Source organism: Coffea arabica, chromosome 1c (genome assembly GCF_036785885.1).
Source record: "Coffea arabica cultivar ET-39 chromosome 1c, Coffea Arabica ET-39 HiFi, whole genome shotgun sequence".
In the NCBI taxonomy this organism is placed as follows: Eukaryota; Viridiplantae; Streptophyta; class Magnoliopsida; order Gentianales; family Rubiaceae; genus Coffea; species Coffea arabica.
In genome coordinates this window covers 47,393,624-47,462,583 of record NC_092310.1, presented here as the reverse complement: position 1 = coordinate 47,462,583, position 68,960 = coordinate 47,393,624, and the positions used below count along the sequence as shown (strand labels likewise).

The 68,960-nt window shown below is 35.6% G+C and overlaps 10 protein-coding genes, 2 non-coding genes and 1 pseudogene across 14 annotated transcripts; 4 read left to right on the top strand and 9 right to left on the bottom strand.

Moving 5' to 3' along the window:
- Window positions 1-10,413: 10,413 nt before the first annotated feature.
- On the top strand, window positions 10,414-12,508 carry LOC113725163 (F-box/kelch-repeat protein At5g26960-like). Its single transcript, XM_027248165.2, has one exon. It carries the CDS (start codon window positions 10,450-10,452, stop codon window positions 11,725-11,727), a length of 1,278 nt encoding a protein of 425 aa, XP_027103966.2. The 5' UTR covers window positions 10,414-10,449; the 3' UTR covers window positions 11,728-12,508.
- A 1,080-nt stretch (window positions 12,509-13,588) lies between these two features.
- Window positions 13,589-13,691, top strand: LOC113687394 (U6 spliceosomal RNA). Its single transcript, XR_003447750.1, has one exon. It is a non-coding gene; the product is annotated as a U6 spliceosomal RNA (small nuclear RNA).
- Window positions 13,692-15,351: 1,660 nt separating this feature from the next.
- LOC113725089 (probable E3 ubiquitin-protein ligase ARI8) lies at window positions 15,352-17,990 on the bottom strand. The gene is made up of 2 exons (XM_027248082.2): window positions 17,730-17,990; window positions 15,352-17,144 (listed from the first exon to the last, which is right to left on the bottom strand). Exon 2 carries the CDS (start codon window positions 17,137-17,139, stop codon window positions 15,565-15,567), a length of 1,575 nt encoding a protein of 524 aa, XP_027103883.1. The 5' UTR covers window positions 17,140-17,144; window positions 17,730-17,990; the 3' UTR covers window positions 15,352-15,564.
- Window positions 17,991-18,731: 741 nt separating this feature from the next.
- TRNAA-UGC (transfer RNA alanine (anticodon UGC)) lies at window positions 18,732-18,804 on the bottom strand. The gene has a single exon. It is a non-coding gene; the product is annotated as a tRNA-Ala (tRNA).
- Window positions 18,805-18,908: 104 nt separating this feature from the next.
- Window positions 18,909-24,334, top strand: LOC113725079 (uncharacterized). The gene is made up of 13 exons (XM_027248072.2): window positions 18,909-19,080; window positions 19,186-19,281; window positions 19,461-19,538; window positions 21,246-21,326; window positions 21,407-21,620; window positions 21,704-21,762; window positions 22,420-22,469; window positions 22,594-22,681; window positions 22,777-23,037; window positions 23,189-23,281; window positions 23,441-23,545; window positions 23,759-23,875; window positions 23,971-24,334. The coding sequence occupies exons 1-13, from the start codon at window positions 19,015-19,017 to the stop codon at window positions 24,040-24,042; spliced, it is 1,380 nt and encodes a 459-aa protein (XP_027103873.1). The 5' UTR covers window positions 18,909-19,014; the 3' UTR covers window positions 24,043-24,334.
- A 661-nt stretch (window positions 24,335-24,995) lies between these two features.
- On the bottom strand, window positions 24,996-33,647 carry LOC113725067 (feruloyl CoA ortho-hydroxylase F6H1-3). Of its 2 annotated transcripts, none has more exons than XM_072074115.1 (5): window positions 33,510-33,647; window positions 31,424-33,151; window positions 30,418-31,065; window positions 28,453-30,176; window positions 24,996-25,717 (listed from the first exon to the last, which is right to left on the bottom strand). In XM_072074115.1, the coding sequence occupies exons 4-5, from the start codon at window positions 28,950-28,952 to the stop codon at window positions 25,144-25,146; spliced, it is 1,074 nt and encodes a 357-aa protein (XP_071930216.1). In that variant the 5' UTR covers window positions 28,953-30,176; window positions 30,418-31,065; window positions 31,424-33,151; window positions 33,510-33,647; the 3' UTR covers window positions 24,996-25,143. The 2 variants fall into 2 exon arrangements, with proteins under 2 accessions (XP_071930216.1, XP_027103847.2); XM_027248046.2 differs by having other exon boundaries at window positions 30,418-31,007.
- Window positions 30,434-31,923, bottom strand: LOC113725137 (bi-functional coumaroyl CoA and feruloyl CoA ortho-hydroxylase F6H2-1-1-like). Its single transcript, XM_072046830.1, has 3 exons — window positions 31,424-31,923; window positions 30,950-31,007; window positions 30,434-30,814 (listed from the first exon to the last, which is right to left on the bottom strand). Exons 1-3 carry the CDS (start codon window positions 31,921-31,923, stop codon window positions 30,434-30,436), a joined length of 939 nt encoding a protein of 312 aa, XP_071902931.1.
- LOC140005833 (feruloyl CoA ortho-hydroxylase F6H1-1-like) lies at window positions 33,533-33,850 on the bottom strand. Its single transcript, XM_072046825.1, has one exon. The coding sequence runs from the start codon at window positions 33,848-33,850 to the stop codon at window positions 33,533-33,535; it is 318 nt and encodes a 105-aa protein (XP_071902926.1).
- Window positions 33,851-33,908: 58 nt separating this feature from the next.
- LOC113741133 (bi-functional coumaroyl CoA and feruloyl CoA ortho-hydroxylase F6H2-1-1-like) lies at window positions 33,909-38,682 on the bottom strand. The gene is made up of 3 exons (XM_072046821.1): window positions 38,594-38,682; window positions 37,095-37,550; window positions 33,909-34,107 (listed from the first exon to the last, which is right to left on the bottom strand). Exons 1-3 carry the CDS (start codon window positions 38,680-38,682, stop codon window positions 33,909-33,911), a joined length of 744 nt encoding a protein of 247 aa, XP_071902922.1.
- Window positions 38,683-40,950: 2,268 nt separating this feature from the next.
- LOC113741161 (bi-functional coumaroyl CoA and feruloyl CoA ortho-hydroxylase F6H2-1-1-like) lies at window positions 40,951-44,776 on the bottom strand. Of its 2 annotated transcripts, XM_072074104.1 has the most exons (4): window positions 44,627-44,776; window positions 44,337-44,464; window positions 43,380-43,836; window positions 40,951-41,645 (listed from the first exon to the last, which is right to left on the bottom strand). In XM_072074104.1, the coding sequence occupies exons 2-4, from the start codon at window positions 44,374-44,376 to the stop codon at window positions 41,072-41,074; spliced, it is 1,071 nt and encodes a 356-aa protein (XP_071930205.1). In that variant the 5' UTR covers window positions 44,377-44,464; window positions 44,627-44,776; the 3' UTR covers window positions 40,951-41,071. The 2 variants fall into 2 exon arrangements, with proteins under 2 accessions (XP_071930205.1, XP_027124444.2); XM_027268643.2 differs by lacking the exon at window positions 44,627-44,776 and having other exon boundaries at window positions 43,380-44,592.
- Window positions 44,777-46,828: 2,052 nt separating this feature from the next.
- On the bottom strand, window positions 46,829-49,981 carry LOC113725059 (feruloyl CoA ortho-hydroxylase F6H1-3-like; annotated as a pseudogene).
- A 1,382-nt stretch (window positions 49,982-51,363) lies between these two features.
- On the top strand, window positions 51,364-53,523 carry LOC113741153 (GDSL esterase/lipase At5g03610-like). Its single transcript, XM_072046813.1, has 4 exons — window positions 51,364-51,418; window positions 51,581-51,787; window positions 52,059-52,330; window positions 53,104-53,523. The coding sequence occupies exons 1-4, from the start codon at window positions 51,364-51,366 to the stop codon at window positions 53,521-53,523; spliced, it is 954 nt and encodes a 317-aa protein (XP_071902914.1).
- A 9,690-nt stretch (window positions 53,524-63,213) lies between these two features.
- LOC140005832 (uncharacterized) lies at window positions 63,214-64,679 on the bottom strand. The gene is made up of 3 exons (XM_072046804.1): window positions 64,179-64,679; window positions 63,813-64,044; window positions 63,214-63,689 (listed from the first exon to the last, which is right to left on the bottom strand). The coding sequence occupies exons 1-3, from the start codon at window positions 64,677-64,679 to the stop codon at window positions 63,214-63,216; spliced, it is 1,209 nt and encodes a 402-aa protein (XP_071902905.1).
- Between the last annotated feature and the right edge of the window lie 4,281 nt (window positions 64,680-68,960).

The window sequence follows — 68,960 nt, the reverse complement described above, 5'->3', positions numbered from 1 at the left end:
CTTTATCAATTTTCGATGAAAATTGTAGGCCTTAATCATAGTTGCTGTAGTAAAAAAAGCATTAAATAATCATTGCTTCATATTGATGGGACTTATTTTATATTGCTCAATTTAAAAATAAAAAAAAAATTCTATATTAATATTTTGTTGGTTAACAAACATTATTCCATAGGTTCTAAATAATCATTGCTTCATATTCATCGGACCTATTTTATCTTACTCAATTTTAAAATGAAAAAAATTCTATATTAATAATTTAGTGATTAACAAACATTATTCAACTAATGGACATTTTTCAAATTGAGGCAAACTCTAATTTATTTTCAAACTAATACAAATCGGCACACTTGGCTTTAAACTAATACAAATGGGCACAGATGCATACTCAATTTTGTTAATATATATCTTTATTAGAAAAGAAAAATACAAAGGCCTAGATGTCAAATTTATAGAATTCATAAATTTGCAAGAACATCGATCTATAATCAAATTTATAGAATTAATAAATTTGAAAGAGAGGTTACTATAACAACTTCTCTTTTTGCCATATGTATAGTCTTTTCTTTTAACAAGTGGCAGTTTTTATTTTTAGTTGAAATTTTTCTCCATTATTTTCTTTGATTAGTCAAAAATCATAAACATCTCTTCTCCCAAGTTTACTCTTCTTTCTGTTTCTTCCTAAGTCTTCAACTCTTATCTCTATCTTTTTCTTCTTCATCTTTCCTTTTTCCCCTTCAAATGCTTTCTTTATAATCAATTATACTAAGATTGGTTTTTTACTATTATTTTAGGTGATTATTGTTAACCACGGACCGGTATCACAACAATCTATGAATTCATATTGTCACTTATTCTCCCATCAATTTTAGCTCTTTAATCCAGTATTTTACTTGTTCCCTTCATCTTTTTCTTCATCCTAATTTTTCTTTGCCTTTCCTCCTTCCACTCAATTGATGCATCTTTTCTTTTTCCTTTATAATTAACTGAGTGTATGTTTTTCTTACATGAGAACAGATATTTCTTTTGTTCCTTAGTTCAAAAATCATGATTCATGATCATCTCTTTCTTTTAGAAGAAACATAGATAATATACCTTTTCCCTCCACTACTCCTATTGTCCGATATGTTCCATTTTCTTTTTATTCCTGTTTTTCCCATGTTTCATGTTGCCAAATATGGACTTAAGTTTTTTTTTCATCAACTATATTTTATTTACCCTTTATCATTTTTCCTTTTTTTTGCCTCTTTATCCTATTACCGTGATGTATTTATTTATTTTGACTTGATCTCTTTAATATTGATTAAGCCTTCCATTATTTTGGTTCTGTAAGTCGATTCTCCTTTTGTGAGGTTTGTCTTAAATCTAAATGCAAAATTTTGTATTTTGCAATTATGATGTTTTAGTTCCTTTTCAATGCTTAATTGAATCTTGCACTTCCTTTAGTAATTCTTTGATACTGAATTTTTGTACCTTTTTTATGCGTTGAAAAGCCTTCCATTCGAATTTCTGACAAGTTTTGTTGTGAAATTATAGGATGGATGTTTTTACATGATGGTGACTTGTTTGAGAAAGAAATAATGGTGAAATTTTATGCATTTGTAATTATAGTAGCATGATATTTGAGTTTTGTGAATCATATATCATTTATGTTAATATTGAACTGGTTTTGCATGTCTCATGTGCGTGGTTTTTTATTTCTTTGATGTTGTTTGTCCATACAATATAGTAAGATAAATCTCTATTGCATCATAATAAACAAGTTGGAGCAAACTTTTGGAACATTTCACTACAAACAAACTTTATTTTTTATACTCATTTTTTAGCAATTATAATTGCTCTTTATTTGAAAGTAAATTATAGTGTGATGAATTTTATAGATGGACGTAGGCTGTACTTGCACAGCCCGGTTCCTTCTAGTTACCAAGATAGTTACCAAGACACTAGCACAAAAGGTCATAATTGGAATAAAGTCACAAAATCAAAAAGGAGGACGGGAGCAATCAGCAATGGCAAACAAACCGCTCCAGAGTGGGCCCCTATGATGCAAAAAGACAAAAAAGTCCAAAATCAATTGGAGAATTACATTGAAACCGGTACAATTTACTATAGCTCAAATCTTGACGCATTATGTATTTTAAGATAGGATAAGATACAATCCTTAAATTTGTTCTTTTTTTTTTTTATGTTTTTGGTAGGCATTGTATGACATTAAACATTCTAGGCTCTAGCATTGCCAATTCTTTCCAAAGTAATTCCTTGATAACACAAGAATGAGCCAAAACTCATAGTAGTTGTTTCTTTATCGAGGCTGCTGAGAGTTTTGTTCTTTGATTTTAAGGAATTCCTCGAAATCATTTTGTTCTTTGATTTTTCGATTCTACCTTCTCTGGATTCTTACTTGCAAAATGCAAAGTTAACAAGACCCATATGTCGTTTTCAACTCTAATGCATACTTTGATGTGGACTAATGTAAATCTCGTGCAGTCGTTAATCAAGCGAGGGCAGTGCCGTGTTGGAAAACATCCAACTGAAGCAACAAGCAGATTGGCACCCGCTGCTCGCCTCAGATATTGTAGTATTGATTAAATTTGTGTTTGGATAGCAAATTATTTATGAGTGTTTTTCAAAAACTAGTTTTTCAAATACAATAAAATTTTTTAAAAAGTACTGTAAAAGGTAATCTAAAAATTAGTTTAATTTTTTAAAAAAATTTTAAAAAATATCTCAAAATATATTCTAAAAACTCTTCTATTCTTAAATATCCCAAAATATTTTCTGAAAATATTCCAGAATATAATCTAAAAACTCTGCTACAGCAAAATTTTTCAAAAACACCCCAAAAACAGCTAATCCAAACGGATATAAATAGGAGTATTTTTAGGGATTTTTTAAAATGTATTTTAGGTTATTTTTAGAATTTATAACTTTTTTAGAGTATTTTATAAAAGGTCTACACCACCTACCATCACCATTACCATCCCCTCCCTTCTCTCTCTCTCTCTCTCTCCTGCTCCTCCTCTCTCCTCTCTCATTCTCATTTGTTCCTCTTCCTTCCTCTTTTCCCTTCTCCCTCTCCTCTCTTGTGGTCGCGACTAACGGAGGGGATGGATGGTCTGGGAGAAGGGGAGGGAATGGCTGGAGAAGGAAAGGGAGGAGGAGAGAGAAGGAGATAGGAGGGTGATAGTGATGGTGAGAGGAAGGTGGGGTGGTGGCGGTGGCAATAGAGGGTGGGAGGTAATGTATGGAAGAAGAAATGTGGGATTTATTTTTTGGTTGTTTTTTAGGTGTAATTAAGATGTTCTTTTTGGAGTTACTTTTTAAGTTGTTTTTAGAATTTATTAGACCTGAAATACAAAAACATTTTTTCAAAAGTACCTTAAATCCATACAAGGTATTATAAACATATTTTTTAACTATTTTTTTTATCTCACATATATTACATCATACAAATGCTAGCATTTTTTTTTTCAAATTCTTATCCCAAATATTCTCCTATCGAAATGAAACATATATAGCCTACCCATTGAAAACTACCACTTAGGGGCCGCTTGGTTAGCGGGTATGGGAATCACAAAATGGAATAAATCCCTTATCACTTGCTTGGGTAATACCTATTGGAATGTAATTTTTGGAATCATTCCCAAAATATTGGACTTCTCCCATTCCTGACCAAGTTAGGAGGTTTTGTGAAACCCCACGTTTGATTCCAAAGCTAATTTTTTTTTATTTCATCTCACTCATTGCTTCACCATCTCTCTTCTATTTTCATCACATTTTCCTATTTGCTTCCTTCCCCATATCAGACCGGCCTTTCCCTTTCCTCTATCCCACTTATTCCAATCTTCTAATTTCTCTCCTACCGGTGTAGCAGGCCTCTTTTTTTCCAATCTTCCATAGCTGACGACGGCTCTGTGCTCTGTGCTGCAAATCTGAGTCTTTTTTGGGGGTTGTATGGCTGCAATGGAGGAGGAGTTAAAGTGGTGAAGTATGGCTGCAAATCTTTTTGGTGGAGTATGGCTGCAATCTGACGACGACTCTCATCTTTTTTGGGGGTTGAATGGCTGCAAATCTGAGTCTTTCTTTCTTTCTTTTTTTTTTTTTTTAAAGTTGTTTAGAAACTAGATCTAATGATCTTCAAGTTACAAGTGGGGTTTACGAAAACAGATTTTGTGATCTTGAAGTCCAAGAAAAATACCGGTTAATCCATTAATGGTCACTATGAAGTTCTACAATTCGGTTAAGAAGGATGTTCTGCAATTGGATTAAGAACAAAAAGGAGAGAACAAAAAGAAATTTAAAAATGATAAAATATTCAAATTTTAATGTAATATCCATTCCTGACAAATATCTACCAAGCGCTTGTTATTGTATTGATACCTTGACCACAACCCAATCAAAACTCATACTAATTTTTTGTACATGATTCCAATTACAGTTCCGATTCCTAAACATGAACCAAGCGGCCCTTAGTGTCTTATAGTGAGTGAACCTTTAAGTAGACGTACAAACGAGCAAAGAGAGATCAGCTTTAGTAACGAACGTCAATTGGCGTTCCATACTTTAAAAAAGGAACAAGCGCTAACTAGACTGAACGTTTCTAAAAAGTGAGTGGTTTTTGTTTGCTTTATTCTCTCAAGTCGATGCTTTCGCCTCCATTTCTCCGGTATGATGCCATCTTCTTCCCTGACATGTCCACTTTCTTGAAGGAGAGAAGGAGGTGGGGGAATTAGACCCATGACTAGCCTCGAGCGATAAATTAGAATCTTTCGAGGACTTTTAATTGAGAATTGGTCTCTTACCAACCATAACCTTCTTGTCCGTATCATAATCTTTATTCTTCTTTTGATTACAATGGTAACTGATCAATGTTTCAGGACAGGAAAGCCAAATTAACCTATTCTCTCAAGGGTCGGTTATTAGTGGGAGCATACAGTTTCTGCGGTCATCTAAGATGATATGAAGCTACCTTTTCATCCTATATGTGCTGAATTATATGACCATGGCGTTGTTTGGAATATGAATTTTTTTGAAAATCCTTTCCGTTGCATCGTAACACATTTTTCAATTTTGTTTTTATTTTTCAACACCTTTTTATCTCATAATATATCTAAGGGTGTGCAAAATCGAAAAATTTCGAATTACCGACCGAATTCGATAATTCGGAATGGAAATCGGAATATCCAATTTCGAATTGGTCGAATTAGGGTCGAATTCGGTAATGAGATTTTTCAAATCGGAAATTCCAATTTCGAATTTACAATTCGAGATCGAAATCGAAATTGAATTCAGAATTTCTATTTCGATTTCAAATCTGTTTTTCATATATATATATAATATATATAATATAACATTTATATTATAATAATAATTTTTATATTCATGAATTCGGTGAAATCGGAATTCCTATTTCGATTTCGATTTCGTTTTCACATATATATATAATATTTTTTATATATATGTAATATAATATTTATATAATAATAATAATAATTTTTATATTCATGAATTTGGTGAAATCGGAATTTCAGAATTCGGAACGAATTCGAATTTGGAATTGGTGAATTCGAAATCGAAATCGGTCGAAAATTCTGATACCAAAATTTTGAAAAATTCCGATTTCAAAGTTTTGAATTACCGATTTCGATTTCGATTCACACCCCTAAATATATCAGTTCATAAAAGTGCTGCACTTAATTGTAAAATAGCATTATTGTAAATTTTTTTCTAAAATGTTAGAGTGATGAGATTAGATGAGTTGCAATGTTCAATAGATTTTATTGTTCAAAAAGAAATTCCTTTCACTGCAAAAAGTTTGTAGCTTCTTCAATTTTATAGAATGTGTACAATAATTGTGGGACGGGCTAAATTCACACCCCTCTGTACTAAATTCATACGCTCTGTACTTATTGAACAACAATGCCCTAATCTGTTAAGTTTATTTGATGCTTCTTATAGTTCCAAGTAATGAAGGTTGACAAAGTGAAAAAGAGGGGGGAAAATGTTTCTACGAAGAAAATATTTTCAAACATTTTACAAGTGATTAAGAATATTAATTTTAATTTAAAATTTAACTTATCAATCAAGATTTTTCAATTACAAATAAGCATGTGCATAGCAGCATCTACGGATTTCGAATCTCTAAAATTAAAATCTCAATAGTTTTCAAGGTGAAACATGTAATCATAATAATTTTTTCATATAGTATATGTCATCTGATTATGTGTAAATTAGCATTAAAAATGGTTCAATAAAACAAAAGTAGTAGGCTCATAAAAGGAAAGAAGAAAAAATTACTTTAAAGCAACTTCAAAGAAATTTCTCTATAAAACTAACATAAAGACTACGGTATATAATTTTTTTTTCCCTTTAGAAAAGATAATATTATTTCTATTTTCATTATGTAGAAAGATAATTCAAATAGTACAAAAAGTTTTAGTTTGATATCTAAAGACTAAGGGTATTAAGATCTAATAAATTTTTAGCATTTGGATTTAGTATGAAGGGGTGTGGATTTAATCCTTTCTAATAATTACATGTAACAAAAACTTTGAGTTTCTAGTACGGTAAACTAGTGTCAAAATGCCCAAAAAAAGATATTGTCAAAGTACAAAATCATCTTCCTCAAAAAAATAAAAAGGCACAACTTGGCATCAAATTACAAATTCCTAAGGATGCGTAAAATCAAGAACTGGCTGAAAGAATCTTCATCCCATAACGATAGGCCTTGGGCCAAAATAACTATTTTTTGGTGGGCTATCCAGGTTTCATCTATTGAATATGGATACCCAATTTGTGAATTGATTTGAGGATTGACCCAAAAGTAAAAACCAATACTGTTATTTTTTCTCCGTAGTTTAGTCATTAATAAATTCTTTTTTTTTTTTGATAATGTCATTAATAAATTCTTAGAAGCATTTATTAAAGGGGTTCGTCTATCTGCTATCATTGGGGCAACAAATAAGAAGTGAATCCATTTTTTTTTGTTAAAAAGGTAAATTTCATCCACAGGAAATATTGCAATTTGAGGCATTAATAATTGGATTTGAATTCTGTACAGTTATACCTGCAACCGTATAAAATATTTAACAGCTCGAATCGATCGAGCTGAGCTTGACCTGAGTTTAAAGGCATGGTGCGATTAATAAATTTTATTGTAATTATCGTGTCTAAGGCCTTATGAAAGTAGAAGGGCTTTTATCCAATTGTTTACAGTGCTATGTGCAGTACTCTCTTTGTGCTTTAACAAGCTGCTAAGCACATTTGTAGTCGACCAAAAACAAATGGAAATGAAAGAGCCCTCTTTGTTTTTGTATTTAATTTTTTATAGCAGAGAAAAGATGAGATTTAAGAAAGGAGAGAATAGGAGTATTTGAGAGAAAAAACAATGAATTAAAAGAAGAAGAAGAAGAAGAAAGATCAAAAGTTATTTCATGCCAAGAAGAAAACAGAAAAAAAAAAACTCTCGCAGGAGTGATCCAGCGATGAGCGGACTCTTGAGGATTCTTGAGATTTTGGGTTCAAATCTTACCCTGGATTTAAATCCTGTGACTCGCCCCGGGTCGCTGCCTGGATCCGTGGTGCATTCCTCCGGTTTGGTATGCCGGCTCGGATCCTAAGGATTCGAGTCGGGGCATGTTCTGGATTATAAAAAAAAAATAAAAAAATGGTCGATAAATTATTACAAGAAACGTAAGTTGATAAATATACAGTGCCAAAAGATTAAGGAAATGTATGTGTAGTTAGAAAATCTAAAAGAAAAGTTAGTTAGTCTAATTTTACCCTGAAAAAGCTTTTTAATATAGCTATGAAGAATGGACAATCGGTTAGTTTAGATGTCTCAATTAGAGCAGCATTGATGGACCCTCCCCACCGAAAAGCATGAATTCTTGCCTCTAGACATTTAATTCATGTAAGTTATCATGATCAAGACGACGCCGTGAAAGTTTGAAATCATATCAGGCATGAAAACAATAAAGCAAGGCTTTCACTTTGCAAGTCTTGCTTCTTTTGTTGTTTGCGTGCCAATGAAAACTCACGTGAGATACAGTACATTGCCAACAAGTTCGCACAATTAATAAGGACGGTATTTTTTTTTTTTTATAATAAAAAGTTATATGTTCGAGTCTAGCATCTGACGCGAGAAGTGTATTGACGACCGATTTATAAAATTATTATGAGCTATTTATAGTTTTGAAAATATATTTTGATTTGTGATGGTGATGGGAGCAAAAAAGACGAGTCTACATTGACTTTATTGTATCTATTCTAGGCTGAATTTTGGGATGATTTCACAAACCCATCCTGAGGTTTCTCACAATTATAAAGAGCTTCTCTCAAGTTTTAAAAATGACATATATTTCTCGTACTTTTACTGTTTAGTAGCAATATAGGTCCAAGAATTTTAGATTTTCTTTCAAAATTTCTAAATTGCCCTTTTGTACAAAATTAAGAAAGAAAAACATAATATATTCAATCATTTTCTTCCACACTTTGCATAAATCAACAAGCCAATTTCCTAACAACCATCTAAGTTCTAAAATCAAGTAGCCATTTAAAAGATCCCAAATTACATATACAGTATCAATGCTTGACATAATAAAAAAAACACACACATAAAACCCCATTGACAACTAATTTTATTCCTCAAATTAAATATCAACGCTCAAATACCTCTTTAATATAAGCTAATTTAACCTAGAATCACCATTACAACTCTTCTATAGTATTAAAAATATTAATATATTGAAAGTAGAGAATAAATTCTACCTCCACAATAAAATCATAATAAAAATTTTCTAATCCAATGAAAGAAATCATTATGTAATTATTGACATTTTATAAAAGTTTTTTCTTAGCAATAAGCAAAATATGACAAATTCCACATTTTTAGTTCTTGTTACTATTTCAATCATGAATTTCATTATTTATTTCTCTATTATTGCGAGTCTCTTCATTTCTTTCTAGTTTGAAGCATAATCTATTTGCTTTGTAGGTTTTGTAATTTCAATGCTAATATCCACAAAACTGAAGATAATAAAATGAAGTTATATTAACTAGAAAATAGACAAGAGATGGAAAAATAGATTTTTTTAGGTGGAGGGCATTATAAGTATTTTTCTATATTAAAGAAGGTAAGTATAATTTCTGAAACCTAAGGGAACCGAGTGAAATTGTTAGAAACCTCAAGGGAGGTTTCTGAAATTATCCCTTGAATTTTTTTTAGGGTATTTCTGGATTGAAATTCACCGGTGGCTCACATGATTGAGTATCTTTATTCTTTAGTTCTTTTTTATTTATTTATTAAATTTCTGGTTGAAATATTTTGGGTAATATGATACTGTCACGTGATATGTCGCCTTCAAATCATTGCTATCAAAATAGATTCTTAAAGCAAAATAAGAACATCAATTTAAAATTACTACAGATCTAATGTAGCACATGAACATTATATTATTAAAACTGTTTGTATTCCCATAGAGATCATGCAGATAAGCAATCAAGCTTTTGTGCGATTTTGAATGAAATCAATTTGGTAGTCATCCAAACTAATTAACCAACTTGCCACCTAGTGGGCAAAGTGGAAGTAAACAACTCAACTAAAAGAAAAGCAAGTTTTACCATTTGTTTCATTTTTTCCTTTTTGCTTTATGTATAACAGTAGTATCAGCTAGAGTCCAATGACTAATGAACATTTCTCACATTGCTTCAAAAAAATAGAAAAAAAAAAGACATTTGTTACATCTTTTGAGACTAACCTAAAGTTTGGATTGCAATTTCCTATTATAAAATTTTTTACCTCATTCGTTACAGTATATTTTTTTATAAAAATTTCAAAAAAAAAACCATCCAAACTAGACACTTTTACTAAATTGTGTTCTAGTGCATCTGAATTTAATTACATTCATCCAAATCTCTAAACTCTCCATAGAAATTAAACACCACATTCATTGCAGAAATTAATATGATAATCCGACTTATCTGAGTTTCTCCCTTTCTTTTTTCATCTCTAGATCGTAGGGAAAAAAAATGGGGCCACCTTTTAATCTAATTTTTCTCCTATTTTAGTTTAATCAGCATCCCTAACAAATCATTTAATCTTAAATTTCCATAATTTCCATAATTTAATTAATAATATTTTTTATCCAAAAAAGAAAAAAATCCCTAATAAATCATTCAATCTTAAATTAGTCCGAAACAAGCAAAATCACAAATAAAAAAAAATAAAAAATTTCCTCTTTCTCCTCCCCAAATCTAGATCTTCTCTAATCATTAATCCTTAAAGGAAAAACTTTAAAAAAAATTATAGGATAAAGAAATAAAACAAATTCTAGATCGTAATCTTTTTTTTTTTTTTTTAATTCTAGATCATAATCAAAATAAAAAATCCCTATATAAACAGCTTTCCCCCACACAAAATCCACCTCACCTTATCATCATCCCATCCATCTCATGTCATCATCGTCAGATAGTTGCAACTCTCGCCACTTTTCATGGCTTATGAAATCTTGTTTTCCCGATCCCCACCACCACCTCCACCTCCACCATCCTCAACCGTGTTCCACCGCCGCCCCCACTACCACCTGTACTGCCACCACCATTTCTTCCCTCCCAGATGATCTTCTTCTAGAATGCCTCGCTAAAGTCTCTCACTCCTCACTCCCTTCTCTCCCTTTCGTCTGCAGGAGATGGGCCCACCTCCTAGATTCCAAAGACTTCCATTCTCTCCGGCGACATCATAATCTCCTCCACTTTACTCTCTTCTCCGTTTCTATCCACAACTCCACCCTTTTCACGGCTAGCCACCGCTTGGATGTTGATTCATCGTGGAGAGTTTCGTCTTTTCTGCCCTCTGACGATGCCGTCACGCAACATGGGTCGCTGCATTCGTTGTTTTCTCATTCCAGAGTGGCAGCCATTGGCCGGAAAATCTATATCATTGGCCGGACGGCGATGCTTCGGTGTGACACGTGGACCGGGACACTGGTCCCGAAACCGGGAATGCTCGTGCAGAGGAAGAAATTCGCCGTCGGCGTCCTTGGCGGAAAAATCTACGTCGCCGGCGGGTGTTCGAGATCCGCTGAAGTGGAAGAATATGACCCAGTGGAGAATTTGTGGCGCGTGGTCTCCCACGCGCCGAGAAGGAGATATGGGTGCGTTGGCGCAGCCGTGGATGGCTTGTTTTACGTGATTGGTGGGCTGAGGATAGGTAATTCAGGAAATGAATGGTTGAGCTTGTCCTCATGGGCCGCCGGTGCTGAGGCGGTGCATCTTTACGCCAGCTCAATGGATGTGTATGATGTGGCGGCGCGTTCATGGCTGAGGAGCCGGTCAGTGCCAGGAGGCGGCTGTGTGGTGGCAGCTTGTGCCGCAGGCGGACACGTCTATGTGCTTTCAAGCCATGCAGTGGAGCTCTCATTCTGGAGATTCAATGGCATACGAAACAGTAGTAGCTTCGGAGAGTGGTGTAGGATAAAGAGTCCGCCGCTACCGGCGCAGGTTAGACTCGACAGCTCGGTGAGGTTCTGCTGCATCGGGGTGGGGGAAAAGGTGGTGCTAATACAAGTAATGGGTTGCATAGATGACTTGTTGAGGAGGAGTGGGAGGAATGAGAGGGGCTTAAAAGAAGGGTTGGTGTTGATCTACGATTGCACCGCCGGAGAGTGGAGTAGAGGGGCTGACTTGCCGGAAGTGATCAGACGCGCCGCCTGCGTATGTGTTGAGTGCTAGTAATTTAATCTGCGCCAAAGAAGGGGTACCAGATTCCTGCTACTCTACTACTAAGAGATGCGCATTGGCTCACGAGTCTTCTCGTTTGTCCATGAAGCTTTTGACCATTTGTGCTTTTTAGGAGAAAAAAAAGGAGCTAGGGAACTTGGTTTGAAAGCATGGGAATCACCAGTTACCATATTGATTGAAGTATTCAAAATATTTTTTAGCCAAATTGGTACAAATTGACTATTCTTTCCTTTTCTTTTGTATTTTTTTTACATTGCTTGGGTTTTTGGGGTGCTGAGAATGAATGGTTGATAGGGGTATATACCACATTGGAATTCCATTTTTGAGTTGGGAAAAAAAAATCAAGAATTGAAGGAAGGTGATGATAGGGTGTGGGAAGATCTAGGAGGGGAATCCTAGATTGTGGAGTGTATCTAGGGATGGAATATGAAACTATTGATTAATTTTTTTTTCTTTGAAAACTTAAACTATTGATTTGGTAGGTGATGGGAGGTGGATTAGTAGTCAAAATTCTTAGTCACTTGTCTATTCTTTTGCTGTAATGTGAATGTGGTATTTGTCAAATCTGACAAACATAAATGAAAAAGAAGACAGCAATTTGGTAGCAGTGTATTCTGACAACTTCTTGGAAGCATTCTATGTATGACTTAGTGTTGTCTATTCATCCCATTGTAGTTAATCCTCTATTTCTTGGCTTGAGAGAATGTGTTTGTACAACTGAATGAGAATTTAGACCACTGCTTAATACAGCTAAGTGCAGAATTTTCACTGATATCTGATGCAACAGAAACTTGCCTTATAGAGGTGAAGTCTGGCCTGCTGTTTTCCATTTTTGTATAGATAATCAACAATTATAGAAATTTGAATCCAATTCTAGAATATGATTTCTTATTGCTTAAAGAGACTGCATGTCATTGAACTCAAAAGGGCAATTGCCATATGGAGAAATTCAATAGAACTTGAACCCCTAACAAAGATTACCTGCCAAAAGGCCAAATTACTTGTACTAATTTAGCTTTCATTCATCAAATAATGGATCTAAGAAATAAAACAAATTAAAGACATATAACTATTATATTTGTTGAGGAAGGTTCTTTGAAAAAAAACAAAAATGTTATGCTTTCTTGAGTATTTTATGATCTTGTAAGACATCACCACAATCACAGCATATGTTAAAAACTTCATGTAAATGTAACATATAGACCACAGAAAGTTGAAGAAAAGGATAAAATTGTTAGGCAAAGTTTATAAGCTTTGGAATTAGTAGTGGAAGATGTTCTTAGGCTGTCACTTTTTACTAATGCATCCTCTCTAAGATGTCTGGAATAGGTTGAGATAATAAAATGTAATGTAATGCCTACTTATATACATCAAACTGAAGAGATCCTACTTTGTAACATAAGCTTAGGAAAGCCATGACAACCGTAGTTAGTTAAGTCAATTGAAAAAAAAAAAAAAAGAGGAGCTATTGAGTTTAAAACCTATTATTTATAAAAAAAAAAATTGAAAACGTAGCACTACTTTGGTTTAGATTTTTATTAGCACATATTCATTAGAAGTTTATTTTAAAATTATTTATTGAAAATTAAATTTAAAAAAATTAAATTAATTTATTAAAAAATTATTTATTGAAAATTAAATTTAAAAAAATTAAATTAATTTATTAAAAAATTATTTATTGAAAATTAAATTAAAAGTTAGAATTTCATCTGGAAAAAACAAAATTTTAAACCATATCGAAATGTTTTGTTGAGAGTTTATACTTATTGAGTCAACTTTCCTCGCACGTCCCACATCGAGTGTTTTCGAGGCAAAAGCACGATATATATGTACGCAAGCGATTGCCCACTCCGTCCCTTCGGGGACATCCGATAAAATTGGAACGATACAGAGAAGATTAGCATGGCCCCTGCGCAAGGATGACACGCACAAATCGAGAAATGGTCCAAATTTTTTTCTCACTCTATTTTTCTTAATCTTTCATCTTTCATGGATCAACTAGCAATTTGCAGCAATTCTGACACGAAACTTGTTTAAGATTCTGCCTTCTTTTTCATAACCAGCGTGTTTCTGTCTATTCTCATAAGCTGGTCTGGTCCCATCTCTGCATCATCTTTCATTCAATTCTCGATATTAGACCTTTTTTTCTTTTCAAATACGATAAATTCTATTTTACATTTACTCTTACTCTATATTATGAGAAAGGGTTGGATTCAAGAGAGTTAATGAAAAATTCAGAGGAGACTGAATCGCCACCGAATCAAACGGATGTCTTTGCACCCGTTGATGAAATTTTTAGAAAATCTTGAACAAGAATGCAGGTCAAGGGATTCAATTCCTTGATCTACACGTAAGGAGAGTTTTAAAACTCTCCCTAGTTGGTTCAATTCTCGATGGTAGTCACGGTGGACAAATATTGGAATGCCCAGTGTGCAGCTTTGGCAGTTTAATAAATTTTAAATTAGAAGTACCTCTCTAATTAGTAGAAATTTTTCTGTGGTGATAAAGTTCTTTTATGCGCCCTGCCGCAAAGGTATAAAATAAATATACCTTTACGAGAATTTGATTAATTTTTTATATATTGACAATATATAAACAAGTTTGATTTACATGCATAATAAGTAATATCAAATTGAATTTCAACGACAGATTCTATAAATATATCAGGCATCTATCTATATATAGTTACTAATGTCATCCACAACTATTACCATCACTTATTAATTTTCATCTCTGGTTATCACAAGTCACTTGAGAATCGTTTTAGTTCATGAATATATATATATATATATATATATATATATATATATATATATATATATATATATATATATATATATATATGTTGGGTATTGTCCAACATGAGTCATTACTTCCTTTCCAGGTGACAATAGATTATAAGGTTTATTATGACGGATAATACTAATTAATAGATCAGGGATTTATACTAGTCCCACAAGCCCCCACATCGACTAAGCATAAAGAAGCCTCTAATATCTATTATGATGGCATAAACCTTAAAAGGACATCTAATAAAATTGAAACGATACATAAAAGATTAGGGAAGATAAAAAAACCTTTCTTACTTCGACGATGAATCAAGTTCATTCAAAGTTTTACCAATGATCGTACATAATCTTCTGCAATTGACAACTTTAGGGAAGAAAACAAGAATAACCAATGAAGTTTCTGTTTTTCATGCGGCCTCTCTAGCTTTTTTCTTTCTGTTTTTATTGTGGCCTTTCTAGCCTTGCTTTTATCTTTCGTGGTTAATCATGTTTTTTTTTTAGAAATCTCAAACCATATTACTTTGGGATCACATCATACCTCATCTTCTGCAATTTAACTACTTAGAAGAAAAAAGATGAAACTTTTTTTTTTTGGGTGGTAAATCATGATGGCTCTAAGTCTCAAAACCTGTACTTTGAGACCATACTTTGTCTTTTGTAATTGAAAAAAAAAAAAAGAAGCTCTTTTGATCCTCCATCTTCTCCACCTTACTATCTGTTGTTTTGGTCACACTTAACTGACATCTGTCTGAAATTGTTTGAGCAAACAATGAACAAGATTGAAAGCTTTCTTGCCCTAGTCTGGGCTCTTTTTTGCAGTTTCGACTTCCAAGCTTGGCAATATCAACCTGTTATATCCACTTCATTCTTATTGATGAACTACAAGAAAATCAGTGTGCTTTTCTAGTTCAAGAAACTAGCTGCTGAGTACTACCGGAGATATATTGCCCATGCCTGTAATGAATTTACCAATGTACAGAAATTCAGTAACTCAAAAAAGTAGTAAACTCACAGCAACGAGGTGCATCTTTGCTACTCTTCAACTATCCTGACAATTTAAGATCAGATCATTCCCTATAGCTCTAACCAAGTTATCAAAATAATATCCAGTCCAACCAGTTAGATTCACTAACTTATGGCGAAAATCATTGAATTCCTCCTGAAGTACTCCTTCGCAGAAATACTTTTGCAGTTCTGTCTCCGCACATTGATGAAGTCTCTCCAAAGCAGCCTCAGCTTCCCCTTGGATGTACTCAAAAAGCCGCTTTTTCTTGTGCTGATCCTCCGGTAGATAGTAGCCGTAGGCATAGGTCCATTTTAAAACCCTCCTGCATTCCACAATTTGTGCCCAGGCACGGATGATGAACTGCAATTCAGTCTCAGGTTCGCCCTGGATTTCACTCAGCTTCTCAAGATGGATGGTTTCCATCAGTTTCAAATCCTTCAATGCTTTTTTCCTCGACTTTTCATTACCAGCCCACCTCTCGTAATAATGTGCATATTTCCGCAATGAATTCTTGGCCATCTCCCTCTTGTTTTTATCTTCATCGTATTCTCCACTTTGCTTTGCTCGCTCATAGGCATTGCAGGCATAATACCCGCCTGTTCTCTCGCCATGGGCTGACCATGGACCTAAACAAAGCCAACAGAAGTGATGGTTGCACGGGGACTTACAGGTCATGTGCATACAACCCTGATTCTTCTCGATTGGTTTCTTGCACTTTGGACATGGCTTCGTATAAGTCAAGATCCAATTCGTATTCTCTGCTTCTGAACTGTTTTTTACAATCCACTTCCCTGTGGTGCCACAATCCACCGGACTATGAGCCACCTCCAAACAATTCCAGCAAAATCCATACGAACAATTGCATGTAACATCAAAGTTTCTTCCATTACTACTTCCAACAATATAATAAACAGCGCAATCACATCCAGGGGCAGGACACCACTTAGTCTTCTTCCTATCTTCAATATAAGATCTAACAAGATAATTGTTGTATTTCTCCTTGTCTTCATCAGATGCCAAAGAATAAATCAGCTCTTCACCAACTGTGGCTCTGCACTTGGGTTCAGGGCATCTCAACATCAAGCAGCCGCGGCCATCATTGATGGATGTGCTAATATAAGTTTTCCAACAGGTCTTACAAAAGAGATGACCACATGCAATCCCAACAGCATCATAACAACAATCATGATTCTCCAAGCAAATCCCACAAAAGAACTCTTTTTTTGAAAGATCACGAGCCGAATAGTTCTCCAACAATCCAGCAGCTTTTCGGACCTTTTCTTCATTGGCAAACCATTCTTCACTGATTTTATCAACATCCCAATTGTAGTTGCACAATAAAATCGTTGCTGCTTCTCTTGAAACGAAGAGAATGGATGAAACTTTCGCGATTTCATCCTGTAGAAGTTTTCGGATGTCTTCAGCCTCCAACACAATAAAATTCTTCTCCGTAATTCTATCCATGGATTCTTTGTCTTCATCAATATCATCAGCGATGTAGGCGTCTCCATCATCTTCATCATCAACAGCCTCGTCCTCATATATGTCATGTTCGTCTTCATCACTCTCGTTGCTAATATAGTCGTCTTCATCATAGTCACTACCCATTGTTCCTGATCTCGCAGGACAAACAAGTTAAAACAAGATAGAAAAAAAGATTTGATAACTTTTACAAAATTTGTTCTGACTTATAAAGTAGCGCTTTTAAGTACGCGAAGTTCTAAACCCTAAAAGATGTCGGATAGGATATTGTAGCTTGTAAAATAGGAACCAACCCCGGAGGGGTCAATTGGTGAATACCAAATCCATCTCTGAACAGGATTGCTAAAAACAATTTCCATCGTTATTAAGAAATCTAAATTCATACCGACTAAAATTTTCTTTACTCGTTATTCTGTAACCATTGTGTGTTCAGGAGCTTCTCCCTGTTCCTAATTAAAGATTCAATTTTTACACTAATTTGAACAAATTTTACAGTATAAATAATTTCGTTTCGTCAAGTCAAGTCATTCATCAGTGAAGTTATAGCCATTTGGGCGAAAAGACAAACACTTTAACTGCAACCTTGTCACCAAAATTCTTCCCAAAATTATAACAAACTTCTTTACATCCCACTATTAATCTACCAATAATCAAAAAAAAAAAAAATTGACCCACAAAAAAGAAAGACACTAAAAGTATGATCATTAGCTCATTACCGCCTTGAATCAAATTGTGCAGTGACGAAGTTTGTTTGGTAAGCAACCTTCAACTTTTCTGGACTCCTTTAAATGGAATTTCCCTAAGCCAATCAACTTCTGATACTGCCCAACCCGGGTGACTCGAGTAGTTTCGTTGGTCCTCTTTAGAATATGGCGACCACGGTTCGAGTTCCGGAGAGATCGTGTTTGCGAGGAATGGGCCTCTCCTTTAGGACCGCAGGGAGTAGTCGGATCGAAGGCTCGAATACTCTGCGTTAGAAAAAAAAGAAAATCAACTTCTGATACCAAATTCTTTTTTTGGGTGTTTTTGGGGTGGGTGGATAACTAAATATATTTTTTTTGTTTTTTTGGAAGGTTTCGAATTTGAGATCTATACTTGTACACTTTTCTTTCTCGTACTATTCAATCCATTCCTTATCCAATATTAAAGGTGTGTTGGATTGCAATTTTTTAAAGAAAAATTATTACGTTTTCTGCTAATATATTTTTCAATTATTTTTTATTTACATATATAATTTTTTTATAAAAAATTCAGCAAAATACAATACAAACAAAGTCAAGTGAGAGGACGAATCCGGACCTCTCAATTCCACTTCTTCCCGCTATACCACTCAACATATCCCTCACCCAATATTTTGTTAACTATAAACAGTTATTAGACTATCAATATTTTGTTAAATCAATTCTTTCAATTGAAACTATGACTATTTTGTTACTTATTAACACATAAATGAACTAAAACACAAGAAATATAGTAGGTATGCACTAATTTATTATTTAAGGCAAAAGGAAATTGGAGCTTGGAAAGAAAAACAACAAGGAAAAAATGTCTATTATTAATACACGCAACTTGAGAAATAGTGAGCACTAATTCATTATTTAAGACAAAAGGAAATTGGAGTTTGGAAAGAAATCAACGAGGAAAAGTCAAAAGGCAAAAATGTGCACTATTAAATATTAATGCAGGCAACTTGAGAAATGTATTGGAGATGAATGTATTGGAGATGCAGGGGATCGAACCCTGTACCTCTCGCATGCAAAGCGAGCGCTCTACCATTTGAGCTACATCCCCGATTTGGGATGCTGAATGAACTAATATTAAAGTATTATAAATTTTTTCCATAAACCTCTCCACTGTCCACTCTGCAGCCATCCTTTTTCAAAGAATTAGGAGAAGAAAGAAGAAAATACATACTAAGCCCCGTCCCATCCCCCAAAACCCATAATTCCTTAAGCCCTGAAAATCCTTTCTCTATCATCCAAACAAAATAATTCTGCAACCATGGATTTTCAAGTGGTTGTATTAGCAGGAGGCTTCTCCAAGACCCTTGTCCCTCTTGTTTCCAAGGTCAGCTCCCTCAATATATCTTCATACCTTCACTCTATTTTTTTTTTTTGTTTTCCTTAGTTGTTGGCATTGATGCAAGAATAAAAATGGGATTTTTAATTGCAGGAGGTGCCCAAAGCCTTGCTCCCGGTTGCGAACAGGCCAGTTCTTTCTTATGTTTTGGAGCTTCTTGAGCAAAATAACCTTAAGGATCTCATTGTTGTATGTTTGTTTTTTCTTCTTTTTATCCAATTTGGATTTTAAATTTTCAATTTCTATTGCTTTAAGACGGGGAAAAAGTGGTCTTGGTTTGGAATTTTGATGTGGTTTACGTATTCTGATTTTGGGATTTTTTTCAAGTTGAAGGATATGGCTGGTTGTTTATGTGTTTGTGTAATTAGGTTGTTGAGAGCGAAAGCGCGGCTTTGCTTATAGGAGGTTGGATATCAAGTGCCTATGTTGATCGACTGCACGTGGAGGTTAGGATTGATGATTTATGTATTCTCTGAGTTTATTGCTTTTTATTTTTATGAATTGGTTAATTGTGCTGTGCTCATTGCATTTTCAGCGTGACCAATGCAAATGAAACATTCTTTAGTAATCCATGGGTTGGGTTGATATAATATATAGAGGAGGAACAAAATAAAAATACTAAAGGAACCTAAAAACCAAAAAGACGAGGAAGAATAGAGAAGCTCAATTATTGCATTGTTGGTTGAATTTAGAATTTCACCTCATCCTATTAGCTTGTAGGTTGTATATCAATTTTAGTTTGGTATTGTACATATGAGAAATTTGAATTTGTGTCAAGTGAAAACGTGTTGTATTTTGAGAGTGCTGTATGAAGGATGATTATATGTCCATGAGAACGTGGTTTTGTTTGATCTTAGAAGGTTAGTTAGGCATTTGGCTAGAAGAGTTGCTGTTTACTGAAGAACATTTTAAGTTCTTTAGGCATTTCGCTATTTCACTATTTCTTCTAGGTGCAATGCCCACTGTATATGCCTTGTTGCAAAAGGGTTAGAACTTTGAAGTAGTGGCGGAATTCCAGAAGAGAGAAAGAAGTAAAGGAAAACAAAGAACATAAAATGGAAAACTTTCTGGTTTCTGAGTTAGTAATGGCAAGAACTTGTAATCATACTGTTCTTTTACAAGCCATCATTTTTAAATCAATATCAACGGAATTGAAAGAATTTGGAAGTTTGGAGGGTTGTTTTCACTTTGTCTTTAAGCTATTGACTGCTTTGTTTGGGCATGTATATTAGAAGACCATGTTAGAGGATGCCTTACTTGAATTACTGGTTCATCTATAAACAACATAGTAACAATGCAGTTTCACATTTGACATATTTGGAAGATTTATTTTCTTGCCCACTTTGATTATTTCATTCTCAATGTAGTAGTATCATATATGTGTTCCCGAACTCTGAAAAACTTGTTAAAGTGAAAAAATGGAAGAAACAAAAAAGATATACCGCAATGGTAGCGTAAAAGATCTTGCTTGTTTTGTGTGTGGGGTATTGGATGTCAGCATCGGTTATATTTTCTCAATCTAAGTCCAGAGTTTGGATGTATAGTTAGTTGAAAGAAACATATGATAGATAAATGATCAAAGAATTTTCTACATGGCAGAATAGATGTACTGTGATCTTTTAAATTGGGTAGTCCCCTCATTTTTTGTTTTTAAATCCTCAATGTAGCCGATTGATTCTCCGCATTGACTATATGTTACCCAAGTCTTCCAAGTCGGGAGGTTTTGTTTCTGAAAGGAAGTCTTCAATGTAGTTGTAAATTTAGAAAAAAAACTTCCCAGATTCTGTGTACAGAGGAGGAGTGTATGGATTCTCTGTTTGGTGGATATGAATCCAAATTTACTTTTTTGTTAACATTGGGGTGCTATTTTTCTGATCAGTATTTTCCCCACAACCACCTGATTAAATCTGATTTTGATTTTCATGACAAAGCTATTATAGACTGTCCACATTCCTTGATTTTTAGTGTAGAAAGAGATCTGGATGACCGTCCCGTTCTATTTGATGTTTCTTCATGTCAATTTTATTTTAACTTGGACACTTTATGCTTAATCGATGAGCACAATTGACCTAAAAATATCTCAAGTATGATCTGCAGTGAATACCATCATGATGAATTTGTGATGTCTGTTGTTGACGTTTAAAAAAATCCAGGTGGCAGCAGTTCCTGAAGAAATTGGGACAGCTGGTGCTCTGCGAGCTATTGATCACCACTTGACTGCAAGTGATATCTTGGTTGGGCCTCTCACTAGAAACTGAATGTGATATTTTAGTATGTTATTTCACTGTCATAACTGAAATCCAGTAATTGGCAGGTTGTGAGTGGTGATCTTGTTTGTGATGTCCCACCTGGGGTTGTAGCTGCTACTCATCGACGACATGATGCAGTAGTCACTGCAATGCTTTGTTCTAATCCTGTTAGTGGATCAACAGAATCAGGTTCCTCTGGCGTAAAGGACAAAGCCAAGAAACGCTATAACATAATAGGACTGGACCCCACAAAGCAGTTTCTGTTGCATGTAGCAGCTGGTGAGATCCTTTCATGTATTTGTCTGTTTGTTTGTTGTAAATTTGTGACAAATTCTTATCTTGTATTTCCTTTTAACTTGTAGGAGTTGAAGTTGAGAAAGATGTACGAGTTCAGAAGAGCATCCTCAGAGCAGTAGGCCAGGTAAAAGAGAATGCACTGGTCATTGCATGGAACACCACTCGATTACTAAGATGAGGATCCTCAAGTGATCCTTTTTCAATTCTGCTCCCTCCTTTTGTCCCCCTTGTTAACTTAATTTTGGTTGGATTAGGTAGTGAATTCTTTGTTTTTATGTATTCAGTCATATTGTTGCTCATTTTTCATGTGGGACTGATGGTGCTTGGCTTAGCCATTTTATTTCTGTATGCTGTAGATTCCTTGGCAGTTAAAGCAAAAGGACTTATGTATGTAGAAGAATTTGCACTTATGCATGCAATCCCCTTTCCTTCTCCTCTCCAATAGTATTGCTCTTACTGCTGTGAAGTTTGATTATTTATGATTTGAGCATTGGCAGTTATTTGAAGGAACATGTAAACCTGATGTATTGGATAAAGAAAAAGTCTATCCCCAGGGTAATGGTTGATACATTCCTAGCCCCTTTAGCTGGATGAAAAAGCTTTGCATTTCTTAAGGAAAGAGAAGATCTCTTTGTTTATATACTCTCCTTACTAAGTTATCTCGAGTCCTACTCCCTCCCTCTTTTAGCATTTGTCATCATCCAATTGAAAATTTCATAAAATCATGCATTTACATCCAACCCTATCTTATAAGCATCCTCTCTGTCAAATCCTCATGCAGATGGATATTCGTGCTGATTTAATGGACGCTCATATGTATGCTTTCAAGAGGTTTGAGGTTTCGCTCTTTGCTTTAAAGCAATTGTTTTTAGGGGTTTGGGGGGGGGGGGGGGAAGGGAGAGGGGTTTCAGTTTGCTCTAGATGTGTCTGAAACTCACTATTCATTTTGTTTTAGGTCTGTTTTGCAAGAGGTTCTGAATCAAAAAGAAGCTTTCCAGAGCCTAAGACGAGATGTTTTACCTTATCTAGTTAGAAGCCAGCTGGTTTGTTTTGATAGCATATTTTCCCCTTATTCTAATGCCAAATCTATTGTTGGTGCCCTTTAGGAGTTCTGACTTTTTTTGTGATGAATCCTCAGAGATCTGAACTGTTGTTAAATGGAGTGCAATCAGAAGAAAATGGGAATGATAAGGATGCTTCCCAGAATCCCAAAATTGTGCTGTCTCAGCTTCTGGCTAATGCATCTACCCCAAGTTTTCATGAATTGCATGCCTTGGGTCCAAATGGTTTCTCTCTTAGTCCAAGGAAAACTCATAAATGCTGTGTCTATATTGCCAGCAACAGCAACTATTGTGTACGCTTGAATACCATCCAGGCATTCTCTGACATAAATCGAGATGTAATTTTCTAAAAATGATGCTCTTCATAAGCTTCACTGTTCTTTTGCTTCAGCATTTGATAAACTTCACTGTTCTTTTGCTTCAGCTTTTCATAAACTTGGCTGTTCTTTTGCTTGAGCTCTGGTTTACAGTAACTATTAATTACCTCAGGTCATAGGGGATGCAAGTCACCTTTCTGGCTATTCTTTCTCTGCTCAGAATAACATTATTGATCCATCTGCTGTGCTTGGTTCAAAGACAACTGTGAGTCCCAATATTTTTATATAGTTGTACTTTCCCTAAACATATGCCTATCAAGTTATGCACTTCAAGTACTTCCTTCATATGTTAGGCATTATCTGCATGCTTGTGAATTCATCTAGTTGAGCTGAAAATATCTACTGAGCCATTTATTTGATACAGGTGGGACCACAGTGTATGCTAGGGGAAGGTTCACAGATGGGTGATAAATGCAGTGTAAAGAAGTCAGTTATTGGCCGTCACTGCCGGATAGGTTCAAATGTTAAGGTATCACTAGATTTCTGTTATTTGTAGAAACTTACTGTCAAAGAATTTCCACAAGAAAATTCCCAAATGCTGAGTTCATTTTGTATGCATTATGATCGTGTTCTTGATATTCTAAAGAAGATTCACATTTTGACTAGGAGCTCAAAGAATTTTAATGATCTGATTCCTCCCTCTTGGAGTCTGAAAGACAACCTTTTCTCTATTCGCTTGCAGATTGTTAATTCCATTGTTATGAACCATGTCACCATTGGAGATGGTTGTTCAATCCAAGGTTCTGTTGTTTGTAGTAACGTGCAACTCCTCGAACGCGTTGTTTTGAAGGACTGTCAGGTAACGTCTCCCTGTCTTCTTTTCTCCCTCCTCTCTCAATCTGTGTTTGTGGGTGTGTGGAGTGTCTTAGTTAACTTTCTATTTGCTTTAATCAGGTTGGAGCAGGTTTTGTAGTCACTGCTGGGAGTGAACACAAGGGAGAATCATTGGCAAAGAAAGAGAAGTAGTGATAGTTTTGTTTTAAATTTTTTTTCCTGGTTAAACTAGGCTACCCTATGTATTTTTTATTTTTGCGCCATCTTTTAGGAAAATCAGGTCAAGATCAGTTTTGTTTGAGATTCATGTAGCTTTAGTTTCCCCTCCCGTTAAGAGTAGAAAAATGCCTTTTGTTACCTCTTTTTGGGGAGTGGGTTCGTTGTACAAACATCCAGTTCACACAGATTGTAGCAAAGGATTGGAAAATTGTTGCTGTTTGTATTTTTTGCACAAAAAGGAAAAAGAAATGTGATTTTATGCTTCTTTTCCCCAAGTCAATTATGATATTTCCATGCTCAGGCCTAGAATTGTTTGCATAATCTATGTTTTGGGAACAGGTCGATGCAGCTATTGCCAATATTTGCAGAACGTAGTTAAGATGTTGTGAAATCCAGGGTGAAGTCTTCTTCGATTGATGTCAAGGACATCAGGAATATCTTTCATCGGCTATTCTTTCTTTTTCTTTTTTGGAACAGTAAACATGCATTTCCTTGTAAAAAGTGATGAACCTCACCTCGTTTGAACTTTCATTATGGCATATAGATGGGTGTTAAACATTTTACATCAAGAATTGTGTATGTCTTGAAAAGAAAAGAAACCACCCTTGTGTACTGCTGATTAAGCTTTTGCAGATGAATTTAAGCATGCCTTATTTGATCACCAGACCTCCAATTCCAATTTATTATGCAGTTTCAGTATAGACCCTTGTTTAATTTTTTAATTTTTTCAGTCCACCATCAATTTTGCAACACATATATAGTTCCTAATAATATTGTAGAGATCTCTGTTTACAGGTGCTCTTCAACCATTAGTACCGGAAACATGATGGAAGGTACAAAAACATTAGTTCTTGAACACATATTTGGCAAGAAGAGCCAATTTTAAGGTTTTACAGATAACAGATGCTCGGATAAACAAACATAAATACGGCATCAAGTTGGTCGATTGCATTGATATCTGAAATGTATTTTAACAAAAAGACACAAAGGAGAAGGGGAGGATCCTTGCTTTTTAACACTAAAATCCATTTCTGCTGGTTCAGTTGAGACTACCTTAATTTTGTTGGATAAACATCATATTTTAGCAAATTCAATTGTCTGGTTTCTGTCATCCCTTTTACTCAAGAAGTAGTTGAGGTAATCCGAGTAGATGACATGCTTATAAATTGGTTTCTTTCCATTCTCCAGGGATTGTGGAAATGGACCAACAACTGTATCAGCAGCAGGGCTTACGAATATAGGCACTGAAACCCTGTTTCTCCTTCCGTTAACAATCACCTGATGCTCGATGCTCTTATACCGATCATTGCTCACAATTTGTAGTATGTCGCCTATGTTAACTGCAAGTGCCCCTTTGACTGGTGATACATGGATCCATTGATCAGCTGTTGTTCCTTTCACATAGAGGCCACCTACATCATCTTGGAGGAGGATAGTGATACTAGAGATATCAGAATGTCGACGCGCTCCACAAGCGAGCTCAGGGCTTGGACACATGGGATAGTGAATGAGGCTGATAGTTGTACGATCTATGAGTTGAGATTCTTGTGATTCATCAAATTCCTTCACATTAAGTCCCTGTAGTAACACCTCAACTAGCTTTTTGATGACAGGTTTAGCCCACTTCAAGTATTCCAACACTTGATCTCTGTATGTAGAAAAATGCAGAAATCCCAATCAAAGTGAATACAAGGAGCTACGTGACATAAAGAAGCAACACTAAGCGATATAATACACATGTTTTTCAACGTCCGATCCAGTATTAGAGGGTGTTAATGTGGCATTTTACTAAACCTGATATAGACTTCACTGGTCAAGTCATTGCCAGGAGTGAATGCTACTGTCATTACTGAAATCAGGTTTCGGATGCTCAAGAAAGTGATCCCATTTAAGCTTGGCCAATCAAGATACATCATGCATCTGAAAGAGGGCCCTTATACATTACTACAAAAGAGTCATTTTAGGATTTGCTGTCCGACTATAGTGCCATAGTAAGAATATCCTATTTCCTGCATTACATTGGATTTGAAAAATTATTGGAGTGATCACTTATACTAGAAATGCAGTACTTTGAAAAAGACAACGTATATTAGAAAGTGCTGCATAAACTCTTTAGTTGTATCAGGTTAAAAATGCACTGTGCTTAAAGTTTCTGGCCTTCATCAATCAGTTCAAGGCAGGATACATTGTAAGCACGACAAAGTTCATGAAACAGATAATCACTCTCAATTTCAGGAGAAAATTGAAAATTCCTTCAATAACTTTTTAGTTTTGCTCCACATAAGGACCAGATGAAGCATAGAAGTACAAGATCGGGAGCTCTTTATACTATTAGGTTTGATCCAATCTCTTTCTATAAGTCAGAACTCACAATCAGTGTTCATCAGAATAAAAAGGTAGCCGGGAGAATATAGTCTAATTTCACACTATCCAGGAAATTTCTTAAATACAAGCCTCGTCATCTCTTCAGAACTTGTTTTTACAGAGACAGAACATCAGTACTTTTGTCAACCTCAGAAGAACCTCTCATCTATCTTCTACGCTCAGTGTAATAGATATGACAGGCACTTAAGTATGCTTGTACAAACAAGCCTCATGCAGATTGCTTTCATATTGACTTACAATTTGGTTGTACTTTCTGACAAATGAAACACAGCATAGACTATTCTTGACTGGGAATACCGAAACCTCAACAAATTTGACAAGTAAATTTTCTCCTATGCAAAATAGTGTTGGTTCAAAAATCAAAGTAGGTAAAAGCCGATGATAAATGCACAACTTCAAATTTGTCTAACAGACTTCTCTTATGGGCTGCATCACTTTGCATAGTTCCATAGACACTGACAATTGAGAAATGTACCTCACACAGGTTATTAACAGCTACAAGCGTAAAAGTGGCGATTCAGTTGTAAGTAGTCACTGTCATTTGTTTCAGCAAGTCCAAAACTTCTGGCAAAGAAAAAAGCCAGGCGCATGACTGCTAGCTTTTGGGAACTATCTATTTTCATGCCTGCTGTGACTTTGATTATAACATTTACAGAGAAAGTATCCAATTTTTTCTCAGCTTCTGGTCAAAATGGAAAACATATCAATGAATTAATGCAGCCCAAATGGTCATATTTGCCAAAAATTTTAATCCTATTGCACTCTCTTCATTTAATTATTTACTATTATTCTATACATCAAATAGATACCTTTCCTCATTACCTGTCTTGAGAGATCTTAATTTCATAATCAAATGCTTATTCTGTCAGCTCAACTCTGTATTTTTCCATAAAAAAGCAATGTTAGCATACTTTGTTAGTGCAGTAATAGCACTCAAGTGGAAAGCATCACAATTTCAGATAGAGAGTGAGAGAAAGAGGCTGCTTCTTGTCTAAGTTTACCTATAGGCTATCCTCGTAATTTCTTCTTTAACGAGAATTGAATAACTGAAACAACTAGACAATGATGATATGACAAAATTATGTGTTTCAATTCAATACTCCTAAAACAGAAAACCGGATCCTTCAGCAACTATGACAAGCTTATCAAGTATAGGGATAGCTAGGTAGTCTTCAGTTCTTTTCATCTAGTAAAAGTGGTGTACTAAAACCTTGTTGCCCTGCATTTTGTGTAGAAATAGCACTCATTACTTCCACATGCAGCAATTTGGTTATAAAAACCAACCAGTCCACTAAGGCCAGGTTCAGCAATCACTGCCTAACTAGGCTATACCTATATTTCTAATGCTCATCTATGTCACTATATGATAGTAAAAGATATGCTCAGAGAAAATTGTTGTCCAAAATTCTGTCCAAATCTCCCAATTGACACAGAATTCTAATAAATTTTGATTGATTTGTGGATAATAGTATGACGTGCTGAACAGATATTCAGATATTTAAGTCATCTTTGTAGATCTATATCCCTCATTTTCAGCTGCTGTGAATGTCAAATGCAGTAAGATAAAGGATTGTGTAAAATTTGACAACAAAAAACCGTAGTCCTGTAGTACACATTGTGGTTTACAGTTGGTGTATAAATTCTTGACATGGAGGCAAAATGTAGCTAAAATTTGGAATTCACTTTAGTCCATAACAAGCTAGACGTAAACAATAATAGGTAAAATGAAAAGTCCAAATACAAGAGCAGTCATTACATTACAATTTTCTGTTTCCCCTAGTTATTAGCTATCAGATTCCAGTGTTCCTGAATTGATTAAGTTCAAAATTTTCAAGAATCTACCAAACCAAACCTAATTACATTATCAGAAAAAGAGGACAAAACTTTGACCGGAAAAATCACACACGACAAAACTGACTATAAATCCACATAAATCTAGTTCTTGGTTGATATGGAAAAACCAAAACAAGAAGAAGATCCGAGCTTTGTGCTGCTTACTTGGACACAGAAGGCCACAAGTCTGAACTCACATTATGAGGAACATAATGGTGCACAAGATAATCTTTCCACTCGAAAACCTTTTCTGCTAAAGGACTAAAGCCAGTCTTCAACTGCACAGTGGGAGTAGGGGAATTTTCCTTCAAATACTTCCTCCTTTCTTCATTTGGTAACTCAAAGAACTTGTGCCCAGCTTCCAGTACATCTTCAAGAACCTCAAGTGGGACGCCGTGGTTGATGATTTGAAAGAAACCCCACTTGGCTGCAGCCTCACAGATTAAGGCTGCAGCTTCTGGATCACCCCAGTTGGATACATCAATGATTGGTATTGAATCTTCAAGAACCACCTGGTTCTGGTTAAGTCTTTCTTCTGGGGGTAATATGTATCTATGAGGGATGGATTTTAGGCCTAATTTTGATAGGCCATTGACCCCATTTCCTTGCTTTACTGCAAAGTCTATGAGATCCATGTGTTCAAATTCAATAGATTCTGCTGACATTTCAGAAACTAGTTATCCTAGGAGGGAGCCCCAAAATGAAACAGTCTGCTGGCTTTTAGCAGGAATAGCTAAGCAAGGGCGCGTGCAAGTTCAAATTTGGCTGAGGAATGCTTACTTGATTACATTCTTGCAGTATTACTTTCCCCCCTTTTTTTTTTTACCTGAATTTGAATATCTCTTATGATTTTTTCTGGGATCATAAAAGTTGTTATTTGTAATTAGGCTTTGGTTAATTTTCAATCAACTTTCATATGTTACCCAATTTGCTCAATTCCAGTCCTTTCATCTCAAGATTTAGTTACTTTTCAATTTTGTCTTGTTACAGCCTTGAACCATTTGATTCCTTCAAAAAAAAAAAAAAACCATTTGATTACATCTTGGCAAGTCTACTAGAATCATAATCATGCCTTTGCACATTTCATTATCTAGTTTTGTTCAGCATCGTTGCCAGGAAGAAATAGGAAGTAGGAACAATTTTATTTTAAATCCGCATTTAAGGATTAAATATTGCATAAATTTCTCCCATATTGGCTATTGCAAGGATGTACTCAAGTTCTTTGAAACCAACGGTGGTGTGAATGCTCTATCCATGTTCTAATACTGCAGAGGATGTTGCCTTTTGCGACTCCATTATATGTTATGACTCTTCTAATTTTGATCGATGAATGAATAATCCTCCTTACTTTAAACTATTACCATTAATTGCAAAGATTCATATCTTGTATACTTTTGAAAGCAAAAGTGGTATGCCCTTTGGGCTAATACATTAGCTTTTCTAGATTATTAACGTCAATGTTACATCTTTTATATACACTTTTAAAGTATCCCATTTTGTGTACCACTAATTTCTTCCTACATACTTTGCAGTAAGTTTTCAGTACCAAAAAGTTTCAGAACTACAGTCTCTACCTAGTTTTGAGATATCTTGTGTACTTCTGGAATAGATGAGGTTAAACGAATAGAATATGGTGGATTATAAAAAATGTACAGGGACATTTCTACTCTACCTCCAATTAACAGGAATATGGCCACTGTGCTGGGATTACAAATATGTTTGGATGGAGATATAAACCCTTGAACAGATGGATTGCAATCAACTGACAGATAGGTGATTGAAGGACCTTTTTTTGACATAACATTCAATTAACACTATTATGGTAGAGGCTACCTTAATTACATTCATCCACATTATTATTGCCCCATAATATTTGGTGCATACCACACCTGCAAAGAAATTTAGGGAACAAACTTTTAAGTAGATGTGTAACCTGCAATGGCTAGTATATTCCTTTTTAGACTCAGGTTAGAATTGTAAAGATTGCAGAAGGTACAAAACATTTGTCGATAACCAAACCTTATATAGATTTTTGGATAAAGGTAAATTGACAGACAAACATTGCAAGGGAAGGATTCTTGCTTGACAGTTGGCACAGTATTCATTTTGTACTATAACAGTTGAGATTACCTTTATTTGATGAATATCATACTTTGGCAAATTCAATTGTTTGCTTTCCTGCAGGCCTTTTACTAAGGAAGTAGTTGAAATAGTCTGAGTAGACAAGATGCTTATAGATTGGTTTCTCTCCGTTCTCCAGGACTTCTGGAAATGGACCAACAACTGCTTCAGCTACAGGGTTTACAAATATAGGAACTGACACCCTGTTTCTTTTTGCTTTAACACTGACCCGATGCTCAATGCTCTTATAACGATCATTGCTCACAATCTGTAGCACATCGCCTATGTTAATTACTAGTGCCCCTTTAACAGGATTTACATGGATCCACTGATCAGCTCTGGCTCCTTGCACGTAAAGGCCACCTACATCATCTTGAAGGAGGATAGTGATACTCGAAATATCAGACTGTCAACCAGCCCAAGAAACGAGCTCAGGGTGTGGACATATGGGATAGTGAGCAAGGCTGAGAACCAAAGAACCCATGAATTGAGATTCTTTCAATTCATCAAATTCATTCACATCAAGTCCCTTTTATAGCACCTTGAGTAGCTTTCTCATTATAGGTTTAGTCCACTTCATGTATTCCAACACTTCATCTCTATAACAAGTCAGAATCAACCATTAGCCAATTAAGAGGATGCAGAAAAAAGCAGAACCTGAATACCAAAGTGAAGTCAAGCAGCTATAATTGATACATGTACATAATAGAAGCAACACTTAGCAATACAATAAACTTCTTTCTCAGTGTGTGATCCAGTGCTAGTGTTGCTATTTTGTAAACCTGATAAACAAGGTTGAGTCACAGCAAAGGTAAGTCTGGAAGACTAAAGTTCTTCATGGAACAAGTAAGACATGTATACTTCAAAGAAACAGACGTTGCAGATCAATCTGGATAGAAATGTAACAGAAGAAAACACACATGACCATAAGACTTGACTAAACTCCACATAAATCTAGTTGTTGACTGATAGGAAAAGGCAAAACAAGAAATAGATCCAGAAATTATCTGCTTACTTGTACACCGAAGGCCATAATTGTGAAGTCTGATCATCTGGAACAAACAAATGCTTAAGATAATCTTTCCACAACAAAACCTTGTCAACTAAAGGATTAACACTAGTGTTCAAGTGCACAGTGGGACTAGGTGAGTTTTCCTTCAAATACTTTCTCCTTTCCTCATTTGGCAAGTCAAAGAACTTGTGCACAGCTGCCTTTAAATTTTCAAGAATGTCAAGTGGGATGCCATGATTGATGATTTGGAAAAAACCCCACTTGGCAGCAGCCTCACAGATTCTGGCTGCAACTTTTGGATCATCCCAGTTGGACACATCAATGATTGGTATTGACTCTTCTTGTACTATGTGGTTCTGGTCAAGTCTTTCTTCAGGGGGTAAGATGTATCTCTCAGGGATGGTTTTTAAGCCTAATTTCATTAGGCCATTGACTCTATTTCCTTGGTTAACTGCATAGTCTACGAGATCGGTGGGCTCAAATTCAGTAGATGCTGTTGACATTTCAGATTCCGGTTGAGGAGCTCCAAGATGAAATACAGATGTTTTTACACTTTACCCATCTACTTTTACAATTGGAAACAAAAGAGGATTTCCATTCATTCCTCAAAATTATCATAGTTAATGTCTATAAGAATGTAGCAAAGGCAACATCATCTAGAAAGTAAACCATAGATAGAGTATTAGCTTCTCAATTGGTATTACAAAAGCTTAATAGCATCCAAGAAATAACTATGTAGTCTAATATTTGTGCAGCATCATTTTTTTAAACTCAGACCGGATCGGCTGATTTTGAATCGAGAACCGAATAGATGTTCGGTCCGAGTGGATGTAAAAAATTGGGTGGCAGAGACCTGTTCAAAACTGGGTCCAAATGGGGTCAAAGTGGAAAACCAAAGTTGCAAAAGGCCCATTTTATTTTCCCAAGTTTCTAAATTTTTTTCCAAGAGATAGAAGAGTAAGTAAAAGAACTTTGCAGGTATTTGTTTGACTTAAAAAAGACAAGAAAGTCAACCGTGTAACTGGATTAGAAGAAAAAATTAATACAAAAAGAAAGGAAGGAAAAAACGAAAGTTGACATTGGAGGTAGGGTTGCAAACGAATCGAGATGCTCGCGAGCCAATCGCGAGTCGAGCTCGAGCAGAATTGGATTGGAAGACAAAATTGACACAAAAAGAAAAGAAGGAAAAGATGAAAGTTGAAATTGAAAGTAGGACTGTAAACGAATCGAGATGCTCGTAAGCCGATCACGAGTAATTCTAGTCAAAACTCAATTCGAGCTCAACTCGCGAGCAGCTATAATCAAATTTCGACTTGATTGCGAGCCAACTTGATTTTATATATTTTTATTTTTTATTTTAATAGTAAAAAAATATATCTAATATTTTATTATTTGTTAAAAAAATTATTATTAGTGGGAGGGTTCAGTTACCCTATCTTGGATCGATGTTGTATCTGCTGCCACTAGTGGGAGGGTTCAGTTACCCTATCTTGGATCGATGTTGTAGTCGATAGAATTAGAGGACTTTCAGAATATTTGCTTCAGCTGCTCTCTTATCTACTGTAAACAAGCAATTCCTAGTAAAGAATGTAGATCCTCGTTGTGTTTGAACTTTTGTAATGGTATACAGATAGATGCTCAGTCCATTTTAGGTTCACCATTGCTCATGTTTTCAAAAGGAAAACAGGCTGCCCTTGGTGCTGGCTTTGCAGATGAACCTGCAATTCTAATCTGTTTTACAGTCAAACGTTAGTCTTCGCCTTTTTGTTTTTAAATACGTGAACTTTGCTACATAAATAGCTCATAGTGACATTTTAGTTTAGGTAAGGTTATAAATTACAGGTACAGTTCAAAAATTAGTATGAGATAAGTAACAGAGGTACAAAACGTTTTCTCCTTGACCAAGATTAACAAGAGCAGGCCACCCTGTTGAGGTTACACAAAGCACACATGCATGGATTAAAGTAAATAGGTATTGAATTGGTCGTTTTATTTATGTTTTAAAGTATTTTAAGCAAGAGGCATGCAGGGCAAGTGAAGTACTCTTGCTAGATACAATGTATATTTGTGCTATTGTAGTTGAGATTACCTTGTTTGTTTGCTGGACAAAGATCACACTTTAGCAAATTCAATTTTCTGCTTTCCTCCATGCGCTTTACTAAAGAAGTAGTTGAAGTAATTTGAGTAGACAACGTGCTTATAAATTGGTTTCTCTCCATTCTCCAGGGCTTCTGGAAATGGACCAACAACTGCATCAGCGGCAGGGTTGGCAAATATAGGCACTGAAACCCTGTTTCTCCTTCCATTAACGATAACCTGATGTTCGATGCTTTTATATCGATCATTGCTCACAATCTGTAGTACGTCACCTATGTTAACTACAAGCGCCCCTTTAACAGGTGTTACATGGATCCACTGATCAGCTCTCATTCCTTGCACGTAGAGGCCGCCTACATCATCTTGGAGGAGAATAGTGATACTCGAGACATCAGAGTGTTGATGTTGCTCCAGAAGCGAGCTCAGGGTTTGGACGCATGGGATAGTGTATAAGGGTGACAACTGGAGAACCCATGAGTTGAGATTCTTTTGAGTCATCAAATTTCTTCACATTAAGTCCCTTTAGCAGCACCTCAAGTAGCTTTCTGATTACAGGTGTAGCCCACTTCATAAATTCCAACACTTGGTCCCTACAAGAAAGTTAGTATCAACATCCAGCCAACAATGGGATACGGATAAGTGCAGAACCCCCATATCAAATTTAATTCAAGGAGCTGCAATTGATATATGAACACAATAGAAGTAACACTTAGCAATACAATGAACATGTTTCACAACATCTGATCCAGTACTACAGGGTTTTAGTGTTGCTATTTGCTAAAGCTCGTATCACCTCATTGGAATCAGATTTCAAATTCTGAAGAAAGTGACCCCATTTTAGCTTGCTGTACATTCCCAAGTTACTTTCACAAGGCAATGCCTAACTAAAAGAGGTATCTTACGTTACCAATAAGACCTCTTTTATGATCTAACGTTTGTCTACACTGCCATAGTAAGAATATTATATTTTCTACAATAATGGGATTTCACAAAGTATCATCGTGACCAGTTATACTAGAAATTCAGTATTTAGAAGAGACAACAAAATATTAGAAGTCATTATTGCTAGAGATATGTATGTAACGACGTGCACTGTGCAAATGTCTGTTGAACGCAGGATTTTCTTAAAACACCAGAAGGCTACATGAAACGTAAAATCACTCTCAATTTCTGCAGAAAATTGAGAATGGCTTCTAAAACTGTTCAGTTTTGGTCCACCTAAAAGACCACATAAGACATAGAAAACCAAAGATCAGGAGCTCATTACCACAGATAAATTTGGTCAATTCCCATTCTATAGTTCAAATCTCACTAACATTATCCATTGGAATGTGAAAGACAGCCTATGGAATCCCTGATTCATTTTGCACCATCCACAAAAAGCTTTTCAAAACACAAGCCTCACTCTTCTGTTTCGTTTTTCTATTCATCCCTTATGAAATATGTTTTTGGTATCATGTAGTTCAAGGAGATAGAATATTAGTACTTTTGACAACCTTTGGTTAACCTCTTAACTATCTTCTGCTCTCAATGCAATAGATATGACAGGCTTTTCCATATGCTTACAGAAACTAGCCCACACAGATTGCTCCATTTTTTCTTTTTAATTTTTGAACAATTTTTGGTTTTGTAGCACTTTCTGACTATAGAACATAGCGGTTACCATTCTTGGCTGAAATTATGACACTCACTACGAATTTAACTACTAAATCTTCTCCTTTGCAAGAACTAATAAGTAAACCAGGACAAGAAACAAAATATTGGCTCATTCATCAAATTTAGGTAAAAGCTGATGCAAAACACAGAAGCTCAAATCTGACTAACAGACTTCTCTTACTTGCTGCATCACTTTGTAGACATCTACAGACCCGTAACCCTCAAGAAATGTTCCTCGCAAGTTATTGTCAACTACAAATGACAAAATGTTGATTAAGATGTAAACCACAAACTGAAATTTGTTTCAGCAAGTCCAAACCATTTAGCAAAGAAAGAGCTGGTGTGAGAACACTAGCTTTTGGGCTTTTTTTTTTAAAAATTTCATGCCCATCAGTTGTAATTTCCATTATGACATCAAGATAGCGACTGTCCACCTTCCCCTCTGCAGTGAGCCAAAATGAAAAAAAAAAAAAAAAAAGTGAAATAATGCAGCCTAAAGGAGCAGATCAGCCATCATCCTAATACCAGTGTTTCTGAATCATAGAGAAAATTTCCAGCATGTGTGTCTAAGAGCTGAATTTAGTAAAAGCTATATAAGAAGGTTCATCACAAATTGGAAAGCAGTCAAACCATCAGGAGTTGTTCTACTGTCATCCTCTCTTCATTAAACTATTTATTGTTATTCTACACATGCAATAGCTACTTTTCTTGATCACCACCGGTCTAAAGATCTCTCACTTTCATAATTAAATGCTTATTCTGCCAGCTGAGCTCCACAATCTTTTGTAAGAGTACTTATATATTTTTTGTAAGTGTGGTGATAGCTGTGAACTGGAAACCATCACAATGCTTTTTTATGTAGCGACTGAGGGATAGAGACTGCTTCTCATCTAAGGACATATATAGGCTATCCTTGTAATATCTTCTTCAATGAGAAGTCAGTAACTGATATAAGTGGACAGGGATGACCTGATGAAACCGTTCTTTTCACTTCAATACAACTAAATTAAGTACTTAAGCCACAGGAATAGCTTGGTTTTCTTCAGTTCTTTCCATATACAAGTGGTGCACTCAGATCCTTTTCCCATGCATCATTTCCATATAAAGCAATTAAAGACAAAGGAATTCCACTATTTTGCTGAGTTCAACAATCATTGCGTGCTTTGACTATACTAAAACTCTAAATGCTAACACCTATGAGAGTGAAAGGGATATTGAAAGAAAAAAAAATTGTCCAAATTGATACTGAAATTCGTCAAAAACCAGCAAATAACAGAGAACTCTATAATTGTTGATTGATGTTTATAATAGTTTGACAAACAAATTAAATATGCAGGTATTTCAGTAAAGTTTCAGATCTACATCCATCATCATACAACACTTACGAATGTTAAATTAGTAAGATAAAGAATAACATAAAGGTTAGGCAACAAAAACAGTAAAAAAGGTCTTCTCAAAGTCTCAGAATGTATCTTATGAACACTCCTTTTTACCTAATTGGTGGCATTGTGGATTAAATTTTGTGATATAGATTCATGACATGAAAAGTAAAATGCAGCTAAAAGTGGACATTCACTTAAATGCATAATAAGATAGATGGTGAAAGATAAGAGATACAATGAAAAGATTCAAGGGATCAAAATACAAGAGAATTCAAAAAACACTTGCAGTCTGTTGTTCCCCTAATTAATAGCTATCAGATTCCAGTGTTCTTGAATTGTTTAAGATCAAATTTTCCAATAAACTAGTGAATCATGTAAACCTAAATGCAAAGCAACATTATAAAACAATCTCGATAGAATATAACTGGAGAAAACAGACATATCATAGCACGACTTAAAAACAAAACTCCCCAAAATTCTACTTCTTGGTTGATAGCAAAGAGCAAAATCAGAAAAAGATGCCGGAATTAACTGCTTACTTGGACACAGAAGGCCATAATTTTGGGCCCTCATCATCTGGAGCATAAAAATGCATAAGATAATCTTTCCACTCCAAAACCTTTTCTGCTAAAGGACTAAAGCTAGTCTTTAACTGCACAGTGGGAGTAGGTGAATTTTCCTTCCAATATTTCCTCCTTTCCTCATTTGGCAACTGAAAGAATTTGTGCCCAGCCTCCTTCACATTCTCAAGAACCTCAAGTGGGATCCCATGATTGATGATTTGAAAGAAACCCCACTTGGCTGCAGCCTCACAGATTGAGCCTGCAACTTCTGGATCATCCCAGTTGGATACATCAATAATTGGTATCGACTCTTCAAGAACTACTTTGTTCTGGTCAAGTCTGTCCTTTGGGGGTAAGATGTATCTCTCAGGAAGCGTTTTTATGCCTAATTTGGACAGGCCACTGACCCCATTTCCTTGTGCATGGCAAAGTCTATGAGATCAGTGGGTACAATTCAGTAGATGCTGCTGACATTTCAGAAGTCAGTAGAGGAGCTCCGAGATGGAACAGAGAGTCCGATGTTTCTTAAGCAAGAAAATTTTTTTTTTGGATCGATTTCCTAAGCAGGATATTTTCAGGAATTGACTGTTTTATTAAGTTAAATGTTTCTAATTATTCATAAAAGTTGTTATTTGCAATTATTTTTTGTTTAATTCCTAATTAAACTTCATAATATACTGAATTTGCACATTCCCCCCTCCGTCTTTTCAAATTGGATAAATTATCTTTTATCTCGTTTGATGCTTTATTATATAATTCCTTTATTATTTATAAAACTATATATAACCCTCTTATATTTTGAATTAAAGTGTTACTATTAGTTTTTCCGTTAAAACTAACGATTAATAGTAAAAAGTCAAAATCAAACTAATAAATTGACAAATTCACTCTTGCAATACTTCTTTTTTCCCTCCAAACATAAAAAAGAAGAAATTGAAATAAAAAATAGATAAATAAGAACTAGAAAATGCCATTAAAGATTCAGTTTAAAACCCTATAATGATATTTGTAGTAAAAAAAGATTTGGTACTTTTTGTTTCTTAATTATTTGTTTTATATTTTCCTTCCATCATTTTTGTTTTTATTTATTTATTTTTTATTTTCCTTCCATCTCTTTTGTATTTGGAGAAAATTAAGATGTTGTCTACCAAAGTATATATTTTTTCGAATCAAGCCTTCTCTTCTTGTAAAAAAGAGAGAAAGAAAAGGAAAAAAGAAAAAAAGTAGTAAAAGGGTGAATTTATCAATTTATTAGTTTGATTTTGATTTTTTACTATTGACCGTTAGTTTTAATCAGAAAAAAATAAAGGTGATACTTTAATTCAAACCATAAAAGAGTTATATATAAGTTTTTTAACTATAGAAAATTTATATGGTAAAACATCAAACCATAGGAGGGCAAAGGCAATTTACCCTTTCCAATTTCTGTCAAGCGCAAAACATTTGATTACATCTTCACATGACTCCTAGAATACCTTACCTTTGCAAATTCTATGGGAAAAATCAACTTTTCGTCCTTGAACTTTAAGATAGGAACACATTTCATCTCCAAATTTTTAGACATATCACATTTAGTGCATGAATTAATTATTTTGGACCACATTTCGTCCAAAAACAGTAAAATATTCAATTTGGATGAAAAAGGCTGACGTGACTGTTAATTTTGACTGAGAAATTGGTTTTACTTAACGGCCACGTGCCAAATACATGACTTTTTTCCTCTAAAATAGCAATTTACCGTTTTTGGACTAAATGTGGCAAAAAATTATTAATTCATATACTAAATGCGGTGCATCTAAAAGTTTGGGGATGAAATGTCTCTCTAACTCAAAGTTGAAGGACGACAAGTGGATTTTTCCTCAAATTCTATTGTCTAGTTTTCTTCAAATTTATTGCTGGGAAGGAGGAAGTTGGAAGAACATTTATTGATCGGTATGCAAGAATTATATATATTTCTTAATTTCTTAATTATATATGTTTCTTCAAATCTCTCTATGTTTTAGTACTTCAGACTTGAGAGGCTGTTGTCTTTACTACTCTAGTGGCTATTAAAACTACGCTAATTTGAGCAACGACTGAAAATCGTCTTTTATTTTAAACTCTAACTGTTAGTGTTAAAGATGCACGTAAAATTCATGATTCACATCTTTTGAAAGTAAAAGAGATAACAGGAATTGTACAGTCATTCTTAAGTACCAAATCTTTGTGTTAGATTTATCATTAAATGGTGAAATAAGTATTTTAACCTTTAGATTATAACAATTTCAATCATTTAAAATGTATAACGACTATTATTGTTAGGTGATAGACATTGAGAAAATGATTCTTTAAAGGAACCATAGAATTTTCCAAAGAGCTATGCCTTTTGGGCTGCTACAGCAAGTCTTTTAGAGATTGACCATAAATGATTCAAACCTTGAAATCTCAACTTTTATATACTTTGAGAATAGAAATTTTGGTGTATCTCTAATTTTTGACTACATAGTTCGAAGTAAATGCCTGTACCAAAAAGATATACCACGACATATTTGGAACCAATTATGATCTGTCTTGTACAGTGATTAGTAAAAATGAAGTTGATATCCATTAGGATATGATACATAATAAAAGATGTGTACTAAACTTTTACTCAGCCTCAAATTAACAAGTATATAGCCACTATGCTAATATTACAAAGATGTGACGGGATGAACTTCATTACTTAGCAAATATTTCATTGCATCTTACCAATTAATGGAATTAACTTAGCAAATTCAGTTGTCTGCTTTCCATCTTGTCCTTAGCTATAGAAGTATTTTGAGTAGGCTGACCAAACAACATCCTCGTGCTGGTTTTTGGCCAGCTTGTGCTACGTACTAGGAGTAAAATATTTCAATGCTTCTACAGCTCCCTCACTCAATCCTATGTTGACTTTGGTGTCTTTGACATTCGTTTGGCTTGATTCCCAAAGGGTAACATGAATATACCTTAGTTCTTTTGAGTTTTGAGTATCAACTCACCCCTTAGACTATTCAATTATTTCAAAATGCTATTCTCCCACTAGATCTTTGATTGGATAGCTTTGGTTGATGGATAGGTGATGTCTGGTGTTAAGCACAAATGTGCCGCACATAATGGTAGAGTATGAAGAATGAAGGCTTGTGACACTCCCTCTAACATTTCTTCAGTTTCAGTTTCCCTCTGCAGAGTAAATAAAAAGTCAGCACCTAAGCTAAAAATTGTGATGAGAATGAAAATTGTGAAGGTAACTACGAATTATCAAAGACAAGATAGCTTCTATTCCCTGAAAGTTAGAATTATACGAGAATTTTTGGTTATACTTCTAGAAAATGATTTCAAATTTCAAGCTATACTAAGAACCTTCATTTGCTGCTACAGAATGTTTCTGGTTCACCCAATTCAAAAGTAAGTTGACAATTATAGCATGTCAAATTAATTAGTAATATTATCTAGGAAAGATACTGTTGCTGACTTGAAAAATTTGGAACGAATTGAAAAGAAAAACAAATGGTGATCAAAGATCTTACATAAAGCTTCCTACAAAAAATTTATCGGTCTAAACTCGAATATAATTTCACAAACAACTTCCACTTAGTTATTTCAAGTTGATCTCCAATATAGTTCAAAATCATCATTAGAATCTCCAATATTCTGAGTTCTTATAAATGGCACATCTAGCAACATATAAAATATCGTTGTTAATATAAAAACAAACTAAAGAATTCCAAATTCTCAAGTAGGTCTAAAGTGGGACGAATTTTATACTTTAGAAAATTAAATATCCAAAATTGAAGTTTAAGAACTAAAACTGGGATTTAACCCTACAGAAATGTTTGGATAAAGGCAAACAACGTATCAGATCAAGAGACATAAAGAACAAGGGTAGGATTCTCGCTTAACACACTATTTTGTGCTATTTCAGTTGAGACTACCTTACATTTATTGGCTGAACATTATTTTTTAGCAAGTTCAATTGTCTGCTTTCTGCCAAGCCCTTTACTGAAGAAGTAGTTGAAGTAATCTGAGTAGACAAAATGGTTATAAATTGGTTTCTCTCCACTCTCCAGGGCTTCTGGAAATGGACCAACAACTGTGTCAGCTGCAGGGTCAACAAATATAGGCACTGAAACCCTGTTTCTCCTTCCATTAACAGTGACTTGATGTTCAACGCTCTTATAACGATCATTGCTCACAATTTGTAGTACATCACCTATGTTGATTACCAGTGCCCCTTTAACTGGTGTTACATGGATCCACTGATCAGCTTTTGTTCCTTGCACGAAAAGGCCACCAACATCATCTTGAAGGAGGATAGTGATGGCGGAGATATCAGAATGTCGACCAGCTCCAGAAGCAAGCTCAGGGTTTGGACAAACGGGATAGTAAACCAGGTTGACATAGAGGGAACCCATGAGTTGAGATTCTATTGTTTCATCAATTTTCTTGACATTAAGTCCCTTTAGAAGCAGCTCAAGTAGCTTTCTAATTATTGGTTTAGCCCACTTAATGTACTCCAATACTTGATCTCTATAACAAACAAAAAATTTCGATAGTTAGCTAACAAGATGCAGATAACAGAAATAGATATAATTGACATATGAACATAATAGAAGCAAGACATAGAAATGCGCAGAGTCTGTTTCTCAATGTCTGAGCCAGTATTACATGGCGTTATTGTTGCTGTTTGCTGAGCGAATACTAGTATAATCACTGGATTCAGGCTTGAAATTTTGAACAGAGTGATTCCCATTGAATCTTGGCCAATAAAGGGTGCATCTCGAAGAGGTAGGTGTATTAGGATTTGATGGCTGATGGTAATGCCATAGTAAGAGTTCCTATGTTCTACACTAGATAGGATCCCCATAAGTTATAGCAGTGACCAGTTATACTACAATGCAGTATTTGAGAAAAGGCAAATATCAGAAAGTGCAGAGTTACTCTTCAGGTCTATCTACTTAATGATGTGCATAGTACGAAGGTCCCTGACCTTCATCAAGATATTGAAGGCAGGACATAGCATAGACTCTGGAAAGTCGTTCTCAATTTCAGTAGAAAATTGTTTGGAATTCAGCAGCTTTCAGTTTCTTCTGGGTTCGATTAATTCCCTTTATAAAGCTCAGAGTTCGATAATCTTATTCAGTGGAATACATCGGCAGCCTACAGAATCCAGGGTCATTTTATATCATCCACAAAAGCTTCTTAAACTCAAGACTCACTCTTCTGTGTCGCTTTTCCATTCAACTTTTTATTTTTTGATAATTTTAATTTTACACCCTGCAAAGAGAATCAAACTAGTACTTTTGACAACCGTTGGAGATCCCCTTAGCTATCTTCTGCTCTCAATCAATAGATAAGGCAGCACTTCCATAAGCTTAAAGCAACTAGCCTCTTGTAGTTTGCTTCAATATTGACTTTTAGCTTGGTAGTACTTGCCGACAACAGAAACGCAACACGTAGGAAAGTTTCTTCAATTCTGGACCTTCCAGCAGGTGTTACAGTAGCTGATTACAGTAAAAGCTATATGAAAGGGTTTTTCAAAGTCTGAAAAGCAGTTAATCCATCAGGGTTGGTTCTACTACAAGTCCCTTCATCTAATTATCATGCTGTTATTCTATTCATCAAATAGCTTCTTTCTCGATCACTTTAAGTTCTCTTAGTTTCATAATCAAATTCTTATTCTGTCAGCTCAACTTTGTAGTCTTCTGTATGCAGTAATCATGTATTCTAATTTGTTAGCATGGTAAAGCACTGAAGGGGAAACATCACAATCTGGATAAAGCTTGAGAGAAAGCAGACTGCTTTTCATCTAAGGTTTTATATACTGGCTATCCTTATAATTTCTTTTTTAGTGACGAGCGTAGATTGTACAACTAGGCAATGATGATTTGCCAAATTGCATGTTTCTCTTCAATACCAATACAACAGAAATCTAACTACTTCAGTTATCACATATTACCCTAGGTAGGCATGGATTGATTGTGTCGATTGATCATCAGCTATCAAAATACAAGAGGATATATTAAACGAATGCTTTTTTATTTCCCCTGATTATAGTTCTTGAGTTGATTAAGATCAAAGTTGTTAAAGAAACAACTAAACCATGTATACCTAACCGAAAGATATTTTCTAAAAGAATCTGCATAGAAATGTAATTGGAGAAAACACATATATCATGATAATGGACTGCACTCTACATAATTCTGCTTCTTGGAATATAGGAAGAAGCAAAACAAGAAATGGTGGCAGAAATTAACTTCTTACTTGGACACAGAAGGCCATAATTTTGAACTCTCATCATCTGGAATATACAAATGCGTAAGATAATCTTTCCACTCCAAAACCTTTTCTGCAAGAGGACTAAAGCTAGTTTTCAACTGCACAGTGGGAGTAGGTGAATTTTCCTTCAAATACTTCCTCCTTTCCTCATCTGGCAACTCAAAGAACTTGTGCCTAGCTTCCTTTACATTTTCAAGAACCTCAAGTGGGATGCCATGATTGATAATTTGAAAGCAACCCCTTTTGGCTGCAGCCTCACAGATTGAGGCTGCAATTTTTGGATCATCCCAGTTAGATACATCAATGACAGCTATTGATTCATCTTGCGCTATCTGGTTCTGATTTAGTCTATCTTCAGGGGGTAAGATGTATTTCTGAGGGATGGTTTTTATGCCTAAGTTGGATAGACCCTTGACCCCATTGCCTTGGTTTACTGCAAAGTCTATGAGATCAGTGAGTTCAAATTCAACAGACGCTGCTGACATTTCAGAAACTAATTATTGAAATTCCAAAATCAAGCAGAGTCTGGTATTTTCTTATTAATAGCCATGGAAGAACGCAAGAATAGTTTTCAGTACAGTTCTAGATCAGAGATTTGGATCTCACGAACCACTACTGTACCACTACTCTACCAGCAGTTGCGTATCATCCATTTTGAGTGAGAAATTTTTGGGAAGACTTATTGTTTATTATCTTGTATACTTGTTTTGGAGTCAGTCCAATTTCTTGTGATAGTTTGGTGACAGAAGCTGTTACATGTCACTCGGCTTTGGGTAATTCAAGTAATCCTTTGCATTTCACCCCATTTGCACATTGCCCCTTGTTCTTTTGATTGAATCAATATACCTCCCAAAGAAGAAAATGTTACATATCTCACACAATCTATATATGGATTTATTATTACTTTAAACCTGCTCAAGGTTCAACATGTTTCTAATTTACCTTTGCATTCCCATAACAGCTCCAAATAAATTAATGACATCTTCTATAAGCTTCCTTGAACAGGATATATTTGTAAACTAGGCAACTCTCTTGTCTACTTGTCCTCACTGCAATGAATTTGAACTAATCTGAGAGAAAAAAAATCTATTAAACAGGTATTGAGGATATATGTTGCACAATATTTGTCTATATATTCACTAAAATGCAGTTATTCCTACTGTTTCAGAAGTTAAGCCATTCCGAAACAAGGAACAAATGGTATAGTTGATATTCTATGTAATAGTACTTACAGGAGTGTTGCCTTTATCTGTTGTAATCTGTGACGAAGCTTATTTAGAACTTCGTTTCAAACTTTGCGGATTTCTGTGAGTAGAAAAGGGTGCCCTTTGGGCTGGCATGTGAGCTTTAGCAGATAATTTAGGTATGCGAAGCTCAGCCTCAATCCTCCAAATCCCATCTTTCATAAACCTTAGCATCACAACTCAGCAAACCAAATTGTCTACTTTCCCTCATGTCCTTTCGTATAGAAGAAGTATTACTAATCCAACCGGACGACATCCTTATAAATTGGCTTCTATCCATTCTGTAGAATATCTGATAAAGGAATAACAGCTGCATTAGCTGCAGGGTTGACAATGGTAGGCGAAAGAACACTCAGTTTTTTGTTACATTAATAGTGTTGCGATGCTTAAGATACCAATATTGATCATTGCACACAATTATCATTGCACACAATTCTAAGATGGATCCACTGATCTACTCTTGTTCCTCGCATGTAAAAACCTCCTATGTCATCCTGAAGCAGGATGCTGATGATCTAAATATCAGAATGATGGCTATCTCCATAAGTCAGTTCAGGATTTGGACAAAATGGTTAGAAAATATGGTTGAAAGTAAAAGCGTACATTAGGAGAGATTCTTTTTGCTTCATCAAACGCCTTCACATTTTAATCCCTTGAGTAGCTCTTCACATTGCAATACCTTCATATTTTAGTAGCACACTTCATCTATCCCAATACATGATGTCTAGAGTAGCACTAACAAATACTAGTTAGCCTAGAATACCGCAGACAGATATAAATAATGCAGAAGAGTCAAATAAAACTGATTTAAACTGAACTATAGCCGAAAGTAGTGTCCATAAGGGAAAAAAATCCAGATGATGCATCCTAAAAGTTTCATGAGACAGAAAATCACTCTCAATTTCAACATAAAATTCTCACTCCTTTTAGATTCAATCATGCTTCACATAAGGACTCTGATTAGTTACAGAAGCAAAGTATGCAAAGCTCTGTCCCACTGTTTGGTTAAGCACTACCCATTCCAACAGTTAGAAATTCAGTATACTGGCCTACATTATCCGTTTTTCCAAATTATGGCTTACATTACAAACATTTGAGTCAAACAGATATAAGATCCATTGAATAATTTTTCTTGCGATTAGCATCGGTGATACTTTTTTCAAATAAACCACAAAAGATAGTATCTGCCATGCTTGCCCTTAACATGACATCTTCAAAGATTCAAGAAAATCGTCTCTTTCCAAAGATACATGAAAAAATGACAAGCAAAAGCCAGAGATGCACAGGTTCATAACTGGAAGTACTTCAAATATATGAACAACTGTTTTCTAGCCTTTAGTAGCAAAAACAATAGACATATTGGATGCATTGTATTACTCTCCTTGACTGTTTAGAAATGTATTTAAGAGGTGATTGTACATTTGTTAGCTCAAATTATACGTTCTTTTGTAAGCTATGCTTTCAAAGATTTATCAGCCTTATGACAGCATCCCATTTCTGTACAAGTTTAGCGTACAAGGCCATTTTGATAACAGGTTGCTGCTCCAGTGAAGGCTCCAACAGTTGAGGTAAACTTGAAAAATAAGATGGTGGATTTGGCTGATTCAGAAGAGGCTGAGAAGCATATTATGTTAAAGTCAGTAACTTGCATCTTGAAAACATCCAATTTACTTTCCAGAAACAGGTAAAGAAAAATGCTGAACATGAATATAGAAAAGGTTTCCTTCGTGGAATCCCCAATTGAAACTTGACTACAACTTCCACTTTGATGGTTTCAAGTGGATCTTTTAGAGCTCAAAAATCACTATTCAGTCTTCCAAATTCACACGCCTGATATAAGGTGCATCTAGCAACAAGCAAGTTCCAATTTCTAACATGATAACAAAGTGAATGACTTCAATTTAATTCGTAGGAAACAGGTAGGAGAAGGCAGGGATCCCATCTAAACACAGTCCCATATCTTAAATTTATAAGCAGCTGGCAATAGTTACTAATCTGTTGACTCTCTCCCCCATACCTATATTTTAAGAAAACATCAAAAATTTTCTTGATTATTAAGAATGGTTTACACAAGGAAAAAGGGGCATTGCCCATGACAACATATACAGTAGAGAATAGGGCATAAGCTCATCTAACGCCAAAACAGTATGCTAATGACAAGAAAGCAGGGAATAAAGAAAAAACAAAGAGTGAGGAAGAACATACATACAACTTCATGAAAAATCTGATGGTCTACTCCCCATCAGAAATGTGCCCAAGAACTTACATATACATCTTCCACTTCATGATTTCAGGCTAATCTGTCTAATTGTATATCTAACATCATTACATATCTTCATAAAGAAACAAAATCAATCACTTTTGAATTCCTTCTTATGGAATGGAGAAACAGATAGGACAAGCAATGGAACCTCAGTAAAGACAGCATTCATTTCTCACCTTGCATGGTAGAACACCTTGCATCCTTATTATAGCCCAAATTCATTGTATTGCAACTTCCTAAGCCTCATAGAATTGGAAGTACATCATACCTTTGCAAATTCCAGAGTCTTCTTTCCTTCAGGGCCTTTGCTGAAGAAGAAGTTGAAGTAATCTGAGAAGACAACATTCTTATAAATTGGTTTTTCTCCACTCTCCAGCAATTCAGGAAAAGGAACAACAACTGCATCATCTTTAGGGTTCAGAAAGATTGGCACTGAAACCCTATTTCTACTTTTGTTAACAATCACACGATGCTCAATGCTCTTGTAACGGTCATTGCTCACAATTTGTAATATGTCGCCTATGTTAATCACGAGTGCCCCTTTGACTGGTGTTACATGGATCCACTGATCAGCTCTTGTTCCCTGAACATATAGGCCACCTACATCGTCTTGGAGAAGGATTGTGATGGTTGAGATATCAGCATGACGACCAACTCCAGCAGCAAGCTCAGGGTTTGGACACAAGGGGTAGTGCATGAGGTCGACAATAAGAGCACCCATAAGCTGAGATTCTTTTGATTCATTGAACTCCTTCACATTAAGCCCTTTCAATAGCACCTCTAGTAGCTTTCTGATTACAGGCTTTGCCCAGTTTATGTATTCCAACACCTGATCCCTGTAAAAAGTAAGAAAAAAATAATTTGCCACCAGAATGACGGAGATCTTGGAAACATAAAAATCAGAAAACCACAATCAAGGACAATTACTGACACCAAATAAAGTGGAACTACAATGACATAAAGCAGAAGAAAATGTAGTATCTAGATGTCTGATCCACTCATAGTTTCTGGGTGGAATCAAATTTTGAATTCCAGGAAGATTAAAAATTTGATTTTCCCTAACTTTAGTGATGTTCAGTCTTTTCTGCTGTAACATTTTCGAAGCTACTATGATTCATTAAACACCTTAAATATTTCTTCATGTTTCACAGGAATACTATAAAGGGATCTTTGCAAGAATGGATGCCTAATATCATTAAAAGAACAATATCTCATGTTTTCTCATGCTCAATAGATTACATGACAAAGGGTAGTTAACCAATTACACTAGAAGTACAGTAGTACCTATGAACTCTATCTGGTTAACTTGGTGCTGTTAATAAAAGTCCATAGGAACTACCAGTTTGTTGAAGAGAGGACTTATATAAATAGTGCTTGAAAGTTACATGAAACAGAATATGATTCTCAATTTTCTGATGAAATTTTCATTGTCCTCATCCATGAATCAGAAAAAAAAAACAAAAAGGCATAAGTTAAACTAATGGCCATAAACCAGCATATCTGCAAAACTTATACCATCTTATCAGAGTTCCACATCTGAGGTTAAGCTAAATAGCACAAAGGATATTGATTGAAGAATCCTCTCCAGTTTAATAGGATAGAGGCCTGTAACTGAATATTCAAAGCACATTGAAACACAATAGGTTTAGTCTTTAGCTTTCTCCTTCTTCATTCTTTCGCTTTCTTAGTTCCATGTCTGCTGCTTATTCTGTTCTCTCAATTCTACATTTTTCATTGTAAGTTATTGACATATAGCTATGTCAAGTTTACTATGACAAGATAAAGAACAACAAACACAAGAATAAGACCATGAAAGCATCAATAAGGCTGCTATAAAGTGTCAAAACAATTGGTGCAAATAAAACAACAGTGCAAGTTATATTGAACATTCATTGTTACTCTTTTAACGGATAGGATATATTTTTTCCTCAATCTAACATTACAACTCAGGCAAACTCGTCATGCTTTTGTATCCAAATGGAATGCATAATTACAGAATTTGCATAATTAGACAATTCATAAAACTAACCATTGGTTCCATTCCATCCCACTACTATTAACTGTCAGAGTCCACTATTATAGATTTGAACAAATAAAAATTTTCCAAAGCTAATTATATAACAAACAAACTAAAGCAGTTAATCACCATGTTAAGAAGAATCAGGATAAACATCTAAATGCAAAATCCAAATTCATGATGATTCTCTGCTTCTTCATTGAATAATAATTACCCAAGTTTTACCCAGTAAATCGCTGAAAAATAAAAAGGATCCATGAAATTAAGAACTTACTTGGACACAGCAGGCCAGAGATTAACACTTTCATCATCTGGGAAATACCAATGCATGAGAAAATCCTTCCACTCCAAAACCTTTTCTGCTAAACTAAAGCTAGTCTTCAACTGAACAGTGGGAGTAGGTGAATTTTCCTTCAAATACTTCCTCTTTTCCTCACTGGGTAACTCAAAGAATTTATGCCCTGCTTCCATCACATTTTTCAAGAACCTCAAGTGGGATGCCATGATTAACAATTTGAAAGAAACCCCACTTGGCAGCAGCCTCACAGATTGAACTAACAACTTCCGGATCATCCCAGTTGGATACATCAATGATTGGTATTGACTCTTCATCAACTATTTGGTTCTGGTCTAGCCTTTCTTCTGGCGGTTGGATGTATTGGTGAGGAATGGTTTTTAGGCCTAATTTGGAAAGACCCTTTACTCCATTGCCTTGGTTTATTACATAGTCTATAAGATCAATGGCTTCTACTGATGCTGCTGCCGACATTTTTCAGAAGCTAGTGGAGGAAATGAAGCCTAGCAAGCTCGATGAATGATGTTGAATCAAGTGTTCATTTCAGTGGGAGGCCAACTATTTAAATCTTTGGTGACATCCCAATAGATTCACTTGCCACAGTCACAAACTGACACGTTGCACCCATGATAGCTATGCAAAAGAACCTTCACAATTTTGTTTTTGGTTCGATGGTAAAGCACCATCAGGGCATCTTGATTGATGAGAGTTTTTTCCCTTTTTTGATGGTGTAACTTTCAAGTTCGTCACTTTTCATTTACACTCTTTTCTCCATGTCATTAAATCCATCTCTCCTTAGATTAAAGAGAGATTGTTTAATGGTAGCTTGAATTAATTTTCATGAAAATCTTATAATTACAATACCTACTAATCAAGAAGTCAAGATATACAAATGTTGGCTCTTCTATTTTTAACCCTTAGAGAATAAGGATGAGAAGTCAATATATTTTGTAAGCAACTGCTTACGTAATTGACGCACGGAGGATAACGTTTGAAATGTATATAACAATGGATTCATTTCTTTATTTTGTGTGCTTATTATGTATTTTAAAGCACGAAACTTAAAAAACCTATGAACATGGTCAAGAAATTTTTGGATAAGATCATTTGGAAAATAAATTTTTTAATATTCACAGTATTATGTTTTTGAACTACTTTTTCGTCACATATATATCACATTCAAAAAATGTTACTATAAATGATACCTAGAATTTTTTCAGATAATATTCAATCCAAATAAACCATGTGTGTTTGGATTGAATATTATTATTTAAAATATTTGTTATAATACTTTTGTAATTTGATGTGTGTGAAATTAGGAAAATAAAAAGTTAATGGAAAATCTATTTGTGATTGACTCAATGCACCAAAAAAAATAGTGCAACAACTTTACGTAATATGTTTTTTAATATTTTTTTTATAGAAAAGATCATTTTATTCAAACAAATCTGCACTAATAGTAGAAAATACAAATACATGTAGATCTGAAATCGATAAATATAATAGATCTAAGAAAACAATGCTCCTATATATCTTCCATCCAGATGAATTAGTCCAATACATCCTTGGCTTCAAAATGGGTCACTTTAGTGTTTAAAATTTAAAATTTGGTTTAGTCCTTAAAGCATAAAATATGTCCCACTTTAGTTTCGAGGGATAATTTTCAAAAACCTCCCTTGAGATTTTTAATAATTTCATTTAGCTCCCTCGAGATTTTTAAAATTACACATACCTCTCTTGTCATTTAAAATGACAATACTACCCTTAAATATTTTAATGCACTTCCCTTGTTTGGTATTCTTATACTTAGAATGACTTTTAAAATTATTTTTTCATTCTTTTTCTTCTTATTCCTTTTTATTTTAAAAATAAGCAAGCTTTCTCAACATAACATTCGAGTGATAGGTGGAGGATTGGGTTGGGTGTTAAAGTGAGAAAGGTTGTAAGTAAGAGATTTTGGATTCAAGATCTCTCACATACAAAAAATAATAATAAGTAAAAATTAAAAAAAAATTGATAACGTTTATATTTGAATTTAAATCTGATTTATTTTAGCATTACTCATAAAAATCCACCCCAAAACGAACTTATAAAAGGGTAAGATTCCTAATGACTGTTATCTTTCTTCGTTTCCTCAAAACAACACCAGCATGAAAGTTCAACTCTTTTTCCTGTCTGCAACACTGATATACGGTACATTTTCAGGTAAATTACAGAATCTTTTATAAATTCACGTCTAGCTCTATATGAGCTTCACAATTCTTTTCATGGACGAAAAGGACTCTTAACCTCGGGATTGTCTTAGCTTTTAGGTAGGGATTGTATAAGATTCTTGTACAAGAGTTTGATATTTATCACATTTTGCAGGAGAATTTGGTGTTGAAGGTTCACGTTATCGTAAGAAATCATCACGTAAAAATAATTATGGGATTGAAAAGCTCTTTGTTATCGGAGACTCCTATGCTGATACTGGAAATCTCCCAAAAATGTGGAAGGACAAACCTTATGGACTGACTTTTCCAGGCAAGCCAGACGGCCGATTCTCCGACGGCCATATCCTGACTGATTTCATTGGTAAGTCAACTACATAATATTTATTTCCAGCTTAGCTACAAATATCTTATGTTAATTTATTTGTGTAGATAAGTTTTTTTGGTGAAAGATGGGATTTTACCATTTTGAAATGTATCGCAGTTAATGCCAAGACTTTTCTTTTCCATGCATAAATTTTAAGCAGAACTCTCTCAAAACTAGATGATATGAGTTTTTTGACATTAGCATATTCTCCATGCTGGTTTCTGCATGATGTACTGAGTTTTGGTTGGGTATATTTTGGAATGAGCAGCGGATTTCTTAGGACTAAAGTCTCCAGTGCCATATAGAACGAGGAATGCACAGAAGAAGGATTTGCAATATGGGATAAATTTTGCCTTTGGAGGGGCTGGTGTGGGCAAAACATTGTCTTCAGTGCCTAATTTCAGCACCCAAGTTGATTTTTTTGAAGAACTCATCAAGAAAGTTGTGTACTCAAAATGCGACCTTGAACACTCTTTGACTCTAGTTACTCTTTCAGGCAACGATTATTCTGCTTTTTTAGCAAGAGGAGGCACCATTTTGGTAAAATTACAATATATCAGAACCATTCGATTTTGGAGCATTATATATGATACTCGATCCATTTTCATAGGTTTAGCTTAGTTCAAGTTAATTTTAAAATAGAAAATTCATAAATTAATCTGAATTTATCTATGGTATTTCCCTTTGAACTTCATATACTTTTTTTTTTGTTTTTTAAAAAAGATAAGTAAGTAGCATTAGAATCTATTCTCGGAAGCAATGGATATCTAAATGAGATTTTAGAGGTTTTGGATGATAGGATGAGTATCTGAAACGTAGGGATGTGGCTAACATTTAGGGAGAAAGAAGGGAAAAAGGTTTGGATTTGGGAGATTAATCAATTTGTTGTCAAGTCAAGCTAGAATAGTACCATAATTTTTGAAAAGTGTTTGCATAAGTCTAAAGATTCTCAAGTTCTTCCATTTCTCTCTCCATTTTTGTAAGGTTTGAAATCTCCCTCTAACTTAGGGGTAAAAAAATAGAATGCTTGTAGATATGCTACAATCTTTGGTACTCCTATTTTACTTTTGAATGCTCTTTGTGTTTTACCCCTGCCCCTAAGATACATGTATAATTTTTTCCGCTTCTGGAAATTGAGCTTTTACCCATGTGGAATCATGTATATTTTTTTGGGTACACCTTTGTTTATATTCTTGTAAAATACAAAATGTAAGGGTACCCAAAAGAAATTAATAAATGATGTAACACAACAACCAGTGGCAAATGAATTTGATGCATGATTATGGTTTTACAACACAGTTTTTCATTCACAGGATCTCATAAATACTTTCATCCCTGGTGTGGTGCAAAAACTTGTAGCGATCTTGAAACGCATTTCAGAGTTAGGAGTGAAGAGAATAGCACTGGGGTCGCTGCCACCAATAGGATGTGTACCTGTAATTACAATAAGCAGTGGTTTCAAACAATGTAATGACACCGCAAACATGGCGTCTATACTACATAATTCCATTCTAGCAGATTCTGTGGCACAGCTGAACAATGAGAGCTTATCGACTCAATTCGAGATTCTTGATCTTGATGCTGCATTCACTGCAATTATCCAACATGTTCAAGATCGCAAAGGTGATTTATCTTACTTTCTTGATCGTGTTGTTTCTTCTGTTTTTCAAATGTTCACCCTGTTCAATTATCTAGGATTTATCTTGGTGGATTCTTTTATTCTATGCGGATAAAAAATGGGGCCAAAAAATTGAAAATTATAAGCAAAAACGTGCAGTGCAGGTGAAATAAGAAGTAAGGAAGAGTGATATTTGGGGAAAGGTAGGGTCGGGTGGTAATTAAGGTAGGAAGAGTCATAAGTAAGAGGTTCTGAATTCAAATCTTCTTACTTATCAAAAAAAAGAGTAAGGATATTTTTAGAATTTTATAATAGGTCTACTTTTTTTGGGTGTGCTTATCCTAGAAAAAACCTAATCTTATATAAAGGAGTCTTTTTAAAAAAAAAAAAAAATATAGTATACAGTAGTCCTTAGACAAGCTTTAAGTTTATATTTTCACTACATGTACGTCTTTTAACACAAATCTTATGCCAGAATATGGTTGCTTTTCCTGTTTTTCTTTCTTTTTCCTCCGTAGAACACAATGCTACTATGTAAGAGTGCGTTATTACCTCAGTTCAAGTCTAAAAATCTCTTCTCAAGAAAACAACTTGCACAATGGTTTTTTCCTTTTTTTTTTTTGAAGGGCCTTCTCTTGTTGTTGTGCTCTTCCTATTCGTGAAGTAGTGATAACAAATATTTTTTTTTTTGGGGTTTGATGCAGCAAAATTGCATGCAGAAGCTCCATTAACTCCTTGTTGTCAAGGGATAGCAAATTATTCTTGTGGAGATGTGGATAGCAATGGAAAACAAATGTATACAGTTTGTAGAAAACCCAAACATGCATTCTTTTGGGATAATGCGCACCCAACACAAGCAGGATGGCATGCAGTTTTTTCAGTTCTTAAGCCCACTATAAAGGACCTCTGCGAGTTTAGTTAGAAATTTGAAGTTTGATCTTATTTTCTTTGCTACTATTTTTTTTGGGGTGTTTCCTAAGATCTCAGCATCTGGTGTCATAAGCGTACTTCTGCAGCAAATTCTGAATAAGTACTCCTAAATCGTAGGAAATTCCCTCTAACACTGTCCAAGTAATTTGAATTTCTTTGACTACCATTTGTAAATACTTCAAACCCGCATGTGGCCCTATAGAAAATGCTAGTGACAATGAAGCATAGTTTGATTTTGGTAAAACTCTTTTCGTTTGGGACTATGGGAGGAGTCATTATTGATCCTCTTAAAAAAAAAAAAGGATAGTGAAAATATAGGCTATATTAGATGGGATATTACAGAATTAGGTTCCTCTACATTGACCTTAATTAAGTTTAAAATTGAATTGACTAAGTGATCGGATCATTTGTTTAACCGTTACAATCTTTCCATTATAATCTTTAATAGAGATTTTTGTTTCATTCTACACTATCATAGTGTTCAAATTGCAATTCGTCTTACACTGCTATACTATCCAAATGTTCAGTACAAGGGAATTTGATTCATTGTATAGCATCCGAACGGATTTGAGTTTTCAATATGTTTATTTACTTGACAAACACACACACACACATTGCAGCGTGATCAGATAATTTTAGAAGCCTTAGTGAGTAAATGATAGATAACTATGGAGAAAAGCTGTAGAATTCCTGATTGAATAGATAGTTGTCAATAAATAAGGCAAGTATTCTGCTATTCCCAGATGGATATGACTTTTCAATACGCTGATCATTATCTTATCAAAAATTTTATTTCCATTTCACAAAGTTGCCAAGAAAATAAGGCAAGTATTCTGCCCTTGTTACATGGCGTTTCAATATGTTGATCATTATCTTATAAAAAATTGGGTTAAAAACAAAAAAGTCCCCTGTAGTATATCTAATATATAGAAAAGCCCCCGTGATTTCAAAATATACAAAACGACGCGTCATGTTTTGAACTAAATTGTAAACTAATAAAATTCGTTAAACTTAACGAAATCCGGTAAATTTAACGGAAAACTTAACGGAATCCGGTAAATTTAACGGAATCTGATAAGTTTAACGGCCGAAACCGTCATTTTCGTTAAATTTAACGAATTTTGTTGGTTTACAATTTAGTTCAAAACATGAGGTGTTATATATTTTGAAACCAAAGGGGACTTTTCTGTATATTAGATATACCACAAGGGGTTTTTTTATTTTTAACCCTAAAAAATTTTATATCGGAGGGGTAAACAAAGAAACTTTACTTCAATTTGGACCAACTTCCTCAATCATTAGTTTTGACCAATTCGAAAGTACGAGAATAGATAAATAAGGACTCTACAACCTTAATCGGCCTTAATATCGAATTATTGTACTTTGTAATTTTATTTGGAACACTTTTATTGGTCAAAAGCTCAATTGGTAGTTACTTTGGACTAAGATAAAATTTACCGTTATCGTTATACACCCAAATAGAGCAAAAAATTGCTTTATTTCTCTTTCCAAAAAGAGAAAAAGGAAACAAACAATCAATATCAATTAAGCCTGATTGAATTTAAACTCAATCCTTTTCCGACTCTACTAGGGACATCATGGAAAATTCTGCGTATATAAGAAATAGAAGTAATAATAGTTATCTTGCTTGATCTTCTGCCTTGTAATTCCTTCCTCCGAACCCCTTTTTATCTGTTTTTCTGCTTAAGTATGATTCATTCCGGAGCTTCTGCGATGAGTTTTGCACATACAACGGCGGCGTTTGCTTGTCTCCTTGGTACCAATATGTATACAACAAGGTTCGCGAGAGAGATTAGATAGCTCGATGTGAGCATTCCATGCAGTCGGACAGAAGTCGTGATCTTGTCAAACGTGTTTGAAGACTTGTTTTATTCATCCATGCAATAGCTAGACAACAATTCGTTTTAGTTAGTTCACCTTTTTCCACATTTACAGAATTTCTTTTTTTTTTTAAGTGGTGAAGTTGTAGTAGTTAAGGTCTTTTTCCTTTTTTGGATGTATGCAAGTCCAATCGTAATTTATAGAGCAAATTATTAAAGTAATCACTGTATTATTTAAATAGTCGAGTTTTGGCCACTCAACTATTAATAGTATGTTTGTACCCATTAAACTATTAAAAGTATAATTTCGGTTCATTCTGTCTAATTTTATCGTTGATTCTACCATATATAACTATTAATAGTATGTCTCATAAATCGTGTGGACTCTTATATCTAGCAAAATTAATGGTGGAATTAGACGGTCGAATTTTATACTTTTGATAGTTCAGTGGGTAAAAACGTACCATTAATAGTTTAATGGCCAAATCTTCATTATTGAAAAAGTTTAGTGGCTATTCAGATAATTTGCTCTAATTTATATGATATCCGATTTACAATTTGGTTCAGTTCCCACATATAGTTATTGTTGATCATATATCTTTCTCCAATCAAGATTTCTGCTAGAGCAAAGGCTGGTGTAAATGTTAGATCGATTCATATACTGCTAGAGCAAATTTGCGTCAAACAGATTGAATTGTCAAGTGTTAATCCCAATTACTAGCTCATACCAATTCGTCAGGTGCCCCACAGCTGCTGCTTCTGATTTTGCTGTCTCTCTGCTTGTACGGACATGTCTTCTCTCCCACTCTTACCTCTATCCCCCCTTCTTACTGGTTTCCCTTTGGAGCGGTACTTTCGATCTCGCTTAGAATTGCATAATGAGTAACTTTCCGTGGCAAGAATTGCCATATCCACCAAGTCGAGCATTGCACCAAATGTTATGGCACCAATGAGTCCTGCTGCCGCAGATGGTGTTACGATAAGAGCTGAAATTGTATAGCATACACTAAAATGTAGTAATGACAAATTCAGAATACCATTCAACAGGTCATTTGCTTGAAATAGAAAATAAATGGTGAAAAGCGACGACAAAAATGGCACTGCGTTAAACGTTAAAAGATTAAGAAACCGAAAAGCCACGTCTGGGCTCGGGGATAATGGTACCGGTGCAAATAGGCGCCCTACATCAGTGCGGTTTGAGGTTGGACCACTGCTTATATCAGTAATTCCAGAAATCAATCCTCTCGGTGGGCTTAAAATAGCTTGATAAGTGGCTGCTATGATTAGCAAGGCCACCATGATCACCGCGCTGTGCGTTTCGCCAGACAGAGAAAAAATACTGCTATGAAATATTTCCCACAAAGTGTTCCGGGAAACGATCTCGCCAGGATCAAAGCATAATAATAAGCTAAATTTACAGTGCTGAACGGGGTGATGAATCTTCACCCACAGAACACCAAGCTTTTGGAGTGCTTCCATTCTCTTCCGCATTTGGATCTCCTAAAGCTATATCGAGTGCAGTTAAACCCTCCGCATTGCAACAATTGATACCCCTTGTTCTATACCCAATCAATGTCTTATACTTCAATTGCTTGATTATTAATCTCAAGGCCTGAGCAAAAATCGACATATTATTATCCCTATATAATGCAATTTAAGAAAACAATTGCAACATTTTTTTGGTAGAAAACAGTTGCTGATGCTGATTAGGAAAGGTGTATTAGGTACATCTAAATCATGCTTCCTAAGTCCTAACAAGGGGCTGACAACCCAATTCCTTAAAAAAAAAAAAAAAAAAAGAGGGTAGAAGATGTATATTTCTATTTAGGAGTTGGTAAGTAGTCGGTTTTGTATATTTCACTTCCAGTAGAGTCGTGAGTGTTTACTATTTAGAATTGTTGATTGAGTGTTTGAGCAAATATCTCAAGAGTGAGACTTTAAGAAGATATTCTCCAGAACGAGACTCAATTAATGGTGTCTAACATGATTACCACAAGTTGAAGATCATGATGATGATGTCGATGCTTATAGGACTTTCCCAGTTAGATGTCTGAGAAGACATTGTTTGTGTAGGTTGTAGGTTGCCAGTATGGAAAAGCTCATCGACTTCCATATGAGGAGTCAAATCTTAGAGCAAAGGTGTCTCTAGAACTAATTCACTTAGCTATATTTGGTTGAGTGAAAAAACCATGGTATGGGGTACATGATTATCTTTATTAATGATTTTTCTAGATGTGTTTGGAGTGACTTTATGAAGGAAAAGTCAGAAGCCTTGAACAAAGTCATAGAGTTCAAGGAGAAGATCTAGAAAGAAATAGGCAGAAAGATATGGTGTCTACACATAGACAATGAGGTGAATAGACATCAAATGAGTTCACCAGATTCTTGCAAGAATGCAAGATAAGGTGGCAGCTGACCTTTCCTGGTACACCTTAGCAAAATTGGAGTAGTTGAGCAGAAGAATAGGCATCTCGCAGAGATTTGCAAAAGTATGCTACATGCCAAAAATGTGCCTCCACATTTTTTGGTTGAGTGTATGAAAATGGTATTCAATGTGACCACTAGACTAATTCAACCTAAGTTGAATTTTATTTCTCCAATATAGAAGTTATGGAATGTTAAATGCAATGTTGCTCACTTTAAAATATTTGGGTATGTTTGTTATGTGTTTGTACCATATCATCTCTGAACCAAATTTGATAAGAAAGCCATGCATTGTTTATTCATGGGCTATAATAATTAACAAAAAGGCTAGAATTGCGGCAGTCCATGTGACCAATAGACTATCTCAGCCTAAGTTGGATTGTATCTCTTCAATCGAGAAGCTGTGGTATGTTATACCCAATGTTACTCATTTTAGAGTATTTGGATATGTTTGATATGTGTTTGTGCCGTATCATCTCTGAACCAAGTTTGATAAGAAAGCCATTTGTTGTATATTCATGGACTGTGATAATTAACAAAAAGGCTGAAATTGTTGTGACCCTACAACTAGAAAATGCTATGCCTCACGAAATGTGATATATAATGAGGCATCATTGTGGTGGTCATTACAGGCATTACTGTTGCCATATTCGCAGGAGTTAGAAGAAAAGATACAGGAGAGATCTGCCCAAAACCAACAAGCTAGAAAAGAGCAAAAGTCCTTGGCAAATAAGGATACACACTCCAACTCGAACAGAGGTCAATGCCAGATATTGTTCTATAGGGCAAAGACCTTAATGATGTTATCATATATAGATAGTTGGTAGATAATTTAATCTATTTCACTTTGATTATACATGACATATCATATGCAATTTGGGCTCGTGAGTAGATTCATGCAAAATCCAAAAAAAAAATACTTGGAAGCTGTGAGTTGGATTTTGAGATACATTAAATGGACCATTGACTATGATCTATTGTACAAGAAAGGGCAAACTTGCAAAGTAACTGGATATTATGATCATACAATGCCAGTAATCATGACACAAGGAGGTCAACCACAGGTTACATGTTCAGCCTTAGATCTGCCACAATTTTTAATGTAGTAAACAACAGCCAACAGTGTCATTATCCAATACATAAGCAGTATAGAGCAGCAGCTTTAATAGCACAAGAAAGTACGTGGTCAATGCAACTTATAAGGAATTTACACCAACAATTGATCACTACTCGCATGGCTGAAAATCCAATTTTCCACGCAAGGACAAAGCATGTTGAACTCTACTATCACTTTATTCTAGAGAAGACGTTGCAAGGAGAAGTTAACTTGAAGTATATCAACACAGAAAACCAAGTTGTAGATATATTCACAAAAAGTTTAAGTCCTTCCAAATTTGTGAAATTTTGAGAGATGTTCGGAATGACTATGAGAATAGTCAATGTTGAGAGGGAGTGTTAAAATAGTACAACATTGTAAAATATTGCAAGCCAAGTAAAATTGTTAGCTATACTTTTTGACTACTACTCTAAAGGCCTATCTTATGTATTTTTGGCTATAGAGATAGCAAAGTAAAATAGCTTTAACAGAACGTAGGAATTGTAGGCACTGGGGTCATACTTGTTTCTCGAGCCAGATTTGCTCATAAACTTCACTGGATTTTCTAGTAATTGGGCATTAAATAAGAAAAGGAAAACGAAGATAATTGTTGGATGTTCACTATTATAAATAGGAAGCTTGTTAGCTAGTATAAATTTGTTTTGTGAGTGTTGTCACTGTATACACCTCGAGTGTAATAAAATTGTTCGGCCTCGATTATCAGTGGATCTAATTCAATGATTTGGTAAGACCCACCATAATCCTACAAGGCCAAGTATTTGGAGATATCCTAATCGATTCAGTTGCCATAATTATTCATTTGACACGTTACTCCAACGATAGCCATGCAAAATAACCTTCACATTTTCGTTTTTGGTTTAATGGCAAAAAATTGCAGCATCAAGGCATGAGTCAATTAATTGGTTGAAGAGAGATTGTTTGATGGTAACTTGAATTAATTTCCATAAAAATCTTTTAATTACGATACCTACTTGTATCCCCAGAGTTATGTATTGATGTTGCCAGGTTGTATTCACATCAGGTAAATCTTGCTAGATTATAGACTAATGTATTGATCCCACCACATTGTGAGTCAATTTTACCCACATAAAAATAATATATCCTTATACTATATAAGATTAAGTTTTGGTCAAAAAGAAGGTTGAATTTCAACCGCATAGGTAGGGACTTTTTGGAAATTCCTTATATTATGAAGTGTTTTGCAAGCTGAAGGCACAAGTCAGGAAAGCCTGTGATTGGGTATATTAACCGAAATGGCCTCCTTTATAGACATTTAAAACTTTAAATGTGGTTGCGTGTTTGGGTATTTATGGTATGTGCAATTAATCTGGAACCATTTGTTGCTTTTGGTACAACTCATATAAGCATGTGGGTTTGTGTAATTAATGAAATGACCTTTACACAGCACACGTTCAGCTCTTGAGCCGCAGATAGCCGTTTGGGACTCGCGCTTTGGCTGAAATTGTCTAAAATGAGTCTTGGCCGCTCTCACAGACAACCATTTGTGTCTGTAACTTGAACAGCCTTTTTCCCCGCTGTTCTTGGCCACTGTTGCCTAATGTTTCATGAGCTTTCCAGATAGTTTCACGTTTGCATCTGGGTATTAGTTTTTGTATTCTTTGGATGTTGTCTCGTGATATTGTTAGCTTTACCGTCCTGATTCCCAGCTTGCCTTTTCATTCTCTCTCAGGTGTGAACTCCATTATTTTGCTGTCATTTATGCCTGAATTTAACAGCCATAAACATGGGTTTATTAATGACTCCATGTCTGGCCTTTGGGATTGAGTCTGTTTCCCCCCTTTCAGTTTCGGGGATTGGAATTTTCCATGTCTCTTCCTTTCCCCTCTCATCCGAGCTCATGTCCGAAAGACCCCATTTTTTTGACATTATAGCCTCAATTAAATAGCCAAGCGTTTGTATGTTAATGCCTAAACGGCTGCGCATTGATTATGCTTATTTCAATGCCTCCTCTTTTGTCTTTTTCGGTTTCACCCTTTTAATATTCTGGGATTTGGACTATTTTTTATGCCTTTCTACCGAGCATCTCAGAATGTTCTTTAGCCACAACTACTCTTGGTGGTTCAGCTTAAGGTAAGATTTTTCCAGCATTTTTGTCGTTCATGTGGGTGGTTTGGGCCGTGCGTGGCGTCGATGTGTGCTTAATTCCTAAAACTTGACACTTGGCCCTTGTAATTTAGCTGCAACATACAGATTTTTTCACAAATTTAGAAGGCCTCTATAATTTGATTGGTTTGCTTATAATGTTATAGGTTCGGGATAACAGTAAGAAAAAGCTCTCGGTGGGGTTTTTGGAATAAGGTTAGGTGGCGTTTGGATTGCGATTTTCCGATGGAAAATCACTGTTGTTTTCCGACGGAAAACATGGAAACTTGTTTGGATTGCACTTGTTCAAGTATGTTGTTTGGATTGCTGGAAATTTCACTGGAAAATATGGCGCCAACCTTTTGATTGTTGGTTAGGCAATCAACTGCCTTATCTGAAACATAGTCTCGGCAAGCGATTTAAAATAGACATAAAAGGCTGTAACGGTCAGGAGAATTGGGACTATGATCCGGATCCATAATATGCAAAGGTGAAGGCTACGAGGGCAGTAAATTAAAATCAGTATCCAAATTCTCCTGCATGAGCCTTTTATGAAAACCAGAACATAAAACAATGGCACGGCAAGCGAATAGGGTAGTTTCCTGACCTGAGATTGCAATGATCATTTCAAAGCTTGCTATGAACATTCCTCGCATTTGCTATAAACGTGGAACTAAAAGGTGCAGTTTTGCCTGGGTAATGTTGCTAAACAGGCCCAATGTTACGAAGTGCAACAAAGGATTGGCGAAAAAGTGGCAGATTGCTGGTTGCACAGCTAAACAGAGGCCCCAGTCAATTAACATGAGTGGCCATTATGAACGGGGCCATACAAAAATTGACAAGAATCCATTGATAAATGCAGCAGATATAAAAATAAGTCCTACATTGCAATAACAATGTCTGCTATTCATACCTCAGGTTCAGCCATTGCATCATGACATTCTACACCTGGCCATAGTACGGAGTAAAATTGCAACCTACGGATAAGGCTACAAATGAAAGCAAGGATATGCAGCAGCTCATAACCAACATTCCTTTACTCGCTAATGTCATATAGCAAATCAATCTATTGACATGTCAACTGTGTTAGCCTTGTAACATATGCCTAGCACATTAGCTACAAAAGAATAATCTAAAAACAAAGATTATAGCCTGTGACTAATTTCCGTGTTCATTTCGCCCCACTTGGCTTGTGTAAACAGAGAAAACACATATCTTAGCACAAGGTTACATAGCGATCAGTCCAGAATATCCAAAATAAAGGCAAATTGGAATGCAAAAGGCACATCAGGTCCCCGTTACAGTTTTAGCCATTACGTACAAATATTTCATATAGTACAGAAACACTTGAAGCTAAGTTTAAGCATCAAACTGGCACACCACAGGCATACTAGTGTGGAACATATCTCCCATTCTGGTGGTCGAACATGTGATCGGTTATGGCCATCCGGAAACTATTCCAATTGCGCTGTGCCGCAGCAGATAAGTCAATTTGCTGGTGTTGTGCACCCAGATCGGCATAATCTTCTTCATCTTCCCCGGACTCCCTTGCAAACAACTCATCATCCGGATGCTCATCCCTGATAAAGTTATGTAATACATAACAGGCAATTACCAATTCTACTTGTCTATTCATCAAGTAGTTTGGCATTGGCCCTTTCAAGATTGGGAATCTAGCCTTTAGCACGCCGAAGGTCCGCTCAATGACATTGCGGAGTTGCGAGTGACGGTGATTGAAAAGCTCATACTTGCCTCTTGGTCCACCAGATCCCCCGCCAAACTGGTCTCGTTGGTATCTGTGGCCTTTATGCGGGGCCAAAAAACCAGGCATATTCTTGTAAGCCGAGTCAACAAGATAGTATTTACCTAGTTGAGGACATAGATGAAGGGAAACCATGTTGCTTAGGCCCGGAGAGCTTACACAATCTCGTGAACTTAAACCAGTTTCACAATTGTGAAAAGACAAAACATTAGGAAGGATAACTTAACTTGCAGGCGGCATTGGAAATGAAGAATCAGGGGACAACACAGCATGCTGAAAAACTCTAGCATCATGAGCACTCCCTTCAACACCAGCATAAATATAAGTGAATCGCATGTCATGGTCACAAGCAGCTAGCACGTTCTGTGAAATTTTGCCTTTTCTACTACGAAAAGCACGTTGCCGAGTTAGTGGCGCACTGGTGGGAATCAGAGTTCCGTCTATAGCGCCAACACAGTCCTACCATGTGAAAACAAGTGAAAAAGTGTATATTAGTATTAGAAGCGGGGAACAACCACATAATCTAGTATCCTGTTCAATTGCTTGCAAGACTACGGACAAAAGGTATTGGAAGGACAATAGAAGTTGTTAACCTTAAACCATGGATAAAAGGCATTGCTGTTGTATATCTTGGGATGCACACCAGTCTCATTCCTCGGCCGTATTAAAATCGGGGCTAAACGCACAATAGCTTGCAATGCCTCCTTAATATTCCTGTGGATCGTTTCAGTGGAGTGGAGAAACCTCTCGGCAAGATTTCGATGCCGTTTATCATGGCTCACACAATGTAGAGCCATGCCTATAGCCTCTTGTTCAATGAAATTTCCGTTGACTAAAATTTCACATAGCTTTAAGAAAGAAGGAATATCCATCCTCATGGCATTTAGCATTCTGTCATGATGTCCTGCTTTAAGGTCATCGATCCAGTCCTGTCCACTTTTTGCCCCGTCATAAAAACGACGCTTTTCGCCACCCACACCAGCTACATTGTAGCGTGCATTCAAAGGTGCATTCACACCAAACAAAGCTAAGAACTCAAGTTCTTCATCATCGGACGATGAATCACTATGTTGTTCTCCAACTATATTCTGCATTGTGGCTTTTATCTGTAAACAATATGGTCTCCGGTTATCATCTACAAAGTTAAACAGAGCGCGTTGGAAGGTTCAACAGATGAAGTATATCCAACCCAGAGAGATGAAAAGATGTATTTGGGTGGACAAATAAGGCACAAAGGGAAACCCAGTGTACAAGCTGACAATGCTGAAATCCATAAAAACAAGTTCGGTGGGGCATTTATTTATATGTAAGTTAAACCTACAACATGTGGACATTGCAATCCATGAGAGCTAGAGGCAACAACATGTGAAAACAGCTTGCACATTTAGTTATATAGTTGTAGCTCGGATCAAAATCAGTTCCCCACTGACTGTGAAATGTACTAGCTGTGGTCCTTTACAACAAAATTAACTTGCAACCCTTAGTCGGTTATATAGTCCTTTATTCAGTTTGTTTTGTCCTATTGCCTCGACCCATTTGTGAACACAGATTTTGCATCCTAAGTTTATTCTTTTTGGTCATATTGATAGTCTTTACCTAAGTACCCAAATAAACTATGCGGGGTCCCTAATTCCAACTAAATCTAACAATGTTTTGACTACTGAATCTAACATGGAAATCATGGAAGCGAGCAAATTGAGGTACCAACCAAGCTCATGTAAACTAGTACTATTTTATATCCCTTAAAGTTGTTTGTATACAAAGTCTGAAAATTATATTAAGCTTGTAATGCTGGGCCTTAAAATCACTGGATCTATATCACCATTTGCCCAGACTTCATATGGTAGGACCAGTTTTTCTTGTTTGTCTTGTACGGCAGGGGATATATCCTTACTAACTCTCTAAGCGTTACTTAAGCACTAGCATGCTCATAGTAACAATAGTTACCTTCTATTCCTCAGCTTTAGCAAAGTTTTGGGTGATTTAACAGCATAAAGTACCGGCGCCAAGAGAGCTAGAGGCAAGAGAGGTAGAAGTCATCTGATTTTTTTAAAACCAGAAGAAGAGAGAAGACGTAGGAAGTCCTACTGTTGTATAATATTCTGGTTACAATGTTGAAAGGACTTTCAACTCCAAAAAAAGAAAAAATTCATTACATCTCCAGTTCATTAGGCCAGCTGCACATTAGTAATAGAAGTACTTATTATGTAACATGCCATGCCATTAAGTTAACCACAAGATACCATCATTCTGTTTATTTCATTGCCAATTCTAAAACTTCAGTTTTGACATACAAAGCAATGAACAACAACTTCGGACAACATCTAAGTTTGGACTAAAGCACCAATTAGTACGTGAGACGGTTCTACATAAGCGTACAACAGACTATTTAAAAACTAGACCAAGTGCTCTCAAGTACAAGGTCATCGGTTCCGTATGGAGAATAACATGATTTCAAAGATCACGTTAAAGGCTATCACGTTACAGGCTATTAATCCATGAAATCCTCTGGGCAGGGGACATTGCTATAAACATCTGCCTCCATACATCTTCCTTAAAGAAACCGTATGCCTTATTGGCCTGGCCTTCAAGAAGGAAGGTTTGTAATTTGTCCACTTCTTTTACACAGTTGGCGGCGGAGTCCTGAGAATTAGGGTCAGGAGAATTATATGATCTAGACTTACTGGAGTAGTATTCACGCTTTGCCTTAGCTGCAAGGCCAAACTCCTCGTAAGTACGATCATATATTTCACCACGCTTTCTCTTGTCAGACAAAGACCTTGAACCCTCTTGCACAGAAGAGGTACCTCGACTATTCTTCTGCTTCCCCTTCTTGCCACCTCGGCGTTGTGGCTCCTCGTCAGAGACCGCATCGCAGTTCTCAGCGTCTACATCAATTGGAATTTCCAACCCTGGCGTAGACCCCTCAGTACCTATTGTGCAGTCACCGGCATTTCTACCATAGTTCATTTGCCTTGATCGGCCCTCTTCCCCAGTTACAGGTGGGTCATTGGAAGACTGGCCGTAAGTTCCTAGGACGCCAATATCTTCAAAAAGTTCAACCAAATTCCAGTAATGGTCGCTAGGACGATTCTTGATAAGACTTATATCTTTGTCCTAAACAAAATATAAGTGGAAACTTAGGCGTAAATGGTTATTAATCAAATTAAGACACTTCTGGATAGGACATAGACGATGAATTGCCCAATTTGATAAAATGGATTGACTAAGTGCAAGTCCCTAACCTGGCCATAGTATCTCCAAACATAATCTGGTGCAGAGAAGCACTTTAATGTTTCATTCCACCCTACGCCAGTTTGGTTACCAACTTCCTTGAATAGCCGTGCAACCCTTATGAAACTGTAGTACTTTCTTTTGACTTGGTCCCAGTCGTATGACTTATGGCAAAACCTCATGTTCAGTCTATTCCGGACATCCTCAAACACACAGGCATTTATGTTATTTTTGGACAAGTTGCCAACTTCCTTGTGTTCCTGCAACAGCTGAACATAATAGCACTCTATTTCGTATTCCCACTTGGCAATAGCACTAGAAACCCCACTATCATTAGTCTTGCCTCGGGCCATCTAACACGTAATTTCCAAATACAGCTGAATCAGTCGACCATTAGTGGCAATATGCAAAGGCATTAAAAAATCAATCAAATCAAATAGGGCAGTCTTTGAAACACCTACACTAAAGTACGATTGTGATAGTACTTCAAGCACCCGTCAAGATCGTTTGATCCCCTCTCTGATTGACAAGAAATGCTCGTACTAGAACACGGCGTAGGGGAGGTTCCTAAATTATAGGTGGTACTGTTAGGAAAAATAAGGCTAAGTACGTGTAAATATGACCCAAAGCAGTGACTTATATACAAGCAAACTAATTATCCCATCCCATGAATACAAGGCAAACGTAAGTATTTCACCTTTTATTTTATGGGGACTTGAAGACATCAAACGGTGTGCAGGCGATCGAAATAGATGCAGCACAGATCAGAGGGTATGCCAATGCCTGGAAGGAATGCAACCAAAACAAGGACGTTGCAAAAAAGTTTTCTGTTGCCGAAAGGCATCAAACAAAAGACGTCATTGGTAGTATTAACCAACCATCTGGCCTGTTTCGATATGCATTACACAGTGGTTTGGATAAATAAACCAAAAACTTTGTAAAATACCTTAAACTGGATCCACTAACGGAATCCACAGTTCAAACCTACTAATTTTTTTTTTTTTTTTTACATTTCAGGATATGAAAATGTTGTATTACTTTACACTTGCTAACAAGTATTGATAGTAATAATGGACATCCATGGCACACATAATACACAAAACATGATTTACCTCATTAACTAGAGTGTTCAGAAGCAAGAGTATGGCAAACAAAGGCATCAAATCTACTCTACGTATCAAGCTTCATATCTGTGTTTTGTAATAAAAAGATTCGTACTGAAAAGCATAGACAAAATTGCAACCCGTAACCACACTCGCGTAAGGGGTACTCGTATGTCAGAGCCCATGGCCACAACAAAATATAGGTTCAGTATTATCATGCGCTACTATAGAGCAAACCAGCAAATTTCCCTCCCACAGTTTGATATGTACACCCAAGCCAATCGACAAACTAAGCAAAAATTATGGGGGATTAAGCAGGGTAGGGAGCTTTGTTTCATGAACCAATAGGGAAATAGCATAAATGTAGGTGCATTCAGTACAATGTGCACTCCAAATTACCCACAAATACAAAGATATCATCTCATTGCATTGGTTAAACGGATCGTCAATTTTTGCAGCCAAACAACCAAGGTAAGCATGGCCTTCAATTTCGGTGGTTCCGTACACCTAACCCCAAATTACACCCCCATTCAATTTTCACAATTACTGAATGCACTTTGTGTAGCAGTGTTGTAATTCTCTTCAACAACAATGAAGGTTTCCGATCTAATGGAAGTAAAAGGGCTACATACCTGGTATGTAGTATCTCCGCCGCAGAAACAGCCTTGAGCCACCGCCGTCACGTAGCAACGTTTGAGCCGCAGTAGCAGCAAGCGCACGCCAAGCTCAGTACGCTCCACCCGGCACAATCTACAGCCGACCAAGCTTAATGGTTGCTAGTATTTTGGCATTTGGATAGGCAGATCTTGGGATGTGAATGATGCCAAGATCTCCAAAGAGGAAAGTAATTAGATGCGGAGAAGCAATACGGTTCAAAGGCTATCTTTTCATTCAAAAGCTACGCCAAATGGGTGATGTTGCAAGATTGCTGATCGTTTAGCAGAAAGGAAATAAAGTGAGGCTTTCACAGTTATATGTCTTGTCTGCTACAGTTGTAACGTTCAAGTGTTTTTTGATGGGTAATTTCCGACGCTGTGA

Bases quoted from the DNA above. Each gene is read 5' to 3' on its own strand.
- LOC113725163 (XM_027248165.2), top strand. From the start codon at position 10,450: ATGTCATCATCGTCAGATAGTTGCAACTCTCGCCACTTTTCATGGCTT.
- LOC113725089 (XM_027248082.2), bottom strand. From the start codon at position 17,139: ATGGGTAGTGACTATGATGAAGACGACTATATTAGCAACGAGAGTGAT.
- LOC113725079 (XM_027248072.2), top strand. From the start codon at position 19,015: ATGGATTTTCAAGTGGTTGTATTAGCAGGAGGCTTCTCCAAGACCCTT. The intron at 22,470-22,593 runs GTTTGAGGTTTC...ATTTTGTTTTAG, and splicing joins CATATGTATGCTTTCAAGAG to GTCTGTTTTGCAAGAGGTTC. The intron at 23,038-23,188 runs GTAATTTTCTAA...TAATTACCTCAG, and splicing joins TCTCTGACATAAATCGAGAT to GTCATAGGGGATGCAAGTCA.
- LOC113725067 (XM_072074115.1), bottom strand. From the start codon at position 28,952: ATGTCAGCAGAATCTATTGAATTTGAACACATGGATCTCATAGACTTT. The intron at 25,718-28,452 runs GTAAGCAGCACA...TTCTACATACAG, and splicing joins TTGTGGCCTTCTGTGTCCAA to AGATCAAGTGTTGGAATACT.
- LOC113725137 (XM_072046830.1), bottom strand. From the start codon at position 31,923: ATGTCAACAGCATCTACTGAATTTGAGCCCACCGATCTCGTAGACTAT. The intron at 31,008-31,423 runs GTAAGCAGATAA...GACTTGTTATAG, and splicing joins TTATGGCCTTCGGTGTACAA to AGATGAAGTGTTGGAATACA. The intron at 30,815-30,949 runs GTGCTATAAAAG...GCTGGTTGACAG, and splicing joins TAATGAGAAAGCTACTCAAG to TCTGATATTTCGAGTATCAC.
- LOC140005833 (XM_072046825.1), bottom strand. From the start codon at position 33,850: ATGAGAGCTGATCAGTGGATCCATGTAACACCTGTTAAAGGGGCGCTT.
- LOC113741133 (XM_072046821.1), bottom strand. From the start codon at position 38,682: ATGTCTAAAAATTTGGAGATGAAATGTGTTCCTATCTTAAAGTTCAAG. The intron at 37,551-38,593 runs GTATTCTAGGAG...CTGATCTCATAG, and splicing joins ATAGAATTTGCAAAGGTAAG to ACTTTGCCATGCACAAGGAA. The intron at 34,108-37,094 runs GTAAGCAGTTAA...ACTTTCTTGTAG, and splicing joins TTATGGCCTTCTGTGTCCAA to GGACCAAGTGTTGGAATTTA.
- LOC113741161 (XM_027268643.2), bottom strand. From the start codon at position 43,879: ATGTCAGCAGCGTCTGTTGAATTTGAACTCACTGATCTCATAGACTTT. The intron at 41,646-43,379 runs GTAAGAAGTTAA...TGTTTGTTATAG, and splicing joins TTATGGCCTTCTGTGTCCAA to AGATCAAGTATTGGAGTACA.
- LOC113741153 (XM_072046813.1), top strand. From the start codon at position 51,364: ATGAAAGTTCAACTCTTTTTCCTGTCTGCAACACTGATATACGGTACA. The intron at 51,419-51,580 runs GTAAATTACAGA...CACATTTTGCAG, and splicing joins GATATACGGTACATTTTCAG to GAGAATTTGGTGTTGAAGGT. The intron at 52,331-53,103 runs GTAAAATTACAA...TTTCATTCACAG, and splicing joins CAAGAGGAGGCACCATTTTG to GATCTCATAAATACTTTCAT.
- LOC140005832 (XM_072046804.1), bottom strand. From the start codon at position 64,679: ATGCAGAATATAGTTGGAGAACAACATAGTGATTCATCGTCCGATGAT. The intron at 64,045-64,178 runs GTTAACAACTTC...TTCACATGGTAG, and splicing joins CCTTTTATCCATGGTTTAAG to GACTGTGTTGGCGCTATAGA. The intron at 63,690-63,812 runs GTTAAGTTATCC...GTCCTCAACTAG, and splicing joins ATTTCCAATGCCGCCTGCAA to GTAAATACTATCTTGTTGAC.